The sequence below is a fragment of the Rhinoderma darwinii genome (assembly GCF_050947455.1).
Source record: "Rhinoderma darwinii isolate aRhiDar2 chromosome 1 unlocalized genomic scaffold, aRhiDar2.hap1 SUPER_1_unloc_8, whole genome shotgun sequence".
NCBI classification, from domain to species: Eukaryota; Metazoa; Chordata; class Amphibia; order Anura; family Rhinodermatidae; genus Rhinoderma; species Rhinoderma darwinii.
In genome coordinates, this window is record NW_027461672.1 from 185,956 (window position 1) to 258,044 (window position 72,089).

A 72,089-nucleotide genomic window follows, 5' to 3' on the forward strand; every position below is an offset into this window, starting at 1 on the left:
ATTGCGCGGTGTGTAATGTTTTATATTTCCGGTGATTGCGCGGTGTGAGGGGTTTTATATTTCCGGTGATTGCGCGGTGTGAGGGGTTTATATTTCCGGTGATTACGCGGTGTGGGGGTTTTTATATTTCCGGTGATTGCGCGGTGTGAGGGGGTTTATATTTCCGGTGATTGCGCGGTGTGAGGGGTTTTATATTTCTGGTGTTTGCGCGGTGTGGGGGGTTTTATATTTCCGGTGATTGCGCGGTGTGAGGGGTTTTATATTTCCGCTGATTGCGCGGTTTGAGGGTTTTATATTTCCAGTGATTGCGCGGTGTGAGGGGTTTATATTTCCGGTGATTGCGCGGTGTGAGGGGTTTTATATTTCCGGTGATTGTGCGGTGTGGGGGGTTTATATTTCCGGTGATTGCGCGGTGTGAGGGGTTTTATATTTCTGGTGATTGCGCGGTGTGGGGGGTTTTATATTTCCGGTGATTGCGCGGTGTGAGGGGTTTTATATTTCCGCTGATTGCGCGGTTTGAGGGTTTTATATTTTCGGTGATTGCGCGGTCTGAGGGGTTTATATTTCCGGTGATTGCGCGGTGTGAGGGGTTTTATATTTCCGGTGATTGTGCGGTGTGGGGGGGTTTATATTTCCGGTAATTGCGCGGTGTGAGGGGTTTTATATTTCCGGTGATTGCGCGGTGTGAGGTATTTTATATTTCCGGTGATTGCGCGGTGTGAGGGGTTTTATATTTCCGGTGATTGCGCGGTGTGAGTGGTTTTATATTTCCGGTGATTGCACGGTTTTATATTTCCGGTGATTGCCCGGTGTGAGGGCTTTATATTTCCCATGATTGCGCGGTGTGAGGGGTTTTATATTTCCGGTGATTGTGCGGTGTGGGGGGGTTTATATTTCCGGTGATTGCGCGGTGTGAGGGGTTTTATATTTCCGGTGATTGCGCGGTGTGTAATGTTTTATATTTCCGGTGATTGCGCGGTGTGTAATGTTTTATATTTCCGGTGATTGCGCGGTGTGAGGGGTTTTATATTTCCGGTGATTGTGCGGTGTGAGGGGTTTTATATTTCCGGTGATTGCGCGGTGTGAGGGGTTTTATATTTCCGGTGATTGCGCGGTGTGAGGGGTTTTATATTTCCGGTGATTGCGCGGTGTGAGTGGTTTTATATTTCCGGTGATTGCGCGGTTTTATATTTCCGGTGATTGCCCGGTGTGAGGGCTTTATATTTCCCGTGATTGCGCGGTGGAGGGGTTTTATATTTCCGGTGATTGCGCGGTGTGAGGGGTTTTATATTTCCGGTGATTGCGCGGTGTGAGTGGTTTTATATTTCCGGTGATTGCGCGGTTTTATATTTCCGGTGATTGCCCGGTGTGAGGGCTTTATATTTCCCGTGATTGCGCGGTGTGAGGGGTTTTATATTTACGGTGATTGCGCGGTGTGAGGGGTGTTATATTTCCGGTTATTGCGCGGTGTGAGGAGTTTTATATTTCCGGTGATTGTGCGGTGTGAGGGGTTTATATTTCCGGTGATTGCGCGGTGTGAGGGGTTTATATTTCCGGTGATTGCGCGGTGTGGGTGGTTTATATTTCCGGTGATTGCGCGGTGTGAGGGGTTTTATATTTCCGGTGATTGCGCGGTGTGAGGGGTTTTATATTTCCGGTGATGGCGCTGTGTGAGGGGTTTTATATTTCCGGTGATTGCGCGGTGTGAGGGGTTTATATTTCCTGTGATTGCGCGGTGTGAGGGGTTTATATTTCCGGTGATTGCGCGGTGTGGGTGGTTTATATTTCCGGTGATTGCGCGGTGTGAGGGGTTTTATATTTCCGGTGATTGCGCGGTGTGAGGGGTTTATATTTCCGGTGATTGCGCGGTGTGAGGGGTTTTATATTTCCGGTGATTGCGCGGTGTGAGGGGTTTATATTTCCGGTGATTGCGCGGTGTGAGGGGTTTATATTTCCGGTGATTGCGAGGTGTGAGGGGTTTTATATTTCCGGTAATTGCGCGGTGTGAGGGGTTTATATTTCCGGTGATTGCGCGGTGTGAGGGGTTTATATTTCCGGTGATTGCGCGGTGTGAGGGGTTTATATTTCCGGTGATTGCGCGGTGTGAGGGGTTTATATTTCCGGTGATTGCGCGGTGTGAGGGGTTTTATATTTCCGGTGATTGCGCGGTGTGAGGGGTTTTATATTTCCGGGGATTGCGCGGTGTGAGGGGGTTTATATTTCCGGTGATTGCGCGGTGTGAGGGGGTTTATATTTCCGGTGATTGCGCGGTGTGAGGGGTTTTATATTTCCGGTGATTGCGCGGTGTGAGGGGTTTATATTTCCGGTGATTGCGCGGTGTGAGGGGTTTATATTTCCGGTGATTGCGAGGTGTGAGGGGTTTTATATTTCCGGTAATTGCGCGGTGTGAGGGGTTTATATTTCCGGTGATTGCGCGGTGTGAGGGGTTTATATTTCCGGTGATTGCGCGGTGTGAGGGGTTTATATTTCCGGTGATTGCGCGGTGTGAGTTTATATTTCCGGTGATTGCGCGGTGTGAGGGGTTTTATATTTCCGGTGATTGCGCGGTGTGAGGGGTTTTATATTTCCGGTGATTGCGCGGTGTGAGGGGTTTATATTTCCGGTGATTGCGCGGTGTGAGGGGTTTTATATTTCCGGTGATTGCGCGGTGTGAGGGGTTTTATATTTCCGGTGATTGCGCGGTGTGAGGGGGGTTTATATTTCCGGTGATTGCGCGGTGTGAGGGGTTTTATATTTCCGGTGATTGCGCGGTGTGAGGGGGTTTATATTTCCGGTGATTGCGCGGTGTGAGGGGTTTATATTTCCGGTGATTGCGTGGTGTGAGGGGTTTTATATTTCCGGTGATTGCGCAGTGTGAGGGGTTTATATTTCCGGTGATTGCGCGGTGTGGGGGGGGTTTATATTTCCGGTGATTGCGCGGTGTGAGGGGTTTTATATTTCCGGTGATTGCGCGGTGTGGGGGGGTTTATATTTCCGGTGATTGCGCGGTGTGAGGGGTTTTATATTTCCGGTGATTGCGCGGTGTGAGGGGTTTATATTTCCGGTGATTGCGCGGTGTGAGGGGTTTATATTTCCGGTGATTGCGAGGTGTGAGGGGTTTTATATTTCCGGTAATTGCGCGGTGTGAGGGGTTTATATTTCCGGTGATTGCGCGGTGTGAGGGGTTTATATTTCCGGTGATTGCGCGGTGTGAGTTTATATTTCCGGTGATTGCGCGGTGTGAGGGGTTTTATATTTCCGGTGATTGCGCGGTGTGAGGGGTTTTATATTTCCGGTGATTGCGCGGTGTGAGGGGTTTATATTTCCGGTGATTGCGCGGTGTGAGGGGTTTTATATTTCCGGTGATTGCGCGGTGTGAGGGGTTTTATATTTCCGGTGATTGCGCGGTGTGAGGGGTTTTATATTTCCGGTGATTGCGCGGTGTGAGGGGGGTTTATATTTCCGGTGATTGCGCGGTGTGAGGGGTTTTATATTTCCGGTGATTGCGCGGTGTGAGGGGGTTTATATTTCCGGTGATTGCGCGGTGTGAGGGGTTTATATTTCCGGTGATTGCGCGGTGTGAGGGGTTTATATTTCCGGTGATTGCGCGGTGTGGGGGGGTTTATATTTCCGGTGATTGCGCGGTGTGAGGGGTTTATATTTCCGGTGATTGCGCGGTGTGAGGGGTTTATATTTCCGGTGATTGCGCGGTGTGAGGGGTTTATATTTCCGGTGATTGCGCAGTGTGAGGGGTTTATATTTCCGGTGATTGCGCGGTGTGGGGGGTTTATATTTCCGGTGATTGCGCGGTGTGGGGGGTTTATATTTCCGGTGATTGCGCGGTGTGAGGGGTTTATATTTCCTGTGATTGCGCGGTGTGAGGGGTTTTATATTTCCGGGGATTGCGCAGTGTGAGGGGTTTTATATTTCCGGTGATTGCGCGGTGTGAGGGGTTTTATATTTCCGGTGACTGCGCGGTGTGGGGGGTTTATATTTCCGGTGATTGCGCGGTGTGAGGGGTTTTATATTTCCGGTGATTGCGCGGTGTGGGGGGGTTTATATTTCCAGTGATTGCGCGGTGTGAGGGGTTTTATATTTCCGGTGATGGCGCGGTGTGAGGGGTTTTATATTTCCGGTGATTGCGCGGTGTGGGGGGTTTATATTTCCGGTGATTGCGTGGTGTGAGGGGTTTATATTTCCGGTGATTGCGCGGTGTGAGGGGTTTATATTTCCCATGATTGCGCGGTGTGAGGGTTTTATATTTCCGGTGAGTGCGCGGTGTGAGGGGTTTATATTTCCGGTGATTGCGCGGTGTGAGGGGTTTATATTTCCGGTGATTGCGCGGTGTGAGGGGTTTATATTTCCGGTGATTGCGCGGTGTGTGAGGGGTTTTATATTTCCGGTGATTGCGCGGTGTGAGGGTTTTATATTTCAGGTGATTGCGCGGTGTGAGGGGTTTATATTTCCGGTGATTGCGAGGTGTGAGGGGTTTATATTTCCGGTGATTGCGCGGTGTGAGGGGTCTATATTTCCGGTGATTGCGCGGTGTGAGGGGTTTATATTTCCGGTGATTGCGCGGTGTGGGGGGGGGGGTTTATATTTCCGGTGATTGCGCGGTGTGAGGGGGTTTATATTTCCGGTGATTGCGCGGTGTGAGGGGGTTTTATATTTCCGGTGATTGCGCGGTGTGAGGGGGTTTTATATTTCCGGTGATTGCGCGGTGTGAGGGGGTTTTATATTTCCGGTGATTGCGCGATGTGAGGGGGTTTATATTTCCGCTGATTGCGCGGTGTGAGGGGTTTATATTTCCGGTGATTGCGAGGTGTGAGGGGTTTATATTTCCGGTGATTGCGCGGTGTGAGGGGTTTATATTTCCGGTGATTGCGCGGTGTGAGGGGTTTATATTTACGGTGATTGCGCGGTGTGGGGGGGGGGGTTTATATTTCCGGTGATTGCGCGGTGTGGGGGGTTTATATTTCCGGTGATTGCGCGGTGTGAGGGGTTTATATTTCCGGTGATTGCGCGGTGTGTAATGTTTTATATTTCCGGTGATTGCGCGGTGTGAGGGGTTTATATTTCCGGTGATTGCGCGGTGTGAGGGGTTTTATATTTCCGGGGATTGCGCGGTGTGTAATGTTTTATATTTCCGGTGATTGCGCGGTGTGAGGGGTTTATATTTCCGGTGATTGCGCGGTGTGAGGGGTTTTATATTTCCGGTGATTGCGCGGTGTGGGGGGTTTATACTTCCGGTGATTGCGCGGTGTGAGGGGTTTATATTTCCGGTGATTGCGCGGTGTGAGGGTTTTATATTTCCGGTGATTGCGCGGTGTGAGGGGTTTTATATTTCCGGTGAATGCGCGGTGTGAGGGGTTTATATTTCCGGTGATTGCGCGGTGTGGGGGGTTTATATTTCCGGTGATTGCGTGGTGTGAGGGGGTTTATATTTCCGGTGATTGCGCGGTGTGAGGGTTTTATATTTCCGGTGATTGCGCGGTGTGGGGGGTTTTATATTTCCGGTGATTGCGCGGTGTGAGGGGGTTTATATTTCCGGTGATTGCGCGGTGTGAGGGGTTTATATTTCCGGTGATTGCGCGGTGTGAGGGGTTTATATTTCCGGTGATTGCGCGGTGTTTTATATTTCCGGTGATTGCGCGGTGTGAGGGGTTTATATTTCCGGTGATTGCGCGGTGTGAGGGGTTTTATATTTCCGGTGATTGCGCGGTGTGAGGGGTTTTATATTTCCGGTGATTGCGCGGTGTGAGGGGTTTTATATTTCCGGTGATTGCGTGGTGTGAGGGGTTTTATATTTCCGGTGATTGCGCGGTGTGAGGGGTTTATATTTCCGGTGATTGCACGGTGTGAGGGGTTTATATTTCCGGTGATTGCGCGGTGTGAGGGGTTTTATATTTCCGGTGATTGCGTGGTGTGAGGGGTTTTATATTTCCGGTGATTGCGCGGTGTGAGGGGTTTTATATTTCCGGTGATTGCGCGGTGTGGGGGGGGGGTTATATTTCCGGTGATTGCGCGGTGTGAGGGGGTTTATATTTCCGGTGATTGCGCGGTGTGAGGGGGTTTATATTTCCGGTGATTGCGCGGTGTGAGGGGGTTTTATATTTCCGGTGATTGCGCGGTGTGAGGGGGTTTTATATTTCCGGTGATTGCGCGGTGTGAGGGGGTTTTATATTTCCGGTGATTGCGCGGTGTGAGGGGGTTTTATATTTCCGGTGATTGCGCGATGTGAGGGGGTTTATATTTCCGGTGATTGCGCGGTGTGAGGGGTTTATATTTCCGGTGATTGCGAGGTGTGAGGGGTTTATATTTCCGGTGATTGCGCGGTGTGAGGGGTTTATATTTCCGGTGATTGCGCGGTGTGAGGGGTTTATATTTACGGTGATTGCGCGGTGTGGGGGGGGGGGTTTATATTTCCGGTGATTGCGCGGTGTGGGGGGTTTATATTTCCGGTGATTGCGCGGTGTGAGGGGTTTATATTTCCGGTGATTGCGCGGTGTGAGGGGTTTATATTTCCGGTGATTGCGCGGTGTGAGGGGTTTTATATTTCCGGTGATTGCGCGGTGTGGGGGGTTTATATTTCCGGTGATTGCGCGGTGTGAGGGGGTTTATATTTCCGGTGATTGCGCGGTGTGAGGGGGTTTATATTTCCGGTGATTGCGCGGTGTGAGGGGGTTTTATATTTCCGGTGATTGCGCGGTGTGATGGGGTTTTATATTTCCGGTGATTGCGCGATGTGAGGGGGTTTATATTTCCGGTGATTGCGCGGTGTGAGGGGTTTATATTTCCGGTGATTGCGAGGTGTGAGGGGTTTATATTTCCGGTGATTGCGCGGTGTGAGGGGTTTATATTTCCGGTGATTGCGCGGTGTGAGGGGTTTATATTTACGGTGATTGCGCGGTGTGGGGGGGGGTTTATATTTCCGGTGATTGCGCGGTGTGGGGGGTTTATATTTCCGGTGATTGCGCGGTGTGAGGGGTTTATATTTCCGGTGATTGCGCGGTGTGAGGGGTTTATATTTCCGGTGATTGCGCGGTGTGAGGGGTTTTATATTTCCGGTGATTGCGCGGTGTGGGGGGTTTATATTTCCGGTGATTGAGCGGTGTGAGGGGTTTATATTTCCGGTGATTGCGCGGTGTGAGGGTTTTATATTTCCGGTGGTTGCGCGGTGTGAGGGGGTTTATATTTCCGGTGATTGCGCGGTGTGGAGGGGTTTATATTTCCGGTGATTGCGCGGTGTGAGGGGTTTTATATTTCCGGTGATTGCGCGGTGTGAGGGGTTTATATTTCCGGTGATTGCACGGTGTGAGGGGTTTTATATTTCCGGTGATTGCGCGGTGTGAGGGGTTTTATATTTCCGGTGATTGCGCGGTGTGAGGGGTTTATATTTCCGGTGATTGCGCGGTGTGAGGGGGTTTATATTTCCGGTGATTGCGCAGTGTGAGGGGGTTTATATTTCCGGTGATTGCGCGGTGTGAGGGGTTTTATATTTCCGGTGATTACGCGGTGTGAGGGGTTTATATTTCCGGTGATTGCGCGGTGTGAGGGGTTTTATATTTCCGGTGATTGCGTGGTGTGAGGGTTTTATATGTCCGGTGATTGCGCGGTGTGAGGGGATTTATATTTCCGGTGATTGCGCGGTGTGGGGAGTTTATATTTCCGATGATTGCGTGCTGTGAGGGGTTTATATTTCCGGTGATTGCGCGGTGTGAGGGGGTTTATATTTCCGGTGATTGCGCGGTGTGAGGGGTTTTATATTTCCGGTGATTGCGCGGTGTGGGGGGGTTTATATTTCCGGTGATTGCGCGGTGTGAGGGGTTTATATTTCCGGTGATTGCGCGGTGTGAGGGGTTTTATATTTCCGGTGATTGCGCAGTGTGAGGGGTTTATATTTCCGGTGATTGCGCGGTGTGGGGGGTTTTATATTTCCGGTGATTGCGCAGTGTGAGGGGTTTATATTTCCGGTGATTGCGCGGTGTGAGGGGGTTTATATTTCCGGTGATTGCGCGGTGTGAGGGGTTTTATATTTCCGGTGATTACGTGGTGTGGGGGGTTTTATATTTCCGGTGATTGCGCGGTGTGAGGGGTTTATATTTCCGGTGATTGCGCGGTGTGGGGGGGGGTTTATATTTCCGGTGATTGCGCGGTGTAAGGGGTTTATATTTCCGGTGATTGCGCGGTGTGAGGGGTTTTATATTTCCGGTGATTGCGCGGTGTGAGGGGGTTTATATTTCCGGTGATTGCGCGGTGTGGGGGGTTTATATTTCCGGTGATTGCGCGGTGTGGGGGGTTTATATTTCCGGTGATTGCGCTGTGTGAGGGGTTTTATTTTTCCGGTGATTGCTCGGTGTGAGGGGTTTATATTTCCGGTGATTGTGCGGTGTGAGGGGTTTATATTTCCGGTGATTGCGCGGTGTGTGTGGTTTATATTTCCGGTGATTGCGCGGTGTGAGGGGTTTATATTTCCGGTGATTGCTCGGTGTGGGGGGTTTATATTTCCGGTGATTGCGCGGTGTGAGGGGTTTTATATTTCCGGTGATTGCACGGTGTGGGGGGGTTTTATATTTCCGGTGATTGCGCGGTGTGAGGGGTTTATATTTCCGGTGATTGCGCGGTGTGAGGGGTTTATATTTCCGGTGATTGCGCGGTGTGAGGGGTTTATATTTCCAGTGATTGCGCGGTGTGGGGGGTTTATATTTCCGGTGATTGCTCGGTGTGGGTGGTTTATATTTCCGGTGATTGCGCGGTGTGAGGGGTTTATATTTCCAGTGATTGCGCGGTGTGAGGGGTTTATATTTCCGGTGATTGTGCGGTGTGAGGGGTTTATATTTCCGGTGATTGCGCGGTGTGAGGGGTTTATATTTCCGGTGATTGCGAGGTGTGGGGGGTTTTATATTTCCGGTGATTGCGCGGTGTGGTGGGGGGGTTTATATTTCCGGTGATTGCGCGGTGTGAGGGGTTTATATTTCCGGTGATTGCGCGGTGTGAGGGGTTTTATATTTCCGGTGATTGCGCGGTGTGAGGGGTTTATATTTCCGGTGATTGCGCGGTGTGAGGGGTTTTATATTTCCGGTGATTGCGCGGTGTGAGGGAGTTTTATATTTCCGGTGATTACGCGGTGTGGGGGGGTTTATATTTCCGGTGATTGTGAGGTGTGAGGGGTTTTATATTTCCGGTGATTGCGCGGTGTGAGGAGTTTATATTTCCGGTGATTGCGCGGTGTGAGGGGTTTTATATTTCCGGTGATTGCGCGGTGTAAGGGGTTTTATATTTCCGGTGATTGCGCGGTGTGAGGGGTTTATATTTCCGGTGATTGCGCGGTGTGAGGGGTTTATATTTCCGGTGATTGCGCGGTGTGAGGGGTTTTATATTTCCGGTAATTGCGCGGTGTAAGGGGTTTATATTTCCGGTGATTGCGCGGTGTGAGGGGTTTTGTGGGGCGAGATGTAGATTTTGTTGGTGACATTTTGGGGACTTTTTATTCCATACGTTGGAGAATCGCGGCGACCAATAACAGCGACGTTTACATGTGAATTATTTCTGAGGGTAAATAACTTGATATTTAAATAATTTGGACATAACGGATGCGGCGATTACGTTACTTATTTTTAATGTTCACATCATTTTTTTCTAAAAAAACAAAACGTATTACACTGGTAACCGGTCGGAATCGCGGAATTTCTTCGGAGAACAGAGGAAGCCGCGATCTCTAACTGATCAGATGCCGCGGTCACTATTGGTCACGGTATCTGAGGGGTTAAACAGCAGGGATTGCGCGGTCTCTGATCTTGGCGGTTGCCGGCGGCTGTCAGTAGTCTTGTACGGTGCAGGCTCCGCTCCTTCTAGTGTGACGGCGCACGTACAACATAATACTATAGATCTGATGTCACCAAGGGGTTAATCCCTCCCACTTAAAAGAATTAATAATAATTACCAACACTGCGCCAGACAAAAACGCACCAAAACCGGATAGAAATGACCTCATGTAACCTTACTACTGCATCGTGGGAAATCTCCTGACTGATAACAGAGAACACAACATCGGTGACCGGTAGTCATGTAGACCCAGCCTGCGCTGCTCTATCGAATACCCGGCAAAAGCTGAAGGACCTGTGATGACGTCACCACCATGTGACCAGGACGGGATGGGCCAGAACTCCGCCCCTCATGTCACGTGTTCTCGTCACAGGTCTTTCATACATCGATCAATCTTTCCACTTGTAAGCTACGCCCCTGATGCCGCGGTCACGTGATCTTGATATGGTCAGGTCTATCCGCCACGTCTTCTCCACTGATAAGCTCCGCCCCTCCTGCCCCGGTCACATGGGGGTGACGTCATCAGAGGGACTTCCGCTATTGCCGTGTACGAGGTGGAGAGCAGCGCTGGTCAGGTGTTCTCTTTGTTATCAGTCTGTATACAAATAAGTATCAATCATTGAGTGACCCCGCCCACTGAACTCCTAGCCGGGATTTAACCCCTCTAGTGCCGGCCTCTTTGGGGTAAGTAGTTATTTCTGGTCTTTGTAGAGGTCGGATGGTTTGCGGGACGAGTCGTGTTTTGTAATGACATAATATTCGGGACTTACAACTTATTCACTGACTTTTATACATTTCTTGTTAATGTCGTTCACCGTGCGGTTTAATGTTCACACGCAGCGAATGTTCCGCCTGTGATTGGCTGCAGGGGTCACATGACGCCTTCTTCTTTCACTGCACAGACACACAGCGTGTTCTCGCGCGATCACGCTGTGATGTCACTTCCTCCCACCAGCGCGTCGGACGAGAGAAGACACATCGGCTCCAGGCGTCCGAGATATGCTGCTGCAGATTCAACTGTACCCTCTCGGACGCCTGGAGCCGATGTGTCTCTTCTCGTCCGACGCGATGGTGAAGGAGCTGTGGGAGGAAGTGACGTCACAGCGTGATCCCGCGAGAACACGCCGTGTGTCTGTGCAGTGAAAGAAGCTGGGTGGGAGCGATGAGAAGAGTATGATGCTGATTGGTCACTGATTGGTCAGCGCCACACACTTCTATTTACAACGCCCAGTTGTCCATTGAAAAACTCATTTGCATAAATATAAAATTGCTCATAACTTGGGCAAAAATGATCGTTTTTCAAAAAACCCCTAAACGTTGCTGTTCTCTACATCGCAGCGCCGATCACGCAATAGGAGATGGGGTTATAATCTGGTGACGGCCTCTATAATCACCAGGACCGGTTCCGTTTTTTCCTCCGTCTTGTCAGATCTATAGCTTTGTTATTTGTCAGTCGATGGCGCGAGGATTAGATTCTCCGGGACGAGCTGTGGATTTTCATCACTTTTTACTACATTATTAATATATTTTTTTTATAGCGACCAATAATCCGCCATTGTGGTGTTTGTTATTATTGTGTTCGCCGTGCGGGTAAATAACGTTCTGTTGTATTTCTGACTCTCACGGACGCCGTTATTCCACTTATGTTTCTGGTTCTGGTTTTTTACGTTACTTTACAGAATATTTGGGAAAATCGTTTGTGGAGGTTTTTTTTTTTTATTTATAAATGAAAACTTTATTTGACTGTTTTTTCTAATAAAGTCATTCCTGTTCTGGGGGACGTGAACGAGTGATGATCAGATCGCCGGTACAATTCACTGTAATACTAATGTATCGCAATATATCGTGATTAATATTAAGGGGTTAATAGGAGCAGAAAGATGGCGGACCTTCATTACCCCCCAGGCTGCCATGACAACCATCTGCACCCCGTGATTACATCGGAGAAGCCGATGAGCGGATCACCCCCTCTTTCTTACAGCTTAGATTCCAGAAACACTATATTTTCCACGGCATCTAAGTAGTTAAATGTCTGGGATCGGCGATCTCCCTGATCCTGGCTGTTAGCGCGAGGTGTCCGCTATAATACACCCGCAGCGTGTGGAGCGGGCTCAGCCTGTAAACCCCTCCATACTTCTCCCCCCGCACCGTGACGTTCAGTGTTGTCATGGGGATGGCTGCTCTTGGACATGACTGAGGGATTGCTGGCGTCTTTCTTGTTAGGGAGTGTTCACACGCAGAGACCAGAAACGTCTGAGAATACCGAGATGTTTTCAGTCGAAAACAGCTCCTGATTTTCAGACGATTTTTTAACTCGCGTTTTTTGCGCCGTTTTTTACACCAGTTTTTGGAACTGTTTTTCGATAGTCAATGAAAAACGCCTCCAAAAACGTCCCAAGATGTGTCCTGCACTTCTTTTGACGAGCCGTCATTTTACGCGCCGTATTTTGACAGCGACGCGTAAAATGACACCTCGTGGGAACAGAACATCGGAATTCCCATTGAAAGCAATGGTCAGAAGTTTGTAGGCGCATTAGGGGCGTTGTCTGAAAACCGTGCGTGTGAACATACCCTTACAGTCTAAGAGGTTTATGAATTCACACCATTAACCCCTTCATGACTAGCTACATTTTTCTGTTTTTGCCTTTCAGCCGCCATAACTTTTTTCTTTTTCACTGACGTGGCTTTGTGAGGCCGTGTTTTATGCGAGAGAAATACTATTTTTGTTCCCCACAGTTTAAAATAATATTTTTTTTACGGCGTGAATATAGGAAAAAGCGATTCTCGCCATTGTTTTTCTACTTTATTTTTATCTCATTCACGTTTCACGCTAAATAACCGGTTAGATTAATTCTTCAGGTTATTGCGGTCGTGCAGATACCGAATATGTGTAGGTTTCTTGTTTTTATCTAGTGTAGGGGCAATAAAATGTATTTTATTCAAAATAATGACTTTTTGTTACTTTTTTTTATTTATTTATTTTTTATTCCCATTAACCCCTTCAGGACCAGACCCATTTTTTCAAATCTGACATATTTCACTTTATGTGGTAATAACTCCGGAATGCTTTTACCTATCAAAGCGATTCTGAGATTGTTTTCTCGTGACACATTGGACTTTATGATAGTGGAAAAATGTGGTCGATAAATTCAATATTTATCAGTGAAAAACACCAAAATTTTGTGAAAAATTAGCATTTTTCTAAATGTAAATGTATCTGCTTGTAAGACAGGAAGTTATACCACACAATTGTTGCTAATTAACATCCCCCATATGTCTACTTTAGATTGGCATCGTTTTTTGAACATCCTTTTATTTTTCTAGGACATCACAAGGCTTAGAACTTTAGCAGCAATTTCTCACATTTTCAAGAAAATTTCAAAAGGCTATTTTTACAGGGACCAGTTCAGTTGTGAAGCGGCTTTTAGGGCCTTATATATTAGAAACCGCCAAAAAGTCACCCCATTTTAAAATCTTCACCCCTCAAAGTATTCAAAACAGCATTTAGAAATCTTCTTAACACTTTAAATGTTTCACAGAAATTAAATCAACGTGGAGGTGACATTTTCAAATTTCATTTTTTTTTTGCAGAAATTCATTTTTAATCTATTTTTTCTGTAACACAGAAAGTTTTACCAGAGAAACGCAACTCAATATCTATTGCCCAGATTCTGCCGTTTTTAGAAATATCCCACATGTGGCCCTAGTGTGGTAATGGACTGAAGCACCGGCCTCAGAAGCAAAGGAGCACCTTGTAGATTTTGGGCCTCCTTTTTATTAGAAAATATTTTAGGCACCATGTCAGGTTTGAAGGGCTCTTTCGGTGCCAAAACAGTGGAAATACACCAAAAGTGACCCTATTTGGGAAACTAGACCCCTTGAGGAAATTATCTAGGGGTATAGTGAGCATTTTGACCCCGCAGGTTTTTTGCAGAAATTATTGGAAGTAGGCTGTGAAAATTAAAATCTACATTCTTTCAAAGAAAATGTAGGTTTAGCTAATTTTTTCTAATTTCCACAAGGACTAAAGGAGAAAAAGCACCGCAACATTTGTAAAGCAACTTCTCCCGAGTAAAACAATACCCCACATGTGGTAATAAACGGCTGTTTGGACACACGGCAGGGCTTAGAAGGGAAAGAGCGCCATTTGGCTTTTGGAGATCACATTTAGCAGCAATAGTTTGCGGAGGCCATGTCACATTTGCAAAGCCCCTAAGGGACCAAAACAGTGAAAACGCCAATTAAGTGACTCCATTGAGAAAACTACACCCCTTGAGGAATCCATCTAGGGGTGTAGTGAGCATTTTGACCCACAGGTGTTTCATAGATTTTATTAGAATTGGGCAGTGAAAATAAAAAAAATCCTTTTTCTTCAATAAGACATAGCTTTAGTTCCAAATTTTTAATTTTCTCAACAAATAAAGGAAAAAAAGAACCCCAACATTTGTAAAGCAACTTCTCTGGAGTACGGCAATACCCCACACGTGGTCATAAACTGCTGTTTAGACACACGGCAAGGCTCAGAAGGGAAGGAGCGCCATTTGCTTTTGGTGTACAGTTTTTGCTGCATTTGGTTTCTGGTCGCTATGTTGCATTTGCAAAGTCCCTGTGAAACCAAAACAGTGGATCCCCCCCAGAAGTGACCCCATTTTGGAAACAACACCCTCAAGGTATTCACCTAGGGGTGTAGTGAGCATGTTAACCCCACAGGTGTTTTGCAGAAATTCGTGTGCACACGATGTGGGAGAGTGAAAATAGAAATTTTTCCTTAGATACGCCAATATGTGGTGCCCGGCTTGTGCCACAATAACAAGACAGCTCTCAATTTTTATGCGGTGTTTCCCGGTTTTAGAAGCACCCTACGTGTGGCCCTAATCTTTTGCCTGGACATTCGACAGGGCTCAGGAGTGAAAGAGTACCATGTAAAATTGAGGCCTAATTTGGCGACATATAAAGTATTGGTTCACAATTGCAGAGGCTTTGATGTGAAATAAAAGAAACCCCTGAGAAGTGACCCCATTTTGGAAACTACACCCCTCAAGGAATTTATTAAGGGGTGTAGTGAGCATTTTCACCCCACGTGTCTTTTCCATAAATGATTGCGCTGCCGAAGGTAGAAATTAAAATTTTGCCCTAGATATGCCAATTCATTGTCAAATATGTTGTGCCACTGGGGACACACACCTCAAAAATTGTTAAAAGGGTTCTCCCGGGTATGGCGATGCCATATATGTGGACATAAACAGCTGTTTGGACATGCTGTAGGGCGCAGATCGGTGGGAGCGCCATTTGGCTTTTGGAGCGTGGAATTTGCTTGGTAATAGTTTTGTTTGGAGTATCACTGTTGTTTCCGTTTATAATGTGGGGCATATCTGAGCTGGGCAGAGTACATCAGGGGCATAGTCAGGTGGTATAATAATAAGGTAAAAAAAATAATAAAATGATCCATAGATGTGTGTTACGCTGTGATCGATCCTTTCTGCACAGGCCGGTGTCGCACTGATAACTGGCGTCCTTCCTTATCCCCCTTTTGGTCCACACTCTGCACCTTTGCAGTTTGGGGAATTTTGCCGGGAAAGTGTTGTCCTGGTATAATACGGACGCCCTCGCTTCCAGCGGATATGGTTGGGCCCTCCCCTTCCTGGTTCCCTAATTTTAGTGCCTTGATACATCGCCTTATGAAACAGAAGAAATGTTCCCCTCGGGCCGGCACAACTGGATATTTTTCTTTCCTGACTTATTGCAGCCTTAACTTATTTTATTTTTTCATAGACGTAGTGGTATGAGGGCTCTTTTTTTACAGGACGAGCTGTAGCTTTGATTGGTACCATATTGGGGTACATGCAACTTTTTGATCACTTGTTATCCTTTTTTTGGGAGGCAAGGTGACAAAAAAACTGCAATTCTGCCATAGCTTGTTTTTTTTTATACAGCGTCCACCATGCGTTATAAACTACATGTTACCTTTATTCTGTGGGTCAGTACGATTCCGGCAATAACTAATTTATAGAACTTTTTTATAACTTTTTGTACAATAAAATTACTTTTGGAAAGAGAATGTATTTCTTCTGTCGCGATGTTGTGAGAGCCATAACTTTTACATTTTTTCGTCGATGGAGCGGTGTGAGGTTTCTTTTTTGCGAGACCAGGTATAGATTTTATAGGTACCGTTTTTGGATACATGCGACTTTTTGATCACTTTTTATTTCAATTTTTGGAAGACGGTGACCAAAAAAACAGTAATTATGGCAGTGTTTTTGAGGGGTTTTTTTACGGCGTTCACTGCGCTTTATAAATAACATAATATTTTTATAGTTTAGGTTGTTACGGTCGCAGCGATACCAAATATGTATGGCTTTATTATTTTTTTCAATAATAAATGACTTAATAAGGGAAAAAGGGCGATTGTGTTTTATTTTATTACTTGAAACTTTTATTGTATGTTTTACAACTTTTATTTTTAGTTTTTTGACACTTTTTTTTTTAGTCCCACTAGGGGACTTGAATATCCAACTGTTTGTTTGATGTTCTAATACATTGCACTACCTATGTAGTGCAATGTATTGGAACTGTCAGTTGTTCACTGACAGCAAGCCGATGAGGCTCCGCCTCTAGGCAGGGCCTAATCAGCTTACGTAATGGCAGACAGGAGTCCATTGTTAGGGCTCCTGTTGCCATAGTAGCAGTCGCCAGCCTTGCCATCGCGTGGCAAGGCTGCCGATTTGCTACAAACCTCTAGGATGCAGCGATCACAATGGATCGCTGCATCGAAGGGGTTAATGCCAGGAATCGGAGCTAGCTCCGGTTCCCGGCGATAGATCGGGGTGTCCGCTGTAACATACAGCGGACACCCACTGCTGATGACACCGGCTCAGCTTCTGAGCTGGAAGCTGAGCCGGCGCCATCTTGCCGATGGTACCGGAAGCCTCCTGGGCCCCGCCGACGACGGGGCATAGGAGGATTCCGTTACAGGCTGATCGGGAGGTAAGTATTAGCCCTCCGATCGCCTTTGCAGCCACCGGCAACCCAGCGATCACGTTGCTGGGGTGCCGGTGGCTATAAACTCCTCACATGCTGCCATCTCTATTGAACGCAGCATGTGAGGGGTTAATCGGCCGGATCGGATGCTAGTTCCGGTCCTGGCCGATACCTCAGGATGACAGCTGTAATATACAGCAGTCACCCGGCGGTGATGTCGCTGGCTCAGCTCCAGCTTCATCTCCATCACGTACAGTTACGTGAAAAGGCGGTAAGCCACCAGCTTTAATCACGTAACTGTACGTGATTGGGCGGGAAGGGGTTAAGGGATATCTTTATTTAGATTTTTTTTTTTACTTGTAATGTATTAGCATAACCCTGTAACTAATACATTACACTGTCACTATGACACAGGCTTCTGATCGGGCAGCACATAGTGTGCCCGAACAGCAGGCAAACGGAACAGACAGCCCTGGGGTCCTTGGTAGGTCCCCAGGGCTGACTGCAGAGGGATTCCCTGGTGTTTGATCGCATCACCGGGTCTCAAAGAAGGGATTTCCCTTTGATCATGCCGCGGTCACGGACCGCGGCAATCAAAGGGTTAAACAGCTGGGGTTGGAATGTCCTGACCGCAAATGGGAAGACACTTTACAATAATGTTTCTAAACTCCTTATAAACTTCACGCTGAAAGACGTCGTAAAATATCATCATTTATAAGTCCGGACATTATTTTTGGGGCGATAAAAACTTCACCTTCCAAAATGTTTTATTATGATTTTTTTTTTTCTCTGTACACAATTGAAATTGACAACTCCTCATTACTCCACAATCTCCAGGTGAGGAGGGTCTTACAAGGAGCCCCCTCCCAAACACTTGGGTGTCTCAGTCACTATTGACCGCAGCATTGAAGAGGTTCAATGGCCGTAATCGCAGTTCTTCTAGCTTTCCGGCCTTTGCAGCAAGGTGTCTGGTCTTCCCTATGTCATGTGACTGAGTCCTGAGCGGTAAATGTCCTGTGCAGGAAGGGGTTAAATGAGTAAAATACAAGTTTATACTGAATCTTATCCCACAAAACAATGTTTCTCGTTAAAGTATTCACTGGGGACACAGTACCATGGGTAGAGGCCGCTGTCACTAGGAAACTAGGTAAATATAAAAATAATATTTGGCTCCGCTGTACCCTCTGCTGAGCACCCCGCTCCTCAGTTTTAGCCTAGTGTCTGTAGGAGGCAGACATTTTGCTAGATATTTTATTTTTATTTTGTTTTCAGGTTCAGGGTACGAGTCCCTCGTGTGTTCCACTTGGTGACTTCCCTGCGGGCGCTGAGCGGTAGGGATGCCCACCCTTTCCGTGAATGCCCGGCATTTTGGCGGATGCTATTTCCACATCGGTGAATCCCCACCCCTCTGTTGGATGTTACCGCTCTGGTCACCCAGTTCCCTATTAGCGCCCTCGACGGTTGAGGATGCCGGACAGCCGCACTATTTGTGTGCGTTTTCCTATAGGGTGACAGGCTGCGCCTGAAGATGACTGACAGGTAAGTTCTCCTGCCGCCATTGGGAGCCTCTTTGGTGGGGGAGCATTCAGACTATGTCAGCAGGCTTTGCGGCATTATATATAGAGGGTTGTTTTTTTCTCGGATGTTGTGTCCTTACTAATGAGGTCTCTATCTAACACATGTGCTGGCAGACATACTTAGGCATTATCTTCTACTTTTTACTACAAGCCACGGCGTTCCACGGACTGCGCCATTGGTTCTCTGCTAGGTTGCAAGCTGGCCGCGCCCCTTGCACTACCGCCGGCTCTCCTCCCCGCCCCACTGTGTTCCTGCACCATTTTCCCGTTTTGATTGCTCACCAAGCAGGACCTGAGTCACATGCCTGCCCTGTACAATCGGCACGGCGCAGGTTTTTGGATGGAGGAGAGGGGTAATTCTGTTCTCGTCAGATAATTCTTAACATTAGTGAACGCCATAGTACACCTGAGCGGTATACAGAAGTCATACAGCGCTGGAAGCATTCCTGCTGCACGGGGGACCCAGCACCTACGGGGTCTGGTAGGATAGCCATTGGCTATGGTGTTTTTTTGTAAAATGCTCATAATATGTCATCAAAGGGAAAAGCTACTAAGACCCCCAACACCCCCACTATTGTTACGCACCTTGTGTGTTCGCGGTACAGTACTAAGTTTCCATGCGAGCAGGCTGACCCAGTCTGTGTTCAGTGCACTCCACCTAAAGCATCACAGGACTCCCCATCTCGCATGGTTAATGAGCATATTGCCCCCCAATGGGCGGCTTCGCTCACCCAGGAGGTAGATAAACTCGCCCGTCTTTCTCAGGCCATGGCGGATGCCTTACAACGCCTTCCTCAGCAGTTAGCGTCCCAATTGTCTGATCCCTCTCAGGCACCACAGTCCATTTAGGCCCCCAGACGTTCTTCCCTGGATTGCACTCGTTCTAGTTCTCCCAGTGCATCCCGAAAGCGGGCCCGGAAATCAAAACCGTATCATTCTTCCTCTGTTTCCTCTTTGGACAAAAATGCTACAGGCGTCCTCCATTCTTTTCATTCAAGAGCTATATCTGAACCAACTTCTTCTTTGAGTTATTGCAGCTCCACAGGCAACCCCCTCTGGTCTTTCCAGATCACAAGGGTTTTGACATTGTTTTCTGATTCATGGAAACACTTTGACCGGTCTATGCATCTGTACAACAGTGCAGACTATATGTTTCCTTTCTCTGATGAGTGTATTGCCAAATGGTCAGCTCACCCCAAGGTAGATGCTACAATGGCCCGGCTTTATGAAAATACTACCTTTCCGTTTGCAGATGCTTCCGCCTTAAAGGTTCATGTTGATGCTGAAGTGGAGTCTATGGCTAAAGCCACTTTCAGCATGGTCGCAGCTTCAGTCAGACTCCCTTTTGCAGCATATTTGTTTAGCATGGCTAGTATTGGACTAATACTCAACTACAGGACACAATTGATTCGGGGGACTCCCAAGTGGATAATTCCCTGCTAGCTGCAGAGCTTTTGCAGATGTCTAAATGCATCTGTGATCTCCCTGTCTAAGCTGCCCAAAGGTCGGCTAAGGCCTTGGCTAATGCGGTAGCTGTCCGCTGGGCCATTTGGACTAGGAACTGGGATACTGACAGTGCCTCTAGGAAGTGACCCTATGAAGGACGAAAACCTTCCGTTTGCCCAGGATCTCCTTTATGGACATGGCCTGGTCGAACTCATTTCTGAGGCTACAGGAAGAAGGAGCACTTTACTTCAACAATGTTGTCAAAGACGACGCCCAGTTCCCTCAGTCAGCAGAGAAAGATGATTTCGTTCATTTTGGTACTCGGCCCCACGTCAGAGGCAGAACTCCCTTCCGAACGCACAGACATTTTTTCCGGTGTAGAAACTCCTGGCAGCCTTGCAACAGACCCGCTAGACCTGCTCCGGCACAGTGGGCTACCACATACTTAAAATTTGCCCTCATCTGAGCTGCTCCATCGTATTGGGGGACGGCTGCTCTTCTTCCAGGAGCCATGGCTCGAAGACATTGAATACGCCTGTGTGCGGGAGGTTGTCGACAGGCTACAAAATACAGTTTTCTTCTCGCCCTCCTCGGCGTTTTTTCCTGTCAACGCCCCCTCGGTGCCCCTCCAGGGCCCAAGCTTTTTCTCAAGCCATTCAAAGCATCCTCCATCAAGGAGCAATTGTCCCAGTATGAACTCCAGAACTGTTCAAAGGGTTTTATTCCATCCCTTATTAGAGTACAAAAGAAGGACGGATCTCTTCGACCCATTTTGGATGTAAAACGTCTCAATCGATATTTGAAGATTCAAATGTTTTGCGTGGAGTCTCTTCGATTGGTAGTCGCTTCCTTGGAGGTCGACGAGTTCCTGTCCTCAACAGATATCAGGGATACTTCTCTTCATGTTCCCATTGTTCAAGTACATCAGCGTTTCTTGCACTTTGCAGTAGGTTCAGAGCTTTTCCAGTTTATGGCCTTCCCCTTTGGGCTGGCCATGGCTCCAAGGGTCTTCACCAATGTCATGGCGGCGCCCATGGCTTTTCCCAGATCCAGGGGGATAGCGGTTATCCCATATTTGGCCGATCTTCTGGTGAAGGCACCTTTCAAACAGGACAGTGACAGTACTCCACAGGAATGCTCCATTCGCTTCATGAAAGTCTTGGGGACTTCATGGCAGTCCCATTTGCTAAATTTTACTCCCGATCTCTAGCTGGCTATTCTATTTAGTTGGGACAAGTCTCCGGAGTCCTTGGTTCTGATGATTCGTCTGCCCCCTTCAGTCAAGGAGGAGCTGCTGTGGTGGATGTCTTTCCCAGGCATCTTTCAGGAAAAACCCAACAACTATCAACTGGCAAGTCATCACAACGGATGGAAGTTTGTCTGGATGGGGGGGGGGGGGTTTCTTTGGCTGCCTCACAGTCCAGGGCATCTGATCCGATTCGGAAGCTCCGCTACAGATCAACATGAAGTCTCGTCTCCAGACTCTTCCAGTGCGGATACAGACAGACCACTCTACAGCAGTGGCTTACCTCAATCATCACGGAGGTACAGGAAAGAGGACTCTATGGAAGAAAACCCCTAAGATCCTTCACTGAACGGAACAAAATGTCCCAGAAATCTCAGCGGTGCACATCTGTCACGCCTCGTGGGGAATGTGAACTCACTGGGCCGGTCCGCTGTTGCGGAGTAGCAGCTGGCCAAACAAGGGTCAATGATAGTGTTTAGGACTAGAGTACCTGAATAGAAGACTTGACACGGACACTTGACTTGACTTCACCAGTCATTTCAAACACTTGACTTGACTTGGACACAGATACTGGATACAGGAAAATAGAATACAGCTAATTAACCATTTGCTAGACAAACATGGGTTGACACAACATTGTTCTGGCAAGGAATGAATGGGCAGAGTCCCTTTTTTAGTTCCTAGTATGCTGGGATAGGTTGGGGAGATTTTCCCGGTGCACGTGCTGGCCCTTTAAGGCCAGGAGCGAGCTAGTGCACCTTTATGAGCAGCAGTGACAGAGGCCAGAACACCCCGGCATCCCCGGAAAGGAGGTGGAGGATGCCGGCACGGAGGTGATAGAAGCTGGCGCCCGCCCGGGGAAGTAGGACGGTGACGATCGGCGGCTGCAACCATTACAACATTCCAGGAGTAGACAACTGGAAGGCGGAATGCCTGGATCCCAGAGAATGATCTCTTCATCCAGAGATTTTCAGCGCATTTGCATTCGGTGGGGTTTCCCAGACGTGGATCTCTTCGCCTCTCACCTTAATCACAAGTGCCCGGACTACGTCACCAGAACCAGGGATTCCAGGGCCATAGGAGCCGACGCTCTGGTTCTACCCTGGTCATCCTTCAACCTCCTTTATCTTTTTCCTCCCCTTCTACTCCTGCATCGAGTGCTGAAAAGGGTCAAGGACGCAGCAATCCCAGCCATTATAGTGGCCCCAGACTGGCCTCGCAGGGCTTGGTATGCGGATCTCATGCTCATGTTAGCAGATGCCCCATGGCCGCTTCCTCAGCGTCACAACCTCTTTTCCAGAGGTCCAATGTTCCACTCTGTTTTATCTCGGCTGCTTTTGACGGCTGTGCTATTGAATTTGCGATTTTGAAGTTCAAAGGTTTCTCTGATCCGGTCATTCAAACCATGATTAAGGCCCAGAAGACTCAATCCCAAAGAATTTACCATCGCGATTGGTTGGCTTATTTTAGATGTGTGAATCCCATCAGCTCCACCCCCTCCATTTTTCCATCTCACAAATTTTGGCCTGCTTCCACGTTGGCTTGGCTCATGGACTTAGATTGGCTACTATATAAAGGGGCAGGTTTCAGCCCTATCTATTTTTTTTCCAACACTTAATGACTTTACGCGCTCCAATTAAGACTTTTTTGCAGGGAGTCACACATTGTGCTCCTTCTTATCCATCTCCTCTCGAATCATGGGATCACAATCTGGTCCTTGACGCTCTCCAGGCTGCACCCATCGAACCTTTGTGGGAAGTTTCTCTCAGGATCTTATTTTGGAAGGTAGTTCTCTTTGTGGCGATCACCTCTATCCGTAGAGTTTATGAGCTGGCAGCCTTGTCCCTCAAACCTCCGTTTACGTTTTTTCATAGGGTCAAGGTCGTGCTACGTCCATTTCCATCTTTCCTTCCTAAGGTGGCTTCCTCCTTCCAACTTAATGAGGACATTGTCTTTCCTTTGTTTTGTTCTAAACGTTCTCATCCACGTGAACGTGTCTAACATTGCATGGATGTCGTCACAGCCACTCGGGTCCACATTGCTATGAAGTCCTTCCGAAAGTCGGACTCCCTATTTGTTGTTCCTAAGGGCCCTCATAAGATTGGCCCAGCTTTAAAGGCCACCTTTGCTAGCTGGATCTGGTTGGCCGTTAAAAGTGCCTACTTTGCTAAGGGTTTATAACCTCCCTTCCGGGTCACTGCTCATTCTACCAGGGCAGTTGGGGCCTCCTGGGAGGTGTTTTATCATGTTTTTGTCCTTCAGGTTCGTAAAGCTGTCACCTGGTCCTCGTTACATATTTTTCTGAGGTTTTACTGGATCCATTCTTTGGCCTCTGCCGATGCCAGTTTGGGTCGGATGGTGTTGCAAACAGCCATTGTTTAGGCTGCTCGCATGGCTATGATTCTTTTTTCCGACCCTAATGGACTACTTTAGGATGTCCAATGGTACTGTGTTCCCCAGTGAGTACTTTAACGAGAAAACAGGATTTTTGTACTTACCAGTAAAATCTCTTTCTCGTTAAATTCACTGGGGGACACAGGTTCCGCCCTATTTTTTTACTGTTATGTTTTTGGGCTTCTTGAGATTGCCTTTCTCATGGAATACATATTGTGTTAAATCTTCTCTGCTCCTCTACTGCTCTTGGTACAAGAGGAGCTGAGTGTTCAACAGAGGTTATAGCCCACTGGGTGGAGCCACACTTTTTTTCATATTTACCTAGTATCAGTCTCCTAGTGACTGCGGCTTATACCCATGATACTGTGTCTCCCAGTGAATTCAACGAGAAAAAGATTTTACTGGTAAGTACAAAAATTCTGTTATCAATCTGCTCAACTCCTCCTGCGCCATAACATAAGAGATCACACTGCATGTTCCATTTATTTATAATGTCACCTCAGCTGCTGCAGAACCTCAAAGTTCATATCAATCACTGACTGCATAGTGTATCATGTCTTGTGAGATGCGAGCAATGTCTCCCCAGTATCCGCCATGTGTCAAGTTGTAAGGAGTCAGGTCTTCATTGTGTGGGGAAATGTCTTCATTTTACTTTTCTAAGCTGCAAATTCTCACCTAAGAGAGATGCCATAAATGTCTGATAACTGGGGTCCCACCTGTATGTGGAGAACGGGGTACCCCAAATAGCCTGGTGAGGTGATGACTGCATCCATGTGGAGAAATGACCACACATGTGCAGGACTCTCTCCATTCACTTGTATAGGAGTTCCAGAAACAGCCGAGCACGGCCAGAGGTCGGAGCCGCATCTATCAGACATTTCTGGCATATCCTGGGGAGAAATTTCCGTGTTGGGCATACACATTTTAATCCATGTGGTGACGGCTCTGAGAAAATGTTTCTCTCAATGATCAGTAAGTGAGGTTCTTGTTTTTTCTTTTTTTATACATGATGTTGTCTCCTGCATGATTTTCCATCTTCTCCTCTCCTCATAAAGACATCTGCAGTACTAGATCCTCCAGTTTCCCCATGTTCTCCTCTACAACGTTCTTTCTCCTGAAAGACCCACCAAGGATGGACAAGGACAGGCATGAGATGAGCAGAAGAATATTAAACTTCACCTTGGACATCATCTACCTGCTGAGCGGAGAGGTAAACTTTTCTACATGATAGAACAAGTCACACATAGTGAAGGGACAATACATAATAGGTAGAATCCAGTGTCCTGTATAACAGCGTCCAGACCTTCCAAGTGATGTCAAGCCAACAGCAGAAAAGCTGAAGATCAGCCACCAATATGGTCAGTTATGTGTCATGTCACCAGTGAAGCAATAGTAATGTTGTAGAGCAATGAGAATGACAAGGAACCAGTAGGATCAGGATGACCTCTATATAGAAACGTAGAAGATGACTGCAGGAGGAGAGCACATGGTCCATCTTGTACCCCTAATATTATTTCCTTTTTAGTTTTGGCCTTGTTCTAATTTCTCAATGTCTTTTTGTAGGTGAGGTCTCCAGTATTACAGATGTGGGGTCACTAGAGCTCTATACAACGGGGTCACAATCTCCCTCTTTCTACTGAGGGGGCAATACTGTGTTCAGTTCTCTAAGTGTCTCTCTCCATACACAGGAGTACACAATAGTGAAGAAGACATCGGGTGACCGTACGACTCCCATCATCCATGAGTCAGGAGGATGGAGCAGTAGTCAGAGCCCCATCACAGAGCCTCCCCCTCACTCCCGGATACATGAGAAGAAGATCTTAGAACTTATCTACAAGATGACGGAGCTGCTGACTGGAGAGGTGACACTGCTGGGAATGCTGGGAAATTCTACAGTAACAGCACTGGAGGTGTCTGGGTAATGACTGTATCATTGTGTATGTCAGGTTCCTATAAGGTGTCAGGATGTCACTGTCTATTTCTCCATGGAGGAGTGGGAGTATCTAGAAGGACACAAGGATCTGTACGAGGAGGTTATGATGGAGAACTACCGGCCGCGCACATCACAAGGTAAGAAGATATAGATATATATATATATGTTTGGCATTACTGTGGACACAGGCTGGACTAGCGGCCATGTTGAAGCCATGTTGAGAACACCTGCTGTAAATCTGTGATGTGGGGGCCATAACATTACACATCTGTGCACATTTGTGGGGAGGGTAATTCATCACGTGTGTCTTCTCCTTCCAGGGTGGGACTGGCCCACACGTCATGATGTCATCTCATTTAGACCACGCCCACATTTTAACCCCTTCCCGCCACAGCCAGTTTTTCAGATTTTTATTTTTTTCTCCCCACTTTCCAAAAGCCATAACTTTTTAATTTTTTTGTCGATTGAAGCGGCATAAGGGAATATATTTTGCGGGACAAGTTGTAGTTTTTAATAAAACCATTTTGGGGTACTTGCGAGGTTTTAATCACTTTTTATTCCATTTTGTTATTTTTATTTTTTTTAAATAACATTTTATTGAGGTTTTAGAGAGAGGCAATATGTGAGTTACAATATGCATAAGAGCCACACTACATACAATATACGTATGGCTTTTGAAAAAGCCATCTACGCGAAACACGCGTCGGGGTCTCTCCGTACTCGGGAAGATACTGAACTGCAGGAACCACATGGGTTAGTAACACTTTATTCTGTGCTTTACATATTTTACTTGCTCCTTTCTTGTGGCGATAATACTCTGGGAAGACTTGTCTGCTTTGTGGGGATTCTCTGTGAGCACTTTTTGCTCTGATTGAAATCCACTCACAATGTTTACCTTCGATAGCTCTGTGACTCTGGCTGTATGCATGATGTTATTTACTTAAATTTACATACCCTGACCTTTATGCATAGTGCTACTTTATTGTATTTTCTGCCCTAGTCCTAGTCGGTATTTTATTATCTGTCAGATAAGCTTTTTCTTCCTGCAACTGCCAATATAAGGAGTGTTTCCTTTAGGTTCATCCTCACCACTTGGGAGGTGTACAGTCTTCAGATTTGTAGTCTTTTTTAACTCTATGTATTTTGTATTGTCCAATAAAACTTATTTTTCTATGCCATTGGCAAACTTTATTACAATAGTGCATGACTCCTTCTGTTCCTAGTGTTTTTCATACAATATACGGGTAATTGTTAGAATTCACAATAAGAAGAATCGTATGTACAATTCGTTATCTCAATATTAAACAGACCAAATCATACAAACAGAACATTAAAGAAGTATGAGCATCTTGTTGTATGTTCTCACCACATGCACCCAACGTCAAGGGGGAGGGGGTAGAGAAGGAGGCAATAGAGAAGGAGGGAAAATAAACGCTCAAGGAGAGAGGTCTCCAAGAACATCAGGCCTTGTGGGAATGTTTAGAAAGTATTCCCAAACTAGAATATCAATCAACATTATCCAACACAGAGGGGGGGGGGGTGGGTTCTGCACCCCAGAGGTGTTGAAAGGAGTAATTTTTGCAGAATTCAAACCAGGGTGCCCAGATAATTTGGTACTTGGAATGAGAGTGCTACTCAGGGTGCCAAAGCTCCCCCATTCTCACAAGCTGGGCTCCCTTCCTAAGCCAATGGTGGCGCAACCTCGGTCTTCCAATACAACGGAAGTAGAGATTTGGCCTCCGCGAAGAGCTGTAACCATAGCTCCTTGGGGGCCACCCCAGGGAATGTTGGCCACAGGTTTAGGAACACTACACAAGGGGTAATAACAATAGAGGAATGAGTTATGGTGTTGAGGACATTTTGTATCTGGACCAAAAGGGGGAGATTTTCTCACACTCCCACCACAAGTGTAGATATATTCCCGAGTCTTTATGACACCTCCAACAGTCTGGGGAGATGTTGTTACACATTTTATGCAATACCCAGGGAGCCTTGTACCACCTAGAGGTCAGTTTGTATGAGGATTCTTGCAAATTAATACATCTTGAGGTCCCAAGGGAGTTTCGAAAAACCTCCTTGGTGTCGTCGTCAGAAAAAGTAGTCTTAAGTTCCAACTCCCAAGCTTTAAGATAGGAGGGCTGTATTGTTGAATTCATCTTAATGAGATTATTATAGTATAGTGTAATAAGCTTCTTAGGTGGTTGTCGAAGGAGGAGGGTTGCTTCCAACCAGGATAACAGGCGGTCTATTGGTCGCTGCCTAAACGCTCCCAGGTAACACCTTTTAAGGTGAGTGTAAGTGAGAAAATTGACAGACGAGAAACCAGGTTGAGACCGCAATTCAGGGAGGGTAGGAACAGTAGCTTACCTGCAAACGCCGATGCTGCTGCAGAATCAACTGTAGCCTCCTGGCGCCGATGTGTCCTCGCTCGTCCGACACGATGCAGGACCTGGGGCAGGAAGTGAGTGACGACACAGCGTGATCTCTCGAGAACACGCTGTGTCTGCACTGCCAGAAGCTGGGCGTTCTGAAGAGAAGTGGATGATACTTCTATACACAACACCCAGCTAGTAAAAGAAGTAAACACGCCCAGATGTAACGCACATAATACACGCCCAGTTGGACTTTAGCAAGCCTCATTTGCATAAATACAAAAATGGTCATAATTTGGCCAAAAATGCTCGTTTTTAAAAAATAAAAACGTTACTCTTATCTACATTGCAGCGCCGATCTGCTGCAATAACAGATAGGGGTTGCAAAATCTGGTGACAGAGCCTCTTTAACAAAACCCGTCTTCTCTGGGTCAATCAGGAATGGGAGTGTAATGTCGGGATAGGGAGACAGACAGGTGAGCCCTAATCTACCCGCCACTCAGTTCCTGCTTACTTGCACGGCACGTCCTAGGCGACGGCGTACAACTGGGCGACGGTCCCTACGCTCAATATGTGCACGACAGACAAACAGACAAGGGTACACAGAAGCTAAGGGAAATGGGGCAGTTGCCCACGGCAACACCGTGAGCAACAAGAGTAGTGAACGAGCCGAGTCAAACCAGGAGTGTACGAGGTACCAAATGCAGAGCAGGAGCGTAGTCAGTAAAGCCAGGGTCGATAAGAAGCAGAGGTCAATAGTAATAGCAGGGGCTGCAGAGCCAGTAAACATGAAAGAATCACAGGCAAAGACAAGCAGGAAATTAAGGTATAAATAGACCGAGGGCAGGAGCTAGAACCGTCTGGCCAGGCTGTGATAGGTTCTCCCACTCCTAAGCCTACCAGCCTGAGTGGTAGCAGATCCAATCACTCTATCAGACCTAGGAGCAGGTGCAGACTGATTAACCACGGGCGCCGTGTCTGGCAGATCCTTTACAGGGAGTAAGGATTGCATCCTGTTAGCTATGGTTTTGGCATATAATTTAACATCCACATTCAAAAGTGATATAGGGCAATAACTACCGCATAGCGACGGGTCTTTACCCTCTTTTGGTAATACCGAAATATGTGCTTCGAGCGCTGAAGGAGAGAAATGTTGAGAAGCGTTAAGAGAGTTACATACTCTGAGGCAGAATGTCAGCAGGACGTCTCCAAACTGTTTATAGTATGAGGCTGGAAGGCCGTCAAGACCTGGGTACTTACTAGAGGGCATACTGGAGAGCGCATCACGGATTTCTTTAAGTGTAAAAGGGGATTCTAGTTGGGCTTTTTTCGTAGCAGTTAAGGTACGAAGAGAAAGGGAGTCTAGGAAAGACTCAATTATCTCAGTTCTGTCCGCAAGGTCCTTGGGCGTCTCCCCAGGACATAGGTCATACAGTGTTTGATAGAAGGAGCAAAACTCAGCAACAATGTCATTGGTGTCCTCAAGAACAGCTCCAGTAGGAGACTGGATTTTGGAGATATAGTTCTGCTTTCTTCTCTTTTTAGCTAAGTAAGCCATGAGTTTGCTCCCCTTATCGCCATGCATGTAGTGTTTGTGAGTAGCAGAGGTATATGCCTTTGCCGTGCGCAAATTCAAACATTGTTTGAGTCTTTCTCTGTATAGATAGCGCCACACACACACACCCCCTGTAAAGAGCACCACACAGCCCTCCCCCTCTTGTATAAAGTGCCATACCCCCTTGTATATAATTCCACACAGACCCTACCTTGTATATACTGCCACACAGCACGCCCTTGTATATAGTGCCAAACTTCCCCCCTCTTGTAAATAGTGCCACACAGCCACTCCTCTTGTAAATAGTGCCACATAGCCTTATATTGTACTTACCTTTCCTCTTTCCCGCAACGGACAGAGCGCTGCACAGCCTTGCGGGCAGGACCGCTTGCGCAGACCACCGTTATGCAGTGACGTTATCATGCCAGCCTGTGAAGTGGGTTTTCCCAACGCATTATAGGCTGCATTATTTGTATCTGCATCCTGAGGACGCAGATGCAAGTGAATATAGCTGTCGCTAGCGCCGGGTCCGCCCTCCGGTGCTAGCGACACCACCGGCATGATCTGCCACTGCATCCACCCACCGGCCGTGACAGTGCGCGGAATTAGTGTTAGTTTAGTGAGCACAGCCACGCACTTTATAGGGAACAGTGGTGGGGACACAAATACTATCATTAATTTACGCTCTAAAAGTAAACATGTAATTGCAGGTCTTGAGGGAAGTGTCTGATATATAGACAGATCTACAATGGTCATGTATTCATTCACTGTGTGTTTGCTACAGATGGATCTAGTAGGAGAAATCCACCAGAGAGATGTCCCAGTCCTCTGGATTCCCAGGACTCTCCAGAGGAAAATCGCAATGTCCCAGAGAATCATCAGGTAGATGAAGCTGAGTCCTATACCAGATCTATATAGGGGGGTGTGGAGCTTTTGGGTCTTGCGATCATAAATGTGGTCATAGATTTTGGTGGTTTCTTATGTTGATGTGTTAGATTCTTCGCACTCTGCTGTATTGTACTGAATTGTTACATATGTGAAATCAGGGGGAAGATCTGACTAATATTAAAGCGGAGGATGAAGCCGAAATAGAGCGGGCGAGGGGCGATCAACCGTGTAAGAGTGAAGTTGAGGAGGAAATTCCAGGAGGTGTTACCACAGGTAAGTAATAATTAATTCATAAAGTGACTTCAGCGAAAAGCTGAACCGAACACTAAAGTTAGTAGAAGATGGATGCGCATAAATGGAGTGGATGGCAGATGAATAGCATGAAAGCAGTTAGAGGATCTGTCACTAGTTTATTAATTCCCTATCTCCTAACAGTGTAATGTTTTCTATAGGACACTATCCAATCGTCATACAGCTTCTACCCCTTCCCGGCCCAGCAACACAGTGTGATCATATAGTATACAGCTTCCATTCCCGACTGTATTTAAATGGCAATATCTCCGATTGTGTCACAGCTAGAACTGCAATTCTGGTGTCATATGAAACATTAGAATCTCATCTTTCATATACCACTGTTATAGGTGGTCCACAGCCCGAGATGTGGCTGTTTAAAGTGATCCCCCTACCCTCCAGCTTCATTCTCTCATTCTGTGTGAAGCAGCTTCGTGCTGATAGGACAGCGTCAGAGGCTGTGAGGTAGCTTCACGAAAAGAGAATCGCTGCTGTTGATACCCACTTGTCTAATAAAGGCTCATTTACATATTTAGAAAAAAGCTCATAACTTTTAAAGTAATAAACGCACAATTTTCACTAGCATTGTCAGTGTGACCGCGCCTATTAGATTAGCTAGGAGATAGGGCATTACTAAACTAGTGAGAGAGCCTCTTTAACAGATGAATAGACAGTGGGAAAGAATTAACAGCACTAACTGACCCTATCTGAATACTATCCCACAGCAGGGAAAGACAACACCTTGGCAGCAGATCAAATGCACAGGAAAGGCAAACAAACCAGGGGAACTACTGATACCAAGATACACATAAAAGCCACTTTACAAAAACTAGATCTCTCAGAAGACCAACAGGTCTCACACTTCAAACAAACACATATACATAGACAAGAAAAACATCACCAACTAGAATCTGTAAAGAATTTAGCACATGAGAGAAACAGTATAACCAGTACATGAGTAATCCAGGCCTGAAGTATATACTAGCCCCCAGAAAAGTACTCTGCCCTAATTAACCAGGCAAAGCTAAATGATGACCAAATCCAGACACAGATCAAGGGCATTGTCTAGCAACGCCCAAACATAGAGATAACAGAAATCATTGATTAGCAGCAGTCCTGCTGCTAATCGTAACATTACCAAGCCCTTCAAAGAGGGCTGATGATCCCTTAAAGGAACAGTGTCACCACAATTTTTTTTTTCATATCAGTTTAATGTTAGTGTTTTATTAAAAACGTTTTTATTTATTTGTGTGTTTGTGTGTTACTTTTTTCTATTTTTTCACTTTTCCCTATGGGGGCTGCCATTTTTTTTTCCATTTCTGTATGTGTCGATTAACGACACATACAGACATGGAATACGGCAGCCACAGTCCCATAGGGACTGCGAACGGGGCCCGTCCCATCCACTTCTGTGTACGCCGTCTGTGTTTGAACTGCGCATGCGCCGCTCCCACACAGTCCAATTTGAAATGCGCGCCGTCCGGCGCCGTTTTCCTGTGAACCGGAAGTCGCGGCCAGACAGTAAGATTACTACTTCTGGACTTGTGCACTTGGACCAGCGGCAGCAGACGGAGCGGACGGGCCGGAGGGAGCCGCGGCGGCAGGAGCAGGTAAGAGATTTCTATGTATGTTCGTGTTTGTGTGTGTTTACTACTGTATGTAAACCTACTACACTGTGTGTTAGCTCAAAAAATGGCGACACACAGTGTAGAAGGTTAGACCGTTCAATCCCCTCGTTTATCCCGGCACTAGCCAGGATAAAGGAGGGGGGATTCTCAGAGCTCACTAGAGCGAGTGCTTTTTTCCCAATTTTGCAGCAAAAAAAAGCTAGAAGAAGGGAGGGGGGATTGTGTGACGATACTAGAGAGAGTGTGTCTACCCCAAATTTGCAGCATAAAGCAATGAGGTTGCTTTACCACATTGACCATGCTGCAATTTTGGGAACTGCTCCCTCTAGTGCCCAGCACATGGAAATGTTATAAATTAGAATCTAATTTATAATATTTCCTGACTTGTGAAACATTTTAAAAATTAAAACAATGTGTAATCACTTAAATAATAATTGTTTAACTAAAAAAATCTATCAGAATGGATGTTTCTAGCTGTTCCCAGGACTTTTCCTCTGGGCCGTTACCCCGTAAATCAACAAGGTAATGGAGTTGTCTGCCACGCCATTCAAAATGAAGGATCCTCTGGACCACAAACTCAGGCTGACAACGGACCAAAACAGGAGGAGTTCTACGGATCGCCCTTCTGAAAGTATACACAGGCCTAAAAAGAGAACAATGAAAAGTCCTGGGCATTCTCATGCTTTGTTGTAAATTCACCATTAAGGAAACTGGATTAATTTGTCTTAAAATCTTAAAACGACCAATAAATCTAGATTCAACTTGCCACATGGTTGTCTTAAACTGATGTTTTTGATGGACAACCACACTCTATTTCCCACTTTGAACTTATGTGGCCTGCGGTGGCGATCAAACTTGCATTTAGCACGAAGGGCAGCTGAGCCCAAAGCCCCATGGACCTTACTCCAGTTTTACTTCAACATCTTAATCCTCAGTCTGAGCAATGGAATGTCAAAACCCGCACTGACGGTAAATGAAGATGCCTATGGGTGAAAACCATAGTTACAGAAAAATGGAGAGACATTAGTGGATGCATGACACAAATTGTTACAAACAAATTGCCCATGGCAAAAACTGGACCCAATCATCATGTAAATCTGAAACAACACCGGAGATAGTGCTCTAATGTCTGGTTCACTATCTGTCTGACCATTGGTCTGTGGATGATAGGTGGCGGAGGACCCAAATCAATACCTACATTTGCACAAAGGCCTTCCAAAATTGAGTCACAAACTGTGAACCCATGTCAGATACAATATTATCAGATACAATATTTTCAGGAATACTATGAAGTCTCACCACTAGTTGAACAAAGTGAGTAGCCAGCTTATCAGCAGAGGACAAGCCAGACAAGGGTATAAAATGGGCCATTTTACTGAACCGGTCTACAACAACCTATTTGGTATCTCTCCCCCCGGATCTGGTCACCTTGAAAATAAAGTCCATGGATATGTGTGTCCATGGTTTCCTGGGAGTTGGCAAAGGTTCTAACTGACCAAAAGGTAATGCTGTAGATGTCTTATTGCGAGCACAGATGTCACATTCCACAGCAAACCTTTCTACATCTCTCCGCATATCTGGCCACCAAACTGATTGAGACATGGTCTTGCACATCTTAGTGATACCTGAAAGACCCGCCAACTTACTGCCATGAATCTCTAAAAGAACAGCAGGTCTAAGGTCACTAGGAAAAAAAAAAGCGTTGGGCGGGTTTCTCTGGAGGTTCCTGAGATTGAGCCTGCAAGAGTAAATCAGAAATATCCTTTGTTGGCCCTGTCACCATTTTATCAGGAGGAATGATGAAAGAAGGTACAGATGTCTCCACATGTTGCTGTAGAAAACTGCGAGAAAGGGCGTCCGCCTTAAGGTTTTTGGAACGTGGAACTAGATCAAAGGAGCAGTCATACTCTCTATGAGGGGGAAGAAGATCAGCAGTTATGTCACAAAACATTCACAAATTCTCTATACTTAACAGGCAGACCCTGGTGACTGCGACTAGAATCGGGGGAAGTAAAACCTCTCCCTGAACAAAACTTTCCCACTGCACTAATTCTCCTGAAGTCTAATCAAACACTGGATTATGGAGGAACAACCAAGGATACCCCAAAATAATTGTATAGGAGGAGAGAGAACTAACAGAAGAGAAATAGTCTCACAGTGGATACTTCCTTCTGAAAATTTCAGACCAGGAGTACGGCATCTTACCGATCCTCCAGACACATGAGTACCATCCAACGAACAAATGTCGATGGGTTTCTCCAGAGGTGCAGGGATAATCCACAACTTCTTGGCCAAATCAGAATCTAGAAAATCTGCTGCAACATCAGAATAAACAATGGCCTACATAGAAGAGTACATAGGAAGAGAGAATTACAACTCCCAATATGTCTATGCTGCTATTATGGGATATCAGAGGACATTACAGGGAGGAGATATGAAGAGAGAACTACAACTCCCAGGCTGTTATAGAATATTAGAGGACATTACAGAGAGATGATATAACGAGAGAACTACAACTCCCAGCATGTCCAGACTGTTATGTGATATCATTACTGGAAGGAGGTATAAGATGAGAGAACTAAAACTCCCAGCATGTCCAGGATATTATTATGGAATATCAGAGGACATTACAGGGAGGAGATATGATGAGAGAACTACAACTCCTAGCATGTCCAGACTCTTAGTTGGTGTTGCAGAAACATGGCTAGACTCTTCTCACGACTGGGCACAGGGTTTTACACTGTTTCGGAAAGACGCCAAATAGGAAAGGCAGTGGTGTATGTCTGTATGTGAGAAGTGATATCAAGGCGGTGGTGTATGTCTGTATGTGAGAAGTGATATGAAGTTGAGTGTGAAAGACAATAGTGGGTGAAGATTGTGAGGAGATTGAAACCTTGTGGGTGGAATTACAAAGGGAGGTAAACACTGAAAAAATTGCTTTTGGTGTAATCTATAGACCCCCCAATATAACTGAGGAGATGGAAGGTCAGCTATATAAACAGATGGAGCGGTTGCACAGGCGGGTACTGTAGTGATAATGGGAGATTTTAATTACTAGGATATTAATTGGTATCATGGTTTGGCTTCAACTGCGATGGGGAGAAATTTCCTCAACCTATTGCAGGAAAATTTTATGGGCCAGTTTGTGGAAGACCCGACTAGAGGTGAAGCTCTGTTGGATCTGGTCATTTCTAATAATGCAGATCTTGTTGGGAATGTCAATGTTCGTGAAAACCTCTGTAACAGTGACCACAATATAGTTACATTTTACCTATTATTTTAAGAAGGCCAATTTCCCCAGCATGAGGGCTACAATTCAGGACATAGACAGGAAACATCTAATGTCAAATAAAGGTACAAATTATCTATGGGAGATCTTAAAATCCACTTTGTATAATTTATAGTGCAAAATTTATTCCTATAGGTAACAAGTATAAACGACTAAAATTAAACCCCACGTGGCTTACACCTTTTGTAAAAAGGGCAATATATGACAAAAAAAAGGGCATTTTAATAATACAAATCTGAGGGTACATCTGTAGCCTTTGTAAAACATAAAGAGCTTAATAAAATCTGCAAAAAAAGTAATAGAATCAGCAAAAAATGCAAAATGAAAGGCAGGTGGCCAATAATAGTAAAACAAATCCCCAAAAATTGTACAAGTATATAAATGCAAAGAAGCCAAGGTCTGAATATGTAGGACTCCTAAATAGTGGTAATGGGGAGTTGGTCACAGGGGATCAAGAGAAGGCAGAGTTACTAAATGGGTTCTTTGGCTCTGTATATACAACAGAAGAAAGAGCAGCTTCCGGTGCCAGTGCGGTTTATATATCAGTTGATTTACTGAATTCGCTGAATGTAGATATGGTCCAAGCTAAGTTAAATAAAATAAATGTATACAAGGCCCCGGGACCAGATGGGTTACACCCTAGAGTTCTTAAAGAGCTTAGTTCAGTTATTTCTCTCCCCCTCTTCATAATATTCAGAGATTGTCTAGTGACTGGTATAGTGCCAAGGGACTGGCGCAGGGCAAATGTGGTGCCTATTTTCAAAAAGGACTCTAGGTCTTCCCTGGGTAATTATAGACCAGTAAGTTTAACATTCATCGTGGGGAAAATGTTTGAGGGGCTATTGAGGGACTATATACAGGATTATGTGACAATAAATAGTAGTATAAGTGACAGCCAGTACGGTTTACTAAAGGACAGAAGTTGTCAGACCAACCTGATTTGTTTTTATGAAGAGGTGAGCAGAAGCCTAGACAGAGGGGCCGCTGTGGATTTAGTGTTTTTGGCCTTTGCAAAGGCATTTGACACTGTCCCCCATAGACGTCTAATGGGTAAATTAAGGCCTATAGGTTTAGAAAGTATAGTTTGTAATTGGATTGAGAATTGGCTCAAGGACCGTATCCAGAGAGTTGTGCTCAATGATTCCTACACTGAATGGTCCCCGGTTATAAGTGGTGTACCCCAGGGTTCAGTGCTAGGACCACTATTATTCAACTTATTTATTAACCACTTCAGGACTGAGCCTGTTTTGGTCTTCAGGACGAAGCCGATTTTTCAAATCTGACGTGTCACTTTATGTGGTAATAACTCTGGAATGCTTTTACCTATGCAAGTGATTCTGAGATTGTTTTCTCGTGACATATTGTACTTTATGTTAGTGAAAAAATTTGGTCGATAAATTCAATATTTAATTGTGAAAACCATCAAAATTTTAATTTTTCGAAATTTAAATCTATCTGCTTGGAAGACAAATAGTATTACCACACAAAATACTTACTAGTTTATATTTTACATATGTCTACTTTATATTTGCATCGTTTTTGGAACCTACTTTTATTTTTCTAGGACGTTACAAGGCTTAGAACTTTAGCAGCAATTTCTCATATTTTCAAGAAAATGTCAAAAGGCTATTTTTTGAGGGACCAGTTCAGTTCTGAAGTTAGTTTAGGGGCCTTATATATTAGAAAGTCTCCATAAATGAACCCATTTTGAAAACTGCACCCCTCAGAGTATTCAAAACAGCATTCAGAAAGTGTTTTAACCCTTTAGGCATTTCAGAGGATTTAAAGCAAACTACAGGTGAAATTTACAGATTTCATTTTTTTTTGCCAAAATTCATATGTAATCCATTTTTTTCAGTAACACAGAAGGTTTTTTCCCAAGAAATGCAACTGAATAGTTATTGCCCAGATACTGCACTTTTTAGAAATATCCCACATGTGGCCCTAGTGTGCTAACGGACTGAAGCAAAGGCCTCAGAAGCAAAGGAGCACCTAGAGGATTTTGGGGCCTCCTTTTTTTAGAATATATTTTAGGCACCATGTCAGATTTGAAGAGTTCTTGTGCTGTCGATACAGTAAAAACAGAGAAAAAGTGACCCCATTTTGGAAACTGCACCCCTCAATGAATCTTTCTAGTTGTATAGTTAGCATTTTGACCCCACAATTGTTTTGCAAAATTTATTTGCATTCGTGTGTGAAGATGAAAACCTACTTTTTTTCTGAAAAAACATAGACATTTTAGATTTTAAAAAAGAATAAAGGACAAAAAGCAATTTGTAAAGCAATTTCTCCCGATTACGGCAATACCACATATGTGGTAATACACTGCTGTTTGGACCTACAGGCTCAGAATAGAAGGAGCGTCATTTGGATTTTGGAGCGCAGATTTTGCTAGAATAGTTTTTAGTGCCATTTCGCGTTTGCAATGCACTGGGGGGGGGGGGGGGACGACCAAAACAGTGTAAACACCCCAAAAGTGACCCCATTTTGAAAACTACGCCCCTCAATGAATTTTTTTCTAGTGGTGTGATCACTTTTTTAACCCCATAGTTTTTTTGCAGAATCTTGTGGATATCTGGCGTGAAAAAGAACATATGACAAATGCTTCATTTATAGGACAGAATTTTCAGACACAGAGCATGCAAGTGAAGAAAAGCACCTCAACATTTATCAGGATATTTCTTCTGAGTTTAGAAATACCCCCAAATTGGCCCTAATTCTCTGTTGCTGGACATATGGTCAGGGACAGAAAATATTGGAACATCACAAGGATTTTGAGGCCTTATTTTACTTGGATGATTTTTGGGCACATGTCATGTTTGCATAGGCCTAAAAAATTGTGCAGATACTACACCATATTACAAATCCTAGATATTCATCTAGGGGTATAATGGGAATTTTTAGTTTTGTTATGGGGATGTTCACATTTTAAATGGTGAAATGGTTATGGTAAATGCGAGGGGCGGCAATTGTAAATGAAAGGGCCGAAAATTATAAATGAAAGGGACAGATGAAAATAAAATTTAGAAATCCAGAGAGGTGTGGTATATCCGGAAGCACTCCTTCATACACAGTCCAGGGTGGGTGGGACAGGTGTTACACTGGTATGTCGTGTCTTTTCTTATGCCTCTTTTGGCACAGACACGACACCTCTTCTGGGGGTGGCTTTTTTTTGAGGTGGGCGGCAATTCACCAGGAAAGTGCTGCCCTGGAACTATCCTGGGGACATCCGTACTTGCAGAGGCAGAACTTTCTCCTACCTCTGCCACATTCCCAAAGAGAAGGGATTTGATTACCTTCTCCTGGTACTCCAGGTATGTCCCCTCCTGACCAGTGCTCCTGTATATTACAAAGGAGTTGTACAATGCCATTTGGATAAAGTACACCGCAAGTTTTTTATACCAAATTTTTGATTTCCGCATGGCATTGTACGGCTTGAGCATCTGGTCAAAAAGGTCCACTCCCCCCATAAATTTGTTATATGCCTGGATGCAGACAGGCCGTGACGTGGTGGTGGGTGTTGCACCACGCACAGGGACAAGAGAGCAGGTGGCATCATGAATGGATGTTAGCATCAACACATCCTTCTTGTCCTTGAATTTCAAAAATAGGACCCCTTCGCCTTGGACCGCCCTGCTCTCCCCACGCTGCAGGGGTTGGCCGAGAAGGGTTTTTGGGAGCGGTCTCTGGTTTTTGCGGACCGTCCCACACGCCACCGTTTTTTGTTCCGCCAGGCATTTGAACAGGGGTACACTTGTGTACCAGTTGTCAATATACAAGTGGTACCCCTGATTAAACAGTGGGTGCAGGAGGTCCCAGACAATCCTCCCAGTTGTGGTCAGGACGGGTGGACAGTTTGGGGGTTCAATCTGACTGTCTCTTCCCTCGTATATTTTAAAAATATGTGTGTAGCCCGACTCCGACTCGCACAACTTGTAGATCTTGATGTCATGCCTGGCACGTTTGTTGGGCAAATACTGCCTGAACTTCACCCTTCCCTTCAAATGCACCAGGGACTCGTCAATAGCAATTTCTCTTCCAGGGGTATATGACATGGAAACCTTTTGGGCCAAATGGGAAATAAGGGGTCTAATTTTATAGAGTCGATCGAAATTTGGGTGATCCTGGGGGGGGGGGGGCACTGGGAATTATCATTGAAGTGCAAAAACTTCTGTATTGCCTCAAAACGAGCCCTGGGCATTGTGGTGCGGTATAAGGGGCAGTGGTAAAGAATATCAGTGGACCAATAGGCCCTCACTGATGGCTTCTTTGTTAGGCTCATATTTAGGACCAATCCCCAGTACTGCAGCATTTCTGCTTTGTCGGTGGGATGCCACCTGTATGGCCTGGCATAAAAACTACCGGGGTTGGCAGTAATAAATTGTTGAGCACAAAGATTAGTTTGCTCAACAATTTTGTCCACAATGCTGTCCGAAAAAAAAGCTGAAATAACTCAATTTCAGACACCGCTGCTGCCTGGACTTGGACCCCTGCAGCAGCAGTAAAGTCCGGTACTTGGGGGGTGTAGGAGGTTGGGGGCAACAAATTAGGTTCAGGTGCAGGTGTAACCTGAACACTAACCCTCCTGCGACTGCGAGGAGGTTCCTCAGTGTCACTTGTGGAAGAGGACAGCACAAAAGCGGACCCTACATCACTCGCAGTATCTGTGTCCGATGCCAGCATCTCATACGCCTCCTATGCAGAAAATGTTTTGCGGGCCATTTTTTATTTTTGTGTACAGTAAAGGTTTATGTAATCTTGTATACTGTAGAAAGTGTATACAAAAAAATGTAGAATAGAACTTTTTTTTTTTTTTACATAAAACGCTAAATACTAACACTAACGTACACTAATATAGTTTTTTTATTTTTTTTATTGTATGACACTATAACTGACTAACACTAAACTACACTTGCAAAAAGACAATGACTACCTGACAATCACACACTGACTGACGCTAACTGAAGGACGCTAACTGACTGAGACTAACTGACGCTGACGAACAGGCGGTCTGACGATGACTAATGGACGATCTGACACGAACAGGCGTTCTGACGCTGATAGGCGGTCTGTCATTGACTAAATTGACGCCAACACTGACGCTGACTAACACTGACTAAATTGACGCTGACTAGATCTGACTAAACTAACACGGGCGATCTGACGCTAATGGGCGATCTGACGCTAACGGGCGATCAAAATACGGCGCGTAAAAAGACGCCCGCGAAAAAGAAGTGCATGTCACTTCTTGGGACGTTTTTGGAGCGGTTTTTCATTGACTCCATTGAAAAACTGCTCCAATAACGTCTGTAAAATACGCAGCGAAAAACGCGAGTTGCTACAAAAACGTCTGAAAATCAGGAGCTGTTTTCCCCTGAAAACAGCTCCGTATTTTCAGACGTTTTTGGTCACTGCGTGTGAACATACCCTCAGAGAGATCGTAATATCGCACAAATTAAATGCTAATTAACATTTCCCATATGTCTACTTTAGATTGACATCATTTTTTGAACATCCTTAGGCTTAGAACTTTAGCAGAAATTTCTCACATTTTCAAGAAAATGTCAAAAGACTGTTTTTACAGGGATGAGTTCAGTTGTGTAGTGGTTTTGAGGTGCCCATACAATGCAAATCCCCATAAATCACCCCCATTTTAAAAACTGAACCCCTCAAAGTATTTAGAACAGCATTTAGGAAGTTTATTAACCCTTTCGGCGTTTCACAAAAATTGCCGCAAAGTAGGGATGAAATGTACAAATGTAATTTTTTTTTTACATTTTTAATCCTTTTTTCCTGTAACACAGAAGGTTTTACCAGAGAAACACAGCTTAATATTTATTGCCCACATTCTGCAGTTTTTAGAAATATCCCACATGTGGCCCTAGTGTCCCAATTCGCTGAAATACAGACCTCCGAAGCAAAGGAGCACCTAGAGGATTTTGGGGCCTTCTTTTTACTCAAATATATTTTTGCACCATATCCGTTGGAAGAGGTCTTGTGATACCAAAACAGTGAAAACACCCCAAAAATACACCATTTCGCAAACTACACCCCTCAAGGAATTTATCAAGGGGTATAGTGAACATTTAGACCCTACAGTGTTTTTACTGAATTTAGTGGACTGAAGCCGTGAAAATTAAAATATACATTATTTTGAATATATCGTAGAAATTTTTAATTTTTACAAGGCATAAAGGAGAAAAAAACTACCCAACATTTGAAAAGCAATTTTTCCCGATTACGGAAATACCCCATATGTGGTGATAAACTGCTGTTTGGACACACGGCAGCGATTAGAAAGGAAGGAGAACCATTTGGCTTTTTGAGCTCAAGCTTTGCTGCAATGATTTTTTGGGTGCCATGTCACATTAGCAAAGTTCCTGAGGGATGAAATCAGTGGAAACCCCCCAAAAGTGACCCTATTTGGGAAACTACACCCTTCAAGGAATTTATCGAGGTGTATAGTGAGCATTTTGACCCCACAGGTTTTCTGCTGACTTTAGTGGAATTAGGCTGGGAAAATGAAAATCAAATTTTTTTCTAATAAAAAGTTGAAATTTTCAATTTTTACAAGGCATAAAGGAGAAAAAGCAGCCCAACATTTGAAAACCAATTTCTCTCGATTACGGCAATACCCCATAAGTGGTCATAAACTCTGGCAGGCAGGGGTCAAAAAGGGAACACACGGCAGGGGTCAAAAGGGAAGGATCACCATTTGGAGCTCAAATGGTTTTCGGGTGACCTGTCACGTTTGCAAAGTGCCTGCAGGACTAAAATAGTAGGAAATCCCCAAAAGTGACCCCTTCTGGGAAACTACACCCCTTAAGGAATCTTTCTAGGGGTATAGTAAGCATTGGTCTTTTGCAGAATTAAAAATTAATATCAGCATTTTTTTCACTAAAAAGTTGAATATTTTTATTTACTCAGGGATAAAAGGAGAAAAAGCACCCCAAAATTTGTAAAGCAATTTCTCCAGAGTACGTAATTACCCCACATGTGGTCATAAACTGCTGCTTGGACAAACGACAGGGCTCCGAAAGGCAGTAGCGCTATTTGGCATGCAGATTTTGCTGGATTGGTTTCTGGGCGCTATGTTGCATTTGCAAAACTCTAAGGTACCAGAGTACAGTAGAAGCCCCCAAGAAGTGACCCCATTTTGGAAACTACACCACTCAAGGCATTTAACATTTGCCTGGACATTTTACAGAGCTCAGAAGTGAAGAGCAACATGCGCATTTGAGGTCTATTTTGGTGATTTTCACAGCATTGGACCACAATTGCAGGTCTCCGAGGTCAAATAGTAAAACAAACCCCCAAGTAGTGACCCCCATTTTGGAATCGACACCCCTTGAGGCATTTTAAGGGGTGTAGTGAGCATTTTGCCCCCACAGGTGTTCTTCCATCAATAATTAATGCGTAGCGGATGGTGCAAAGTGAAAATGTACATTTTCCACCGATATGCCATTTTAGTGCACAATATGTGGACGTAAACTGCTGTTTATGCACTCTGTAGGGTTCAGAAGAGAGGGAGCGCCATTTTGCTTTTGGAGCGCAGATTTTGCTTGGTAGTTCTGTTTAGGGGTTTTGCTGGTAGTTTAGTTTATAATGTGGGGGCATATGTAATCTGCTGAGAACATCAGGGTTTAATAAGGGGGTATAATAATTCGGTAAATAAATAATATTTCAGAGATATGTGGCCAGTTTCGCACTGATAAATGGTGCCCGATCTTATTCGCTTTGGACACACTTCACATTTTGTGTCGCCATATTCGGAAAGCCAGAACTTTTTTATTTTTCAGTCAAAAAAGCTGTGTAAGGGCTTGTTTATTGCGGGACGGGTTGTAGTTTTTATTGCTACTGTTTTGGGGGTATATGGGACATTATGATCATGTCATTGTTGTTTTATTGTTTTTTTTTTGCGGTGTTCACCGTGCGGGAAAAATAACATTACAGTTTTATAGATTGGGTCGTTACAGACACGGTGATACCACATATGTGTACTTTTTTTTTAACGTTTTCATATTTTTCCTATAATAAAAGGCTTATTATAGGAAAAAAGTCAGTGTTTGTTTTTATTAACTTGAAACTTTTGTTTTTACACTTATATTCAACTTTTTTCAACTTTTGTTTTTTGTCCCACTAAAGGACTTGAGGGCCTGCACCTCTGATCTTTACTCTAATGCATTGCACTACCCACGTAGTGCAATGCATTAGATCTGTCAGTCATTCTCTGACAGCAAGCCTATTAGGTCCCGTCTGTGGGCGGGGCCTAATGGGCTATTGTACGTGGCAGACCAGGACGCCATTATTAGGCCTCCGGTTGCCATAGCAAGGATCGGCTTTGTCACGATCACGTCGTGTTGATGCCGATCTCTACAAACCACTAAGATGCCGCGATCACTTTTGATCGTGGCATATAAGTGGTTAATGGCAGAGATCGGAGCTAGCTCCGTTCCCTGCCGTTACAGCATGTTGTTAGCTGTAACATACAGCTGACACCAGCGGCTGATGTCGCAGGCTCAGCTTCTGAGCCTGCACGATTTTGTTACTGCGGCCGGAAGACTTTTAGGCCCCGCCTCTGGGCGGGACCTAGCATGCGTCTGTTCTAGGCAGACAGGAGGCCATTGCTAGGCTTCCGGTCTGCCGGAGCAGTCATCGGAAACCCCGCAATTTCATTGCAGAGTTCCGATCTGCTTGTAAACACCATAGATGCAGCGCTCGGTTTTGAGGGCTGCATCTAAGGGGTTAATCGGCGGATCGGAGGCTAGCTCTGGTCCTGGCCTTGAAGCAGTGGTATCGTTAAGCTGTCACTGCTTTAAAACTGTGTCTGCAGACACAGTACCCTGTTAACGTGATGAAGTAATAGTACGTCAGTTCGCGTTAACCCCACCGCCCGTGAGTAATAGTACGTCACAGGGCGTTAAGGGGGTTACAAAAAAAAAAGTTACACATATTTGGTTTTGCCACAACCGTAACGACCCCAACTATAAAGTTATTACATTATTTAGCCCGCTCGGCAAACGCCGTAAAAAATAAAATAACAAACAATGCAAAAATTGCTGTTTTCTGTGAAACCTGCCTTAAAAAATATCTGATAAAAAGTGATCAAAAAGTTGCGTGTACTCCAAAATGGTACCTATAAAAAATACAAGTTGTCCCGCAAAAAAAAGCCCTCATACAACTGCATCAACCGAAAAATATAAAAAGTTATGGCTCTTTAAATATGGAGACACAAAAACAAATCATTTTGAAAAAAAAAAGGGTTTTTACTGTGTAAAAGTAGTAAAACATAAGAAAACGATACATTTGGTGCGCTTGATAAAGACCCATTCATGAGTTGAAACGTTGCAAGTGTTTTTTATGATTGGTGAATAAATCAAATACACTTCTTTAGATTAACTTGAGTGCTGCAGTTCCTTTCTTCGATTGTATATAAATTTGGTATCGTTGCAATCGTAACAACCCGCTGAATAAAGTTATTGTGTTATTTATACAATACGGTAAACGCTGTAAATTTAGGACACAAAAATGAGTGGAGAAATTGCTGTTGATTTTTCGTCCCCCCTTAAAAAATATTAATAAACGTTAATAAATTATATGTAACCCAAGATGGTGCTATTAAAAAATGCAACTTGTCCCGCAAAAAACAAGATCTTACACAGCTATGTTGACGCAAAAATAAAAAAGTTATAGCTCATTGAATGAGACGATTTAAAAACGTAAAAACTAGCTTGGTAATGAAGGCAAAAAATAGGCTGGTCACTAAGGGGTTAATTACTCCTAAAAAAAATAAAATCGAGATTAAAATCGAAAATCGTCTATAGGGTTGAAAATAATCTAGATTTTGTTTTTTTTCGTAAAATCGCCCATTCTGTAAACCTTCCCCATACTTCTCTCCCGCACCATGACATTCAGTGTTGTCATGGGGATGGCCGTGTTTGGACATGACTGATGGATTACTGGCGACTTTCTTGGTACGGTCTAGAAGAGGTTTATGTATTCGCACCATTAATGTTGTACAAGCGACATATTGACCCTGACATTGTAGAGAGCGGATGAGATAAATGACGTGATGTGTTATAATCTATATCTGTCTTACTAGTGACCCCGTTATCTGTACAAGACTAAGAACTATTTGTAGCTTTGTTATAATTCCAGGATCGGCTTTTTATGACCACGGTGGAAATAACCTTCAGTGGTGAGACAAGTCTGACTCCGTATTTCACTCTCACATAAACTCGGGGGAGACGTTGTCCTCGTGTTGGGGTCTCTCTGGAATAATTCTTACACCATCCCGAATAATGTCATCCAGTCCTGACCGCAAATGGGAAGACACTTTACAATAATGTTTCTAAACTCCTTAAACTTCACGCTGAAAGAAGTCGTAAAACATCGTAATTCATAAGTCCGGTCATTATTTTTGGGGTGATAACAATTATTTATAGTTTTAAAAAAAATCCATAATAAAACATTTTGTAAGGTGAAGTTATTTTTTCCTCTCTACACAATTGGAATTTACAACTCATCATTAGTCCACAACCTCGAGGCGAGGATGAACTTACAGAGGAGCCCCCCCCCCCCCAAACACTTAGATGCCTCAGTCACTATTGACCGCAGCATCGAAGGAGTGAAACGGTTATAATCATGGTTCTCTCAGATCTCCAGCCTTTGCAGCAGGTGTCCGGACTTCCCTATAGCCTGTGAACAACTCCTGAGCGGTAAATGTTCTGTGCAGGAAGGGGTTAAATTAGTAAAATACAAGTTTATACAGAATCTTATCCCACAAAACAATGTATCACTCTGCTCCGCTCCACCTGCGCTATAACATGATGATAAGAAATCACACTGTATGTCTCATTTATATATAATGTCACCTCAGCTGCTGCAGAACCTCACAGTTTATATCAAACACTGGCTGCATAGTGTGCACCACGTCTTGTGAGATGTCAGCAAAGTCTCCCCAGTATCCCCCATGTGTCAGGAGTCAGGTCTTCATCGCCTGGGGGGGGGGGGGGATGTCTTCATTTTACTCTTCTCACCTGAGAGATATGTTGCAAGTGTCTGATATATGGGGTCCCATCTCTATGTGGAGAACGGGGGTCCCCCGACCCGCCTGGTGAGGTGATGACTACATCCAGTTGAGGAATGAATGGAGAGGTGTTCACACATGTGCACGACTCTTCATTGACTTGTATAGGAGTTCCAGAAACAGCCGAGCACGGCCAGAGGTGGAGCCGCATCTATCCGACGTTTCTGGCATATCCTGGGGAGAAATGTTCGTGTTGGGAATACCCTTTTAACCCTTTCCCGCCGCAGTCATTTTTCGGATTCAAAATTGCCGTATAATGTAGTGGGAAACTGGAAAAAAAACTATTTGTGTGATGGAATAGGAAAAAAATAGCGATTCCTTAATCTTTTGGGGAGTTTAGTCGTTACGTGTTCAGCGTGTGGTAAAAACAGCATGTTAACTTTCTTCTGCGCGTCAATACGATTACAGCGGTACCAAATTTATTTAGGTTTTTATTATGTTTTGCTACTTTTACAAGAAAAAATAATTGATTGTTAAAAATAAAATTTGAGTTTTGTCACCACATTCTGAGAGGCATAAGTTTTTTCTTTTTCTGTTGACTGAGCGATATGAGGGCTTTTTTTTTTTTTTTTTTGCTGGGCGAGCTATATTTTTTTTTCTGTTTTTTGCTGTTGATAAAGTGACCAAAAAATAGCAATTCTGATGGTTAAAATTTTTTACAGCGTTCACTGTGCGGACTAAATAATGATATATTGTAATAGTCCAGGCTTCTACGGACACGTTGATACCAGTTATGTTAATTTGTTTTGTTTTTTTGTTACATTGTGCTTGAGGGAAAATGGGAAAAGGGGCTTTTTTTTACTTTTTTATTTATTTTACTGTTTTTCACTTTTTTTTTTACTCGTCCCCCTAGGAGACTTTAACCAGTGATCGTTGGATCTCTTGCACGATATGATAGCGGACCTGGGGACCTTCATCAAGCCCTCAGGCTGCCATGCTATCCAACGGTGCCCCCTGATCGCGTCGCGTGGGGGGCCATTGGAACGTAACAGGGGGCCACCCCCTGTTTCTAGTAATTTAAATGCCGCGTTCGCTTTTGAGATCCCTCTCGTTACCCTGAAGTGTTAGCTGCAACACACAACCGACACATTCGCTCGTTTTCCCCCATCCAACGTGCGCCGTATATATACGGCGAATGTAGGGAAGGGGTTAATCCATGTGGTGACGGCTCTGAGAAAATATTTCTCTCAATGATCAATAAGTGAGGTTCTGTATGTCACACATGATGATGTCCCCTGTATGATTTCCATCTTCTCCTTTCTTCATAAAGACGTCTGCAGTACTAGATCCTCCAGTTCCTCCAGTTTTCTCATCTTCTCCACAACGTTCCTTCTCCTGAATGACCCACCAAGGATGGACAAGGACAGGAATGAGATGAGCAGAAGAATATTAGACTTCACCTTGGAGATCATCTACCTGTTGAGCGGAGAGGTAAACTTTTCTACATTATAGAACAAGTCACACATAGGGAAGGGACAATACATAATAGGAAGAATCCAGTGTCCTGTATAACAGCGTCCAGACCTTCCAAGTGACGTCAAGAAGCTGAAGATCAGCCACCAATATGGTCAGTGATGTGTCATGTCACCAATGCAGCAATAGTAATGTTGTAGAGTAATGAGAATGACAAGGAACCAGGAGGATCAGGATGACTATATAGAAACATACAAGATGACGGCAGGAGGAGAGCACATGGTCCAGCTTGATGCCCTTAATATTATTTCCTTTTTTAGTTTTGGCCTCGTTCTATTTTCTCAATGTCTTTTTGTATGTGAGGTCTCCAGTATTACAGATGTGGGGTCGCTAGAGGTCTATACAGCGGGGTCACAATCTCCCTCTTTCTACTGAGGGGGGAATACTGTGTTCAGTTCTCTAAATGTCTCTCTCCATACACAGGAGTACACAATAGTGAAGAAGACATCGGGTGACTGTACGACTCCCATCATCCATGAGTCAGGAGGATGGAGCAGTAGTCAGAGCCCCATCACAGAGCCTCCCCCTCACTCCCGGATACATGAGAAGAAGATCTTAGAACTGATCTACAAGATGACTGAGCTGCTGACTGGAGAGGTGACACTGCTGGGAATGCTGGGAAATTCTACAGTAACAGCACTGGAGGTGTCTGGGTAATGACTGTATCATTGTGTATGTCAGGTTCCTATAAGGTGTCAGGATGTCACTGTCTATCTCTCCATGGAGGAGTGGGAGTATCTAGAAGGACACAAGGATCTGTACGAGGAGGTCATGATGGAGGACTACCGGCCGCGCACATCACAAGGTGAGATATAGATATATAATTTATATATTATTAATTTTTTTGTTGAAGTGTTAATTTCATCATGTGCAGTATTTACAGACCTGTAATTCCTGATCTCAGATCACACGCTCCTTGCTTTGCTGCAGTGCTGCACTAGGGAATGGTCACAGATTTGTAGTAGAAGTTTCTATATAACTGAATGTTGTTCTTTCTGCAGCAGGTAAATGAATTTTTACTAACCGCAATCAGATGAGTTGGACAATCACAGAAATTTCTGCCACCATTTTTCCATGTGTGAACATAGTCTTATATAACCAGCGACTGATCTGCGACTGATGTGGGAACAGCAGACATGACAATCATGTCCAGATATAACAAAGGACAACTGTCTCGTACTGAAAACATGATTTCAGTACGGGACAGTTGTCCTGCTGCGAGGCAGGGACTCCTAGCATCGTACATAAGTATGATGCTAGGAGCCCGGCTCCCTGCACTGTTTTCGGTCCGGTACTTGCGGCCGAAATACGCCTGTCAATTACGGACGTAATTAGTGTTTGTGCACATACCCTAAGACACAATACACAGGGTCAGTGGTAGTAATGTAGAATAGGGATCTGTTCGATTGTCAGCCGGGGCAGGGAGGTATTTTCTACTTTATGTAGAATTGGGTCTTTGTCGTGTAAAGATTGTTTTTTACCTTCCTCTGGATCTACTGGGATTCGTTGTGTAAATTAAATAGTTACATATCCCATAATTTAATAATTATACATCACCTTTTCTTAGAACTTTTTATTGTGCTGTTCCTCTGTTATTCCTCCTAGAAATGTATGAATGATTTGACATCTAGTGTGTTACCATCTGGGGGCGTGTCCATATAGTCTGACAATGTCCAATCAGTGCTGACAATATCAGAAGGTGTAGGGACACGACTATTTCCAAAAGGGAATGGTAACACCCTTTTCTGAATTTAATCTTACATTTCCAGTAGGAATAACAGGAACGGCATGGTGCAGAGTTCTGAGAAAAAATGCTCCAGAATTGTTGATTCACGGGGAATACAATTATGCACTAAAATAGACGTGTGAGGAGAGCCGACAAGTCCTCTATAAAGTATTTTTTGTCATCCTCTGGATGAATTGGGATTTGTCAGTCTAAAAAGTTTAAACTTGATGGACTTAGACCTTGTTTAACCCACTAACTATGTAAAATGTCTCTCTCTGTCTAGCCTGATCAGCCATAACATTAAAACCACCTGCCTAAGATTGTGTAGGTCGCCCTCAGGCTGCCAAAACAGCTCTGACCCATGGAGATGTGACATCTCCATGAGATCTGGCAAAAGACGTTAGCAGCAGATCTTTCAAGTCCTGTAAATTGTGAGGTGCGGGCTCCATGAATCAGACTTGTTCTCCAGACCATCCCACAGATAATCGATCGGATTGAGATCTGGGGTATTTGGAGCCAAGTCAACTCCTTGAACCATTCCTGATCAATATTTGCATTTTGTCAGGGGGCATTATCCTCCTGAAAGAGGGCACTGCCGTTAGGGATACCGCTGCCATAACGGTTACTTGTCTGCAACAATGTTTAGGTAGGTGGTACGTGTCACATTTACATGAATTCTGGGACCAACAGAACATTGTCCAGATCATCACACTGCCTCTACCGGCTTCTCTTCCCATAATGCATCCTGCTGCCATCTCTTCCACAGGTAAGTGACATAACCCGGCCGTCCACATGATGTAAAAGAAAACAGGATATATCGGACCACGTCACGTTTTATTGCCCAGTTCTGATACTGCCTATTGTAGCCACTTTTGGTGGTGGACAGGGGTCAGCATGGGCGCCCTGACTGGTCTGCGGCTACACAGCCCATACGCAGTAAGCTGTGATTCTCTGCGTGTACAGACACCTTTCTATTATAGCCAGCAGTGACTTTTAGGCCTGGTTTACACGAGCGTGTGCGTTTTGCGCACGCAAAAAATGCGGCGTTTTGCGTGCACAAAAGGCACTTACCAGCTCCATGTGTCAGCCCTGTATGATGCGCGGCTGCATGATTTTCGCGCGGCCGCCATCATGATGACACTCCGTTTGGATGTTTGTCAACAGAAAAGCACGTGGTGTTTTCTGTTTGCAAACATACTTTTGACTGCTGTTGCGCGAATCACACGCATCCCATGGAAGTGCTTCCGTGTGGTGCGCGTGATTTTCACGTACCCATTGCCTTCAATGGGTGCGTGATGCGCGAACAGCGCACAAATTTAGGACATGTCGTGAGTTGTTTTTTTTTAGCGGACTCACGCTGAGCAAAACTCACGGACTGTCTGCATGCCCCCATAGACTTTTATATAGGTCCGTACGACACGCGTGAAAAGCACGCGCGTCGCACGGACGTATATCACGATCGTGTAAACGAGGCCTTACAGTAATTTGTCGTACATAACCCTTCCGTGGGTTGGGACCAGATGAGCTCACGCACATTGAGTCTTGACCTCCAATCACCCTGTTGCCGGTACATCGGTTGTCCTTCTTTGGAGCACTTTTGGTAGGTACGAACCTTTACATACCAGAAACACCCCACAAGACTGGCAGTTTTTGGGGATACTCTGACCAATTTGTCCTTTGTAATTTTATACTTCTCCATGTTTCAAACACATTAACTTAATGAACTGACTATTCACTTCGTGTCTAATATCCCCCCTTTGTCAGGCGCCATTGTCACGAGATCATCAATGTTCTTCACTTCACCTGTCAGTGGTTTTAATGTTATGGATGATCAGTGTATATATGGAGGAGGACAGTGTAGTTCTTCTCATAGACTCACAGAAAACCAATTACTGGTAAATGTATTCATAAATATTATTTTTTTCCCCATTCGCCATAACAGCACCAGGGAAATTAAACTTGGAGGTTTATAACTATAGCGCTTCCTCCAACACCTCAGTGGTTTTCCATCCCTTGTAGAGAGGAATCTTGGAGTAGTTGTTTTCTTTACAGGTACTTTGTCTGACCGTGGGTTCCCTCTCGTAAATTTTGACTTCCCATATAAGCAGGGAGTATTGTTCCTGGTCAACAATCTGGTACTCTTTTGTTTGGCACGGGGCTCTAATAATAGGACCCATGTGTGCTGGCGATTTCAGGTGTATTCACATCCTTAGGAGACAAATGCAATTGAATACTATGGTGGAGTAGAAGGCAGTCTAACAGGGGTAACACAACAAAGCTCAGGCAATGAAGGAAGGGGCAGGGCCCTTCTTATAATCCAGGGTGATCATGGGAGCAATTAGTCAATCTAAAACGTGTGTGCTCTGGCCCATTAAGGCCGGGAATTAGATTGAGTGCACACCCCAGTGGTCACTGCAGGACAGGATGGCCGCATGTGCTGGCATCTCTAGGGAGGAAGACATCTGCAGGATGATAGGAGTCTGCGACCGCGGACATTACAGTATGCCCCCTCTTCTTGGGGCCAGAATGAGAGAGGAACTTCTTAATGAGGGAAGACGTTTCGGTTCTCCTCTGACTCCCAGGACTTCTCTTCTAGACCAAACCCCTTCCAATACACCAAGTAAAAGGCTTTTCCTCTTGAATCAAGATCTCCTTTACCTGAAATACATCGGCAGAACCGCTGGGGGCAACTACAGGGCTAAGAGTCTTAGAGTAGCGGTTCAGGACCACAGGCTTCAGAAGAGACACGTGAAAGGAGTTGGGGATTCTGAGGGTAGGATATCGGACAGCCAAAGCTTATAAGAGACCGGGTTGATCTGCTGGAGGATCTCAAAGGGTCCGAGGAACCTGGGAGCGAATTTGCACGATGGCACCCTCAGCCGGATATTGCATGAGGACAGCCAGACCTTGGTACCCAGAAGAAATTGGGGAGGCTCTCTTCTTCTTGTGTCTGCCTTCGCTTCATGCGGCTGACCGCCAGCAGAGTAAAGGATCAGGTTTGCTGACAGATTTTAAGGAAGTCCCTGAATGCAGAGTCAGCTGTAGGCACCTGGAACGTAGCTTGCACAGGGAGGGGAATTTGTGGCTGTTGACTGTAGACATTAAAGAACGGTGTAGAAGCGGTAGACTCACTTGTGTGGTTGTTATAGGAGAACTCGGCCCAAGGAAGAAGCTGCACCCAGTCATCATGCTGCCTGGAGATGAAGTGTCGTAGATAGTTCTCCATGATTTGGTTTGATCCTCTCGACTTGGCCATTGGACTGGGCTGAGGAAAAGTTCAAGTTTACATCAAGGAGTTTGCAGAGGGTTCTCCAAAACTTTGAGGTGAACTGAAGCCCCCGATCCGACACGATATGCAGAGGTAAGCCATGCAGGCGGAAGATGTGTTGGATGAAGACGTCGGCCAGTCGAAAGGCAGAAGGTATACAACCACCCTGACCGCACTGCATCCAGTAGAGGGAGGCAGGTCCGTAACAAAGTCCATTGCTATATGCTGCCAGGGAGCATTGGGCACAGGCAGCGGCTGGAGCAGGCCAGCAGACTTGGAGTGAGCAACCTTGTTAGCCGCGCGCATCGTGCAGGACGAGACAAAGTCCATGATGTCTTTGGGCAGCGTGGGCCACCAGAAATGACTGGCAATCAGGTCTCGTGTTTTACGGACACCCACGTGACCCGCCAGTCTAGAACTGTGTCCCCAGCGAAGGATTCTTCTGTCTGCCAAGTGCTCAAAAGTCCTCCCCGGAGGGTTGTCTCTTACTTGCAAAGGATTGACAGAGATAATGCAGGACGGATCAATGATGTTTTGTGGAGACTCCATGTTGTCCTCTATCTCGAATGACCTGGACAAGGCATCAGCCCTCACATTCTTATCGGCAGGGCGATACTGGAGCTCAAACTGGAACCTGGCAAAGAACAGCGACCACCTGGCTTGACGGGGGTTCAGTCATTGGGCCGTCTGGAGATAGGTGAGGTTCTTGTGGTCAGTAAATATCAGGATGGGATGGACTGCACCCTCTAGTAGATGTCTCCACTCCTCCAGGGCCAATTTGATGGCCAGTATCTCCCGATCCCCAATCGAGTAGTTGCGCTCTGCAGAAGAGAAAGTTTAGAGTAACAAAACTGTCGAGATACATCAGGATGATGGAAGGTAGAGGCTGACGTGAAGGCACTCTTCAGGCTTTTAAATGCGGATTCCGCTACTGGAGTCCACACCTTGGCGTTCATGCCTTTTTTGGTGAGGGTGGAGATGGGAGCTGCCAGTGAGAAGTTTGGGATGAACTGCAGGTAGAAATTGGCGAATCACAGGAAACGCTGTATGGACCTTAAGCCTTGAGGATGTGGTCATTCCAGGACGGCCTTTACCTTCTCAGGATCCATCTTGAGGCCTTTATCCGAGATGATGTAGCCCAGGAAGGGTAGAGCATTTCTCTCAAACACGCACTTCTTCAACTTGGCATACAGGCGATTCTCCCTTAATCTCAGCAAAACTTGACGGATGTCTCTGATGAGTCGTCGGGTCTGGATAAAAATGTAAGATGTCATCAAGATAGACCACAACACAGACATAGAGGAGGTCACGGAAGATGTCATTAACAAATTCTTGGAAGACCATGGGAGCATTACACAGACCGAAGGGCGTCACCAGGTATTCATAGTGCCCGTCTCGGGTGTTAAATATAGCGAATCCGGACTAGGTTGTAAGCCCCACGCAGGTCTAGTTTAGAAAAAATCTTGGCTCCTCGTATGCGGTCAAAAAGCTCAGAAATCACTGGCAATGGATATCTATTTTGATCTGGTTGAGACCCCGGTAGTCGATGCAGGGTTGAAGAGATCCGTCCTTTTTGATAAAGAAGAACCCGGCCGGGGAGAAGGATTTTCGTATGAAGCCCCTCTCCAAATTCTGCTTAATATAGGCGGACATAGACTGAGTCTCTGGCAAGGAGAGAGGGTATACCCTTCCACGGGGAAGGGATGTGTCAGGAACCAGTTCAATTGGGCAACCATACACCCAGTGTGGGGGCAGAGTCTCCGCCTCCTTCTTGCTAAAAACATCCGCAAACTGAATATTGAGAAGGCAATCCTGCCAATGACTGAGGCTGGGGAGGCTGGGCCAGATGGATGTTCCCCAGGCAGCGGTTGAGGCACTTGGACCCCACTGGAGAACCTCTCCAGAATTCCATTCCACAACTGGGGCATGTAGTCGGAGGGTTAGTACTGCCCGGAGGTGTAGTAGGAGAAACAGCAGAGGCAATAGGAGCAGGTGCTGGGGAAACTGCAGCTTGCACATCCAGCCAATGTGCAATAATGTTCAACGCCTGGAGGAGTTGGTCCTGTCGAGACCGGAGGTCTAGCATATCCGCTCACATCACTTGTGACGTCGTCATGGTCTTGGGTTGACCAGCGGGTCCATCGCCTGAGCTTACTGTCATGATGGTTGTGGACCCACTGGGCCGTCCTGCCGTAGCGGGATAGCAGCTGGCCAAACGGGATACCAAGGCAAAGTCAATTGTTCGAATAAGGGTACCTGTGGCAATACAGACAGTAGCGATGGCAAGCTCTGTTGCGACCTTGGCAGCAGGAAGACACCAGGCGTGGCAAAATACAGCAGGCGTATTATACGACACAAAACGACTCCAACTTTTTACGGCACAGGAACAAGGTAGCACGGGATGCAGGTAGCATGAACAGGAAAACTGGGAACTGGAAAACACTAAGGGACCATTTGCAAAGACTAACACGGGTAACACAACAACGCTCAGGCAATGAAGGAATGGGCAGGGCCCTTCTTATAGTCCATGGTGACCATGGGAGCAATCAGTCAATCTAAAACATGTGTGTTCTCTGGCCCATTAAGGCCAGAAATGAGCTTGTGCACACCCCAGTGGTTACTGCAGGACAGGACGGCCGCATGTGCTGGCATCTCTGGGGAGGAAGACATCTGCATGATTATAGAAATCTGAGGTCTGCGATCGCGGACGATACAATAGGCCTGCGGCTTACAAAGCACTGGGACCGCGGCGCAGTTGGTGAGAAGCACAACATTGTCATTTTGGCTCTGATCAATAAGCATAGAAGTGTTGAGGGAGGTGTCTGATATATATATACAGTAGTCATGGATTTAGTCACTGTGTGATTCCTACAGATGGATCCAGTAGGAGAGATGTCCCTGTCCTCTGTATTCCCAGGATTGTCCAGAGGAAAATCACAATGTCCCAGAGAATCATCAGGTAGATGAAGCTGAGTTCTATACCAGAACTATATAGGGGTGTGTGGACCTTTTTGGTCCTGCGGTCATAGATGTGGTCATAGATTTTGGTGGTTTCTTATGTTGATCTGTTAGATTCTTCGCACTCTCTGCTGTATTGTACTGAATTGTTACATATGTGAAATCAGGGGGATGATCTGACTAATATGAAAGTGGAGGGTGATGCAGAAAAAGAATGGGTGATCGGCGATCAACCGTATAAGAGTGGAGTGGAGGAGGAAATTCCAGAAGATGTTACCACAGGTAAGTAATAATGAATTTAGAAAGTGAAATGGGAGGTTTGTTAAACTGTTGTCCAGCCCTTAAAAATTGATGGCCTATCCTCATGATAGGCCATCAATAGCTCAAAATAGTCATGCTCCTCAGTACCCAACAATGTTATGATATGGTACCTGCATTTCAGAGCTTTGAATATTCTTGCAAATAAAAGCAAAACTGTTCAATTTTGCCGCAATTTTTTATAAAGTCAAGGCATAATGCCACGATTTCCTGCAATTCTCTGCAAAAGACATATTTTTAGTGTTGGGTGAGAACTCTGTACATGCAGCTTTTTAGTTATTATTGAGAAATACTTGCAGCAAACATTAGATATCTAGGACAAAGTGCACATCGGAGTCAGATGCTGGAAATTCAGAAAAAATCTTTAACAAAGCAGACAGATGCAAGACGCTACTGTAAGGAATACATGAGCGAGTTCAGGTAGGCTATGAGTACAGGGAGCTTTAGCAGAGAGAGGCATCCCCATTTTCTGCATGTCTACTGTTCTCTGTAACTAGGGACTGAATTTGTAGAACAACCACAGGTCGACAACAAGTTATAGAAAAGGAGTCACCTAGTGGCAGTTACTTTATACAGACTTTGCAAGGATAATGCAGACATTTTTTAAAGAGCGAAAGTAGCAAAATTCCTAGATATCAGGTATACTATTAGATTAACACAAGTTTTTCATTAAACATTATTGTCCATTTAAAGTGTTTTTGAAAGATTTATAAGGCTGGAATTAGGCAATTCAATTTCTGTGGCAGTATTTGGTGAATTTTTTTGAGCCAACTCCAGTGCTGGTTTTGAAAGGAATGGCTCAAACCTTTCCTTCCTGCTGGATCCACTTCTGATTGACTATATAAAAAAAAAACCTGCATGCAGCCTAATATGTCATAAAGTTGTCTACTTTGTGGTTTGAAAAATCTAAAAATCACAAAATTAATTTTTAATCCTAACAGAAGATGCCAGTAAGAACTCTGAGGGAAACTTAATGTTTTCGATAAATTATGAAGTAGAAGATGAAGATATCAAGCAACAGTCTTCAGGAAAAAAACACATTGCCCTTAATGTACATCCAGAGCTTCACAGTAAAGATCTATCATATAATTCCCCTAATCATGAGGAACCTTCTCCTGACCAATCACAGATTGTTACCACATGTGCAGCTCAGGAAATTTCAGGTCTTTATAAGCACAGAAGAATTCACGCAGGAGAGAAGCCGTATTCATGTTCAGAATGTGGGAAATATTTTACACGCAAATTAAATCTTGTTGCACATGAGAGAATTCACACAGGAGAGAAACCATATTCATGTCCAGATTGTGGGAAATGTTTTACAACAAAATCAAATCTTGTTTCACATATGAGAAATCACACGGCAGAAAAGCCGTATTCATGTTCAGAATGTGGGAAGTGCTTTAGAGATCAAGCAGATCTTACTTTACATGAGAGAATTCACACAGGGGTAAATGCACATTCATGTTCAGAATGTGGAAAATATTTTACAAAAAAATCACAACTTACTTTACATGAGAGAATTCACACAGGAGAAAAGCCGTATTCATGTTCAGAATGTGGAAAATGTTTTCGAGAAAAATCATACCTTGTTATACATGAGAGAATTCACACAGGAGTGAAGCCGTATTCATGTTCAGAATGTGGGAAATATTTTACACGCAAATCATATCTTGTTACACATAAGAAAACTCACACAGGAGAGAATCTGTATTCATGTTCAGAATGTGGGAAATGTTTTACAATCAAATCAAATCTTGTTAAACATGAGGGAATTCACACAGGACTGAAGCCGTATTCATGTTCAGAATGTGGGAAGTGCTTTAGACTTAAAGCACAGCTTACTTTACATGAGAGAATTCACACAGGAATAAAACCATATTCATGTTCAGAATGTGGGAAATGTTTTGCAGATCAATCAAGTCTTGTTAAACATAATTTAAGTCACGCAGGAGAGAAGCCGTATTCATGTTCAGAATGTGGGAAATGTCTTCCAGATAAATCAAGTCTTGTTAAACATGAGAGAATTCACACAGGAGAGAAGCCGTATTCATGTTCAGAATGTGGGAAATGTTTTAGAGAAAAATCATACCTTGTTAGACATGAGAGAAGTCACACAGGAGAGAAACCATTTTCATGTTCAAAATGTGGGAAATGTTTTGTACTAAAATCAATTCTTGCTAAACATGAGAGAAGTCACACAGGAGAGAAGCCATATTCATGTTCAGAATGTGGGAAATGTTTTGCACATAAACCAAATCTTGTTACACATGAGAGAATTCACACAGGAGTGAAGCCGTATTCATGTTCAGAATGTGGGAAAAGTTTTGCACATAAACCAAATGTTGTTAAACATGAGAAAACTCACAGAGGGGAGAAGACATTTTGATGTTCTATATATGGAAAATATTTTACATGAAATAAAATGTTACAACTCATCAAAAAAATTGCATCAAAAAATCCTGTATTCTTGTTTGGAATGTGGGAAAAGCTATAGGAGGGAAAAAAAATATTTTTAACTCACCAGGTTATTCACAGACAATAACCCCTTGGTGACTCAGCAAATTATGGCCTTGTAAACACAGACCCATTGTTTTAAAATCCGATGTGTCACTTTGTGAGATTAATTTAACCCCTTAAGGACACAGCCACTTTTGGACCATATGACACAGCCTCATTTTTTAAATCTGACGTGTCTTACTTTATGTGGAAATATTTTGGGAATGCTTTTACCTATCGAAACGAGTCTGAGATTGTTTTCTCGTGACATATTGTACTTTAAGTTAGTGAAAAAATTTGGTCAATATATTCAATATTTTTGTGTGAAAAACACCAAAATTTAGAGAAAATTTGCAAAAAATTAGCATCTTCTAATTTCAAATGTATCTGCTTGTAAGACAGATAGTTATACCACACAAAATAGTGACTAGCTAACATTTCCCATATGTGTACTTTAGATTGGCAGAATTTTTTGAACATCCTTTTATTTTTCTAGGACGTTACAAGGCTTATAAATTTAGCAGCAATTTCTCTAATTTCAAAGAAAATTTCAAAAGCCTATTTTTTTAAGGGACCAGATCACTTCTGAAGTGGCTTATATATTAGGAACCCCCACAAATCACCACATTTTAAAAACTGCACCCTTAAATTATTCAAAACAGCATTTAGAAAGTTTCTTAACCCTTTATGCGTTTCACAGGAATTAAAGCAAAGTGGAAGGGAAATTTGCAAATTTCATTTTGTTTTGCAGAAATTCCATTTTAATCCATTTTTCCTGTAATACTGAAGGTTTTTACCAGAGAAACACAACTGAATATTTATTGCCCTGATTTCTGAAGTTTTTAGAAATATCCCACATATGGCATTAGTGCGCTACTGGACTGAAACAAAAGCCCCAGAAGCAAAAGAACACCTAGAGGATTTTTGGGCCTTCCTTTCCTTAAATTATATTTCAGGCACCATGTCAGGTTAGAAGAGGACTTGTGGTGCAAAAATAAAGGAAACACCCCAATAAAGACCCCATTTGGAAACTACACCGCTTGAGGAATTCATCTAGGGGTGTAGTGAGCATTTTGACCCCACAGGTGTTTCATAGATTTCATTAGAATTGTGCAATGAAAATGAAAAATTACATTATTTTCCAATAAGATGTAGCTTTACCTCAAAATGTTTAATTTTTTTCAACAAATAAATGAGGAAAAGCACCCCAACATTTGTAAAGCAACTTCTCCAGAGTACGGAAATACCAAACATGTGTTCATAAACTGCTGTTTGGGCAAGCGGCAGGATTCGGAAGGGAAGGCACGCCATTTAGCTTTTGGAGCACTGATCTTGCTGGATTCATTTCTCTGCACCATGTTGCATTTGTAAAGCTCCTAAGGTACCAGTACAATGGAAAACCCCCAAAAGTGACTCCATTTCGGAAACTACACCCCTTTGCGGAATTCATCTAGGGGTGTAGTGAGCATTTTGAACCCACAGGTATTTCATAGATTTCATTAGAATTGGGCAGTAAACCTGAAAAATTTAATTTTTTTTCCACTAAGAGGTAGCTTTAGGTCAAAATGTTTCATTTTCTCATAAAATAAAGGAGAAAAAGCACAATAATATTTGTAAAGCAACTTCTCCAGAGTACGGAAATATCCCATATGTGGTAATAAACCACTGTATGAATACACATCAGGGCTCAGAAGGGAAGGAGCGCCATTTTGCTTTTGGAGAGCAGATTTTGCTGGATTGGTTTTTCTGCACCATGTCGCTTTTGCAAAGCACCTTAGGTACCAGTACAGTGGAAACTACCCAAAAGTGACTCTATTTGGCAAACTACACCCATTGAGGAATTCATCTAGGGGGGTAGTGAGCATTTTGACCCCACAGGTGTCTCATAGATTTTATTAGAAATGGGCAGTGAAATTGAAAAATTACATTCTTTTCCAATAAGACGTAGCAGAAATTCAACATTTTTCATTTTCTCATCAAATAAAGGAGAAGAAGAGCAACTTCTCCAGAGTACGGAAATACCCATGTGGTCATAAACTGCTCTTTAGACATACAGCAAGGCTCTAAAGGGAAGGAGCACCATTTAGTATTTGGAGTGGAGATTTTACAAGGTTCGTTTTTTGACACCATGTTGCATTGAGCTATAGTACCAATACAGTGGTACCCCTGAAAAATTACTCCGTTTTGTAAACTAAATCCCTCAAAAAATGTATCTAGGGGTGTAGTGAGCATTTTGACCGCACAAGTGTTTTGCAAAAATGAGTAAACAATAGATGTCGCAGATTGAAAATTGACGTTTTCCACAGATAGGCCATTTCAGTGCCCAGCTTGTACCACCGTAGACACACATCCCATAAATTGTTAAGCAGGTTCTCCAGAATACAGTAATACCCCATATGTGGTCATAAATTGCCATTTGGACACACTGCCAGGCTCAGTTGGACCACCATTTGGCTTTTGAAGCGCAGATTTTAGTGGTATTTTATTTTATAATGTGGGGGCATATGTAAGCTGGGCGGAGTACATCAGGGTATATGTAAACTGTGCGTAGTACATCAGGGTATATGTAAACTGTGCGTAGTACATCAGGGTATATGTAAACTGTGCGTAGTACATCGGTATATGTAAGCTGGGCGGAGTGCATCAGGGCATAATAGGATGATGTAATAATGGGGAGAATGAATAATCCATGGATTGGTGTGGTACGCTTTGAACCAATCCTTTATACACAGGCCGGGTTTATTGGGTATTATACAAAATATCTGCGCTCCAGTATTGCCTAATCTTTGACTTCTTCACTAGCCCTATAAACAGCACAAGGCCCTAAAGTTTCCTCATCTCTGCTGCATGGGGTCCATTTGTGGGGTCCAGCAAATGTGAGATGATGTGGGGTATTTAGTGAAATTCTACGGGACCTAAAAAATTAGTCTGGGCCGTCATGTTGCGTCACTGCGTTTTGAGAGTCATAACGTGTTATTTTTCCGTTGACGGAGCTGTGTGAGGGCTTTTTTTTGTGGAACGAGCTGTAATTTTTACTGGTTCCATTTTGGGGTACATGCGATTTTTTTATTTTTTTTCTATCACTATTTATTCCATTTTTTGGGGAGATAAGGAAACCAAAAACTTTTTTTTGTTGTTTTTTTTAGTGTTCACCATTCAGTATAAACAACATGTTAACTTTATTCTGCGGGTCGATACGATTACAGTGACACCAAATTTATATGGTTTTTTTTACGTTTCACTACGTTCCCACAATAAAAATATTATTTTCTAAAAAAAAATAACTTTTTAGTCTCGCCATTTTCCGACAGCCATAACTTTTTTATTTTTTAGTTGATATCGCTGCGGGAGGGCTTGTTTTATGCGTGATGAAATGTAGTTTCTATTGGTACCATTTTGTGTTACTTACAACTTTTTGATCACTATTTATTAAAAATTTTTTGAGACAAGATGACCAAAAAATAAAATGCTGTCATTGTTTTTTATTTAAAAAATTGACGCTGTACACCGTGCGGTAAAAATAATGTGACATTTTTATAGATCAGGCCGTTCCAAACGTGGCGATACCTATTATGTATAGTTTTTTTTCATGTTTTCATTTTTTTTCTAATAATAAAGGAGTTGATCAGGGAAACAGGGCGATTATTGTTTTTATTAGTTAAAACTTTTATTTATTTATTTTTCTTTAACATTTTATTTTACTTTTTTCACTTTTTTTTTTTTACACTGACCTGGGGACTTGAAGATCTGGTCTTATGATCCCCGGTACGATACACTGCACTACTTATGTAGTGCAGTGTATTGTAACTGTCATTCATCATCTGACAGTTAGCATATTGGGTCCTGCCTCGGGCAGGACCTAATAGGCTTCCGTACCTGGGCAACCAGGAAGCCTAGCAACGGCTTCCTGGTTGCCATAGCAACCATCACCACCTGCGATCCTTCGCGGGGGTACAGAGGGAGCTCCCTCCCTCTGTCAACCACTTCAATGTGGCGGACGCCATTGACAGCTGCATTGAAAGCGTTAAAGGTCTGCGATCGGCGGTAACAGCCATCGCATCGGGATGTCAGCTGTGTATGACCGCTGACAGCCGCTGAAGATAAAGCGCGCACAGCTCCTGTGCTCGCTTTATCTACAGGGCGTGACTGTACGCCCGAGTGCGGGAATGCACTTTGTATCTGGACGTACAGTCACGCCCAATAGCGGGAAGTGGTTAAATGTCCTTTACACTTTCCTGATATCTGCCGCGTAGATACAGCACTGTTGGAAAAGCATTTCCACAAACCGCTGTGCATGCATGGCAGGGAGTCTGCATCATCACCAGTGGGTGTCAGCTGTACAGTCCTGGCCGAAAGATTTTTCACAAAATTTGCTGCTTCAGTTTTTATAGGGGCAATTTACATTCTCTAGATTGTTATGAAGAGTGATTAGATGAATTGTAATTAATTGCAAAGTCATTCCTTGCCATGAAAATTAACTTAATCACAAAAAAAACATTTCCACTGCATTTCAGCCCTGCCACAAAATGACCTGCTAACATGATTTCAGTGATCTTCTCGTTCGCTCAGGAGAAAGTGTTAACGAGGACAAGGCAGATATCACCCTGTCATGCTGATTGAATTAGAAGAGAAGACTGGTTGCTTTAAAAGGGGGATGGTTTTTGACATGTCACTTCTGCCCATTAAGGACCGTGGTGTGATGACGACTGTGCTCTCCCCACCATTCTCTCTCCGTGCTGAATGCTGCAGATGCCATGCACTGCTAGCCTCCAGGGGCCACTGCTGAATATTCTGGGCTGACCCCTGGAGTTTGTGGTAAGCTTGAGCGGGATTGATTGCCCTCACCCTGAATTTATCCTCTTCCTTTAAATGTATGTGGTGCCAGCCTGCTGTGGCATCACAGATATCTTCGCTGGCCTGATGTGATACTGGCGCTACTGTGCTATTGTCTCTGTGCTGCTCCACCTGTACTGCTCCACCTGTGTTGCCCCACCTATGATAGTTTGCCTGGTCTCCCTGTAGCTAGGGGGTTAATCCAACTTAGGGGCTGAGTTGTGCAAATGCTCTTAGGAGCTCTGGAGTGCCCTGAACTTTTAACTTGACCACATATGAGGAATAGTCTGTTAAACATTAAAAGCAAGTCACTAGATTAGCTATATATCTACAGTAGATATAAAAAGTCTACACACCACTGTTAAAATGCCAGGTTCTTGTCATGTGAAAAAATCCGTACAAGATGAATAATTTCAGAACTTTATCCACCTTTAATGTGACCCATAATCTGTACAATTCCATTGAAAAACAAACTGAAATCATTTAGAGAGGAAAATAAAAATAACAAAACTACAATAATGTTGTTGCATAAGTGTGAACACCCTCCTATAATTAGGGATGTGGTTGTGTTCAGAATTAGCCAATCACATTTAAACTTATGTTAAATAGTAGTCAGTACACAGCTGTCATTATTTAAAGTGATTCTTAGTAACCCCATATAAAGTTCAGCTGTTCTATTAGGATTTTCCTGACATTTTCTTTGTTGCATGTGGCAGCAAAAGCCATGGTCCATAAAGAGCTTACAACACATCAAAGGGATCTGATTGTTGAAAGGCATAAGTCAGGGGAAGGGTAACAAAGAATTTCCAAAGCATTAGATATACCATGGAACACAGTGAGACGGTCATCAAAAAGTGGATTACATTTGGCACAACAGTGACATTACCAAGAACTGGACGTCCCTCAAAACTTGATGAAAAGACAAGATGAAAATTGGTCCGGGAGGCTACCAAGAGGCCTACAGCAACATTACAGGAGCTGCAGGACTTTCTGGCGGGTACTGGTTGTGTAGTGCATATGACAACAATCTCCAGTATTCTTCATATGTCTGGCCTGTGGGGTAGGGTGGCAAGATGGAAGCCTTTTCTAACAAAGAAAAACATCCAAGCCTGGCTATGTTTTGCAAAGACCTACATCAAGTCTGCCAAAAGCATGTGGGAAACCGTGTTATGGTCTGATGAGACCAAGGTCGAACTCTTTGGCCATAATTCCAAAAGGTATGTTTGGCGCAAAGCCAACACTGTACATCATCAAAAGAACACCATACCCACAGTGAAGCATGGTGGAGGCAGCATTATGCTCTGGGCTGTTTTTCTGCAGCTGGAACTGGGGCTTTAGTCAAGGTGGAGGGAATTATGAACAGTTTCAAATACCAGTCAATATTGGCACAAAACCTGCAGGCCTCTGCTAAAAAGATGAAGAGGAATTTCAGTTTGACAACGACCCAAAGCCTCCAAATCAACAAAGGAATGGCTTCACCAGAAGATCAAAGTTTGGGAAAGGCCCAGCCAGAGCCCAGACCTGAACCCTATTGAAAATCTGTGGGGTGGCCTAAAGAGGGCTGTACACAGGAGATCCCCTCGTAATCTGACAGATTTGGAGCAATTTTGCAAGGAAGAGTGGGCAACAATGTGGGCTGTTTTGTTAAGGACAGAAATGTCCAAAGAGTGTATTCTAGAGTAAAATACTCCTAGCATCAATAACTCAGATAGCCTTACCCATAATAGTAGTCCTGGTAGCCTGGATACCTGTGTGTAGAACCCCGACGCACGTTTCGTGATATCCGCTTCCTCAAGGCTATCTGAGTTATTGATGTTAGGAGTATTTTACTCTAGAAAACACTCTTTGGACATTTCTGTCCTTAACAAAACAGCCCACACTCAAACAACTAAATTTATACATGATAGCACACTGCCCTATTCATATGTCCTCAATTTAAGGACTTTAAATACATTGTACACCTGGCTTTCCTATTTACCTGTGTTTATATCATATAGAGTCTCTCCACTCATGTACCTTTTTAACATGTATGTTTTTATATGTATTTAATAAAATTAGTTATTCTTTTATTCATATATACTTGGCTCTATACTCTGTTTCTTGTGTGCATATGTAATTATTATGGAGTTGCCTTTTCATTATACAAGGGAGGTTGTTCCGTAGGGACATTACCTAGCCCATTACTATTTTTTGCATTACGAGATATTAAAGAGGCTCTGTCACCACATTATAAGTGCCCTATCTCCTACATGATGTGATCGGCGCTATAATGTAGGTGACAGTAATGCTTTTTATTTAGAAAAACGATCTATTTGAAACCACTTTATTAGCGATTTTTAGGTTTATGTTAATGAGTTTCTTAATGCCTGAGTGGGTGTGTTTTTACTTTCGACCAAGTGGGCGTTGTACAGAGGAGTGTATGACGCTGACCAATCAGTGACCAGTCAGCGTCATACACTCCTCTCCATTCATTTACACAGCAGCATCGCGTTCTTACTAGAACACGATGTGCAGCTACATACACAGACATTAACGTTAATCAAGTGTCCTAAACTGAACTGCATATTCTAGATGAGGCCGCACTAATGCTTTGTAAAGTGGTTATATTATATCCCTGTCCCGCGAGTCCATGCCTCTTTTAATACACGACAATATCTTGACATTGCATGATGTTATTTAATTTATGATATACAAGTACACCAGATCCTTCTCAACAAGTGACTCCCCCAGTGTAGCTCCCCCTAGGACATATGATGCATGCACGTTGTTCGTACCCAGATGCATAACTTTGCAATGATCTACATTAAGCCTCATTTGCCAGTGTGTCCAAATCAGCTTGCAATTCACGAACATCTTCCATAGACTAAACAATACTACATAGCTTGGTGTCATCTACAAAAATAGAAATAGTGCTATTAATCCCATGCTCTATATCATTAATAAATAAGTTGAATAATAGTGGTCCCAGCACTGAGCCCTGGGGTACACCACTTATAACCGGTGAACATTCAATGTAGGAATCATTGAACACAATTCTCTGGGTAGGGTCCTTGAGCCAATTCTCAATCCAGTTACAAACTCTAATTTCTAAACCTATAGTCCTTAATTTACCCGTTAGACGTCTATGAGGGACAGTGTCAAATGCCTTTGCAAAGTCCAAAAACACTATATCCACAGGGGCCCCTCTGTCTAGGCTTCTGCTCACCTCTTCATAAAAACAATTCATGTTGGTTTGACGACTTCTGTCCTTAGTAAAACCGTGTTGGCTGTCACTTGTAATACTGTTTTTTGTCACATACTCCTGTATATAGCCAAAGTAGAAAATTTGAAGCAGCACAAGTCCCGAGTCCTTTGCGGTGCATGCTGTCAAGCCAGGCAAACCCACTCTGGCATAATGCAAATTCTAAGAAAAATAGTAGGACAACAGCACACGTCTCCAGATCTTCAAAACGGTTTTATTGTCAAAACATTTTACGGCAAACAGGCAACGTTTCGACCCATAGTGAGTGAAGGGTCTTTTTCAAGCCTAACATCATATCTAAAAAAATCATCTTTAAATAGGTAGATACAAAAAGTCACATGGTTTATTTCAGCCTGTGAAAATTGTCATCAGTGTCTCCCAGGTGAATTCTACATTCGTTCAATTGACATCAATCAACTTGTTACATAATAAAATGTGTAAAAAAACGACATACAATACATTTTCAATAAACCCACACTCAGGAGGAACATGTCCCTGGCACGTACATATATTGGTCACTGAAATCTGCCGATCCCAATTTTTCCTTGGGGTAGGTGATACACGCATCCCGAGTTTTATATTTGGCGATCCTCTGTTGGATTGTGCCCCTGTATACAGGGACATATTCCTCCTGATTGTCGGTGGTTCCGAGAACCATAAATATAGTGCCGTTCTATATGTATATTCCCTGTTAAAAATAACTGTTCGGGTTCTGGGACTTGGCTCCATGCAATAAGTCAGGGGAATTCAGTAATAAATGCAATGATAATGCATTTACGGTCATATGACCTCACAACCTTCCCCAATCTAACACATGATTGGTGGTTAGTGAGAACTCAATGATCCGATGTGAGCATGCGCAGTGGGTTTTTCAAAACACCGAGATTTCTGCGCGTCATGACGGTAATAGAACATTACCTTGATTTTCTTACCCAGAACAGGTATGATGTTCGTGACAACTATGGGTGAGTGCCAGCTGTAACTCTTATCACTATAATTTATACTTTATGACATATCTATGTATTTTATGTGATTATTTTTAGATATGTTTATACTTGATATTAAACTATTGATTCACATATTTTCTACATGTTCTGCATTAATTGCAAACACTTTATTCTGTACTATTCTATTGTATTGCTCACATTATTGTTAATCATGTATGATTATCTTACATTGCCGATTTGCATGTTTTGCACACTATATATATATATGCTTTGAGCACACGTATTCATTGCTTGAAAATGCCTTCATGGGGAAGGTGAAATGTTGCCTGTATTTTGGGTGAATACATTTTGTATTTTTCTATACTATCGGAGTGCTGCCTCTTCTTGTGGATTGGATCTAATTTTGGTTTCAGATTTTTTGTCAAGATTCCTCTGAGGATAACACCAATATATGCTACAGTGCAGCTCCTACATTCCGTTTGTTTCTTTAATGACAACAAGCCATGTTCAGTGGATGCTACTATAGTGTATGCTTCTGTCACTGATATTACATGTGATATAGAACAGGTTACTAATGGCAACAAGCCATGTTCAGTGGATGCTACTATAGTGTATAACTCTGTCACTGATATTACATGTGATATAGAATAGGTTACTAATGACAACAAGCCATGTTCAGTGGATGCTACTGTAGTGTATGCTTCTGTCACTGATATTACATGTGATATAGAACAGGTTACTAATAGCAACAAGTCGTGTTCAGTGGATGCTACTATAGTGTAGATTCTGTCACTGATATTACATGTGATATACAACAGGTTACTAATGGAAACAAACTGTGTTCAGTGGATGCTACTATAGTGTATTCTTCTGTCACTGATATTACATCTGATATAGAACAGGTTACTAATGACAACAAGCCGTGTTCAGTGGATGCTACTATAGTGTATGCTTCTGTCACTGATATTACATGTGATATACAACCGGTTTTTAATGACAACAAGCCGTGTTCAGTGGGTGCTACTATAGTGTAGCTTCTGTCACTGATATTACATGTGATATAGAACTGAGTACTAATGGCAACAAGCCGTGTTCAGTGGATGCTACTATAGTGTATGCTTCTGTCATTTATATTACATGTGATATAAAACAGGTTACTAATGGCAACAAGCCATGTTCAGTGGATGCTACTATCGTGTATGCTTCACCACTGATATTACATGTGATATACAACAGGTTACTAATGACAACAATCTGGGTTCAGTGGATGCTACTATAGTGTATGCTTCTGTCACTGATAGTACATGTGATATAGAACAGGTTACTAATGGCAACAAGCCGTTTTCAGTGGATGCTATTTTAGTGTAGCTTCTGTCACTCATATTACATGTGATATAGAACAGGTTACTAATAACAACAAGCAGTGTTCAGTGGATGCTACTATAGTGTATGCTTCTGCCACTGATATTACATGTGATATAGAACAGGTTACTAATGACAACAAGCCGTTTTCAGTGGATGCTACTTTAGTGTAGCTTCTGTCACTCATATTACATGTGATATAGAACAGGTTACTAATGACAAGCAGTGTTCAGTGGATGCTACTATAGTGTATGCTTCTGCCACTGATATTACATGTGATATAGAACAGGTTACTAATGACAACAAGCCGTTTTCAGTGGATGCTACTTTAGTGTAGCTTCTGTCACTGATATTACATGTGATATAAAACAGATTACTAATGGAAACAAGCCATGTTCAGTTGAAGCTACTACAGTGTATGCTTCTGTCACTGATAGTACATGTGATATAGAACAGGTTACTAATGGCAACAAGCCGTGTTCAGTGGATGCTACTATAGTGTAGCTTCTGTCACTGATATTATATGTGATATAGAACAGGTTACTAATGACAACAAGCCGTGTTCAATGGATGCTACTATAGTGTATACCTTTGTCACTGATATTAAATGTGATATACAACAGGTTACTAATAACAACAAGCTCTGTTCAGTGGATGCTACTATAGTGTATACTTCTGTCACTGATATTACATGGGATATAGAGGAGGTTACTAATGACAACAAGCCGTGTTCAGTGGATGCTACTATAGTGTATGCTTCTGTCACTGGATAGTACATGTGATATAGAACCGGTTACTAATGACAACAAGCTGTGTTCAGTGGATGCTACTATAGTGTATGCTTCTGTCACTGATATTACATGTGATATACAACAGGTTACTAATGGCAACAAGCTGTGTTCAGTGGATGCTACTATAGTGTTGCTTCTATCACTGATATTACATGTGATATAGAACAGGTTACTAATGACAACAAGCTGTGTTCAGTGGATGCTACTATTGTGTATGCTTCTGTCACTGACATTGTTGTGATATAGAACAGGTTACTAATGACAACAAGCCGTGTTCAGTGGGTGCTACTATAGTGTATACTTCTGTCACTGATATTACATGTGATATTGTAAAGGATCTGCCAGGCACATCTTCTGTGTCAACGCCCGTGGGTAATCAGTCTGCACATGCTCCTATGTCTGTGAGACTGACTCCATCTTCCACCACTCAGGATGGCAGGCTTAGGAGTGGGAGAGCCTATCACAGCCTGGCCAGACGGAGCTAGCTCCCGCCCACTGTCTATTTATACCTGCCTTTCCTGTTCCTCCTTTGCCTGTGATTCTGCTCTGCTTGTTTCCTGGCCCTGCTGCTGCTGCTTGCACTACTGATCCTCTGCTTGTTATTGACCTTGGCTTACTGACCACTCTCCTGCTCAGCGTTTTGTACCTCGTGCACTCCTAGTTTGACTCGGCTCGTTCACTACTCTCGTTGCTCATCGTGTCTCCGTGGGCAGCTGCCCGGTTTCCCTAGCTTCTGTGTACCTTTGTCTGTTTGTCTATCGTGCACTTACTGAGCGTAGGGACCATCGCCCAGTTGTACCCCGTCGCCTAGGACGGGTCGTTGCAAGTAGGCAGGGACTGAGTGGCGGGTAGATTAGGGCTCACCTGTCTGTCTCCCTACCCCGTCATTACAGATATAGAACAGGTTACTAATGACAACAAGCCGTGTTCAGTGGATGTTACTATAGTGTATGCTTCTGTCACTGATATTACATGTGATATACAACAGGTTACTAATGACAACAAGCTGTGTTCAGTGGATGCTACTATAGTGTATGCTTCTATCACTGATATTACATGTGATATAGAACAGGTTACTAATGACAACAAGCCGTGTTCAGTGGATGCTACTATAGTGTATGCTTCTGTCACTGGATAGTACATGTGATATAGAACAGGTTACTAATGACAACAAACCGTGTTCAGTGGGTGCTACTATAGTGTATGCTTCTGTCACTGATATTACATGTGATATACAACAGGTTACTAATGGCAACAAGCTGTGTTCAGTGGATGCTACTATAGTGTTGCTTCTATCACTGATATTACATGTGATATAGAACAGGTTACTAATGGCAACAAGCTGTGTGCAGTGTATGCTACTATAGTGTAGCTTCTGTCACTGATATTACATGTGATATAGAACAGGTTACTAATGGCAACAAGCCGTGTTCAGTGGATCCTACTATAGTGTATACTTCTGTCACTGATATTACATGTGATATACAACAGGTTCCTTTTGACAACAAGCTGTGTTCAGTGGATGCTACTATCGTGTATGCTTTGGTCACTGATATTACATGTGATATAGAACAGTTTACTAATGACAACAAGCTGTGTTCAGTGGATGCTACTATAGTGTAGCTTCTGTCACTGATATTACATGTGATATAGAACAGATTACTAATGGCAACAAGCCATGTTCAGTGGAAGCTACTATAGTGTATGCTTCTGTCACTGATATTACATGTGATATAGAACAGTTTACTAATGACAACAAGCTGTGTTCAGTGGGTGCTACTATAGTTTATACTTCTGTCACTGATATTACATGTGATATACAACAGGTTACTAATGACAACAAGCTGTGTTCAGTGGATGCTACTATAGTGTATGCTTCCGTCACTGATAGTACATGTGATATAGAACAGGTTACTAATGACAATAAGCCGTGTTCAATGGGTGCTACTATAATGTAGCTTCTGTCACTGATATTACATGTGATATAGAACTGATTACTAATGGCAACAAGCCGTGTTCAGTGGATGCTACTACAGTGTATGCTTCTGTCTCTGATATTACATGTGATATACAACAGGTTACTAATGGCAACAAGCCGTGTTCAGTGGATGCTACTATAGTGTAGATTCTTTCACTGATATTACTTGGGATATACAACAGGTTAC

The 72,089-nt window shown here is 43.9% G+C and overlaps 2 protein-coding genes across 2 annotated transcripts; both read left to right on the plus strand.

The window, feature by feature from the left end:
* The first annotated feature begins 10,256 nt into the window (after window positions 1-10,256).
* Window positions 10,257-33,508, plus strand: LOC142674689 (uncharacterized). The gene is made up of 7 exons (XM_075847206.1): window positions 10,257-10,509; window positions 24,522-24,676; window positions 25,155-25,328; window positions 25,413-25,536; window positions 30,111-30,208; window positions 30,373-30,487; window positions 32,608-33,508. The coding sequence occupies exons 2-7, from the start codon at window positions 24,554-24,556 to the stop codon at window positions 32,760-32,762; spliced, it is 789 nt and encodes a 262-aa protein (XP_075703321.1). The 5' UTR covers window positions 10,257-10,509; window positions 24,522-24,553; the 3' UTR covers window positions 32,763-33,508.
* Window positions 33,509-47,405: 13,897 nt separating this feature from the next.
* Window positions 47,406-59,004, plus strand: LOC142674688 (uncharacterized). Its single transcript, XM_075847205.1, has 4 exons — window positions 47,406-47,942; window positions 48,408-48,581; window positions 48,666-48,789; window positions 57,196-59,004. The coding sequence occupies exons 1-4, from the start codon at window positions 47,751-47,753 to the stop codon at window positions 58,638-58,640; spliced, it is 1,935 nt and encodes a 644-aa protein (XP_075703320.1). The 5' UTR covers window positions 47,406-47,750; the 3' UTR covers window positions 58,641-59,004.
* The last annotated feature ends 13,085 nt before the right edge of the window (window positions 59,005-72,089 follow it).

Bases quoted from the DNA above. Each gene is read 5' to 3' on its own strand.
- LOC142674689 (XM_075847206.1), top strand. From the start codon at position 24,554: ATGTTCTCCTCTACAACGTTCTTTCTCCTGAAAGACCCACCAAGGATG. The intron at 25,537-30,110 runs GTAAGAAGATAT...TGTTTGCTACAG, and splicing joins CCGGCCGCGCACATCACAAG to ATGGATCTAGTAGGAGAAAT. The intron at 30,488-32,607 runs GTAAGTAATAAT...GGATGTTTCTAG, and splicing joins TCCAGGAGGTGTTACCACAG to CTGTTCCCAGGACTTTTCCT.
- LOC142674688 (XM_075847205.1), top strand. From the start codon at position 47,751: ATGATTTCCATCTTCTCCTTTCTTCATAAAGACGTCTGCAGTACTAGA. The intron at 48,582-48,665 runs GTGACACTGCTG...TGTGTATGTCAG, and splicing joins CTGAGCTGCTGACTGGAGAG to GTTCCTATAAGGTGTCAGGA. The intron at 48,790-57,195 runs GTGAGATATAGA...TAATCCTAACAG, and splicing joins CCGGCCGCGCACATCACAAG to AAGATGCCAGTAAGAACTCT.